Raw genomic sequence first — 72089 nt, 5'->3', positions numbered from 1 at the left:
AATGGAAGTGAAGAATTACCGGATAATTCTGCCTCATCCACATGATATTGATTTGTTAGCTTATCAAAAGGACAAAGGTAAAAGATTTTCATATGAAATGAAGAGCCAGTTGTTACCTCAACAACTGTCCTCTGTGTAAATGTCAGCCTCAAATTATATGTCGTAGTTTTCAAGTTATTTGGCCCGATAACAAAGAAGTTCATGCGATATAAGGCGAGTTCTTGTATCTTGGTCCTAAAGAACTTAATTACATACTTTCCTATTGAGGCATGTATACAATTACCCTAGAAAGGTACATTCATTATTAGGATGTATCATATTGCTATGTGAGACGACCATATATAACATCTGAAAGAGATTTACTTTGAACATAATGGATGTTATTAAGTACAAAGATTCACTATAGGCGAACTATACTAATTGCTATGGTTCGTTCCATATCAATGAAATAACAATCTATTAATTTAACACGTACTTGCTTAAATAAGCTTATTATTGGTGAAGTGATAATCAATGAAAGCTTCTACAGTGATACTATGTACGATTGTACTTTGCCTATTTGGAGTTATTTAAAATTATGATTCCAATGTTAGTATCTATATAGACTTAAATAAAATGTGCAGCATCTCAGATGAAGGACACTGTTGGATCGGTATATATACCTCATGTTAGTAACTTGATAACTTGACGACTTGACCAGAACTCATATATATAATTTTCACAGCGCGATAGAAAGGTACGTACAATCATTATTAGGATGTATCATACTGCCATGTGAGCCGGCCATATATAATATCTGCCAGAGATTTACTTTGAACATAATAGATGATATTAAGTACAAAGATTCACTATAGGTAAACTGTACTAATTGCTATGGAGTTAGGTTTGATGCCCACGTTTGGGAAGACCATCGTGGAGTGGTTTTTTTCCTCTCTTCCTATTTCTAATAAATTAAATAAAAAAAACTAATGAAAAAAATGTGGGACTCCATTTTCTTGAATAGACGGCCGTGGAGTATTTTTTTTCTTTTGTTTATTACTATTTCAATGTAAAAAAAATTGTCGAATTTTTAGGTTTAAAATTAATTAAACAAAAAAACTTATGAAAAAACATGGGCCCATTTTTTGGAATTGGAGTAATTTTTTTTTTTTTTACTTTTCAGTTTTACAAAAGAAGTGTTCATAAACGTGGGACTATTGAATAACTGAATTGGTTAGTTCTTTAAAATTTTGTAATTTTATTTTATTTTGATTTTTTTTTTGAATCTCCAAATTTAGTGGAGTTTTGTCTTAAAACATGACACATGTCAATAGTTTGTGATGACACTTGGCATAATATCATGGATTTGCTTCTCCTTTTATATATAAATAGATAGATAGATTATTAAAAAGTATTGCAAGTAAAGAATATAATATAAATTTAAAATGGTATTACCTCTTCTTTAATATTATAATCCTAAAAACAACTTCGTCTCTTGAATTCCTGTATGGTGTTACTGAACCACTTCGAATAAATAATAATAATTTTATCACCGCATCGAATGAATAAGGGACAACATTAACTTGGTTCAAAATGAAGAAAAAAATCGGTGTTGACAAGAAAAATAAGGAAGATACATTGATTTTGGAGTTCTCAACTACAAATATCTACCCCTCTGATCTATTAGTAATTTTTATCATGATTCAATAAAAAAAATTGATTTTTATGAATTTATAACTTAACCAAAATCGAAATAGTTCCTATAATACCACATTTATGTGAAGAAATAGTGGAACGAAGAAAGTTGTGTCAAAACCACCGATTTTTGCCCAAAATATTTCACTCTATCCAATAATTTAGGACTTTGGGCAAAGACTCCTCGCACGCAATAAGAAAAGTGACTGTGAGACACCAAGTATGAATGTTATTATGGTAATTTAACTTTTTAGTTTAGGTCTTCCCACTTTTATAATAGTACTAGTCTCTATACGTAAATATTTAGTCAATTATTCATAAGAAGGAACAACAACTTCTTGTTATTGGCATTAATATCCCTCTTAAAAATTCAATATATAATTGCTCATGTGAGAAATCATGAAGCAACAACGACAATCTATTATCTGAGATTTTATGATCATGTGCTTTATTTATCTTCTCCTCGAAACACAAGTGTAACTAAAACTATTCTTGTCCATATTTAAATACTTTCATCGTTCGACATTTATAAAAAATAAATAACATAATAATATAAAAAAGTAGATATTAAAAGTGTACTTCGTAGATGTAATTATCAATTTATATTTATAAGTGATTGAATATTAATTTCATGCTACTTATAAAGATATTATACATGGGGAATCTCTTGTTCAAATTTTATATCTTTTACTCCTATAAAAGAGTTATATAGCGTAGTAATTCTTAATCCCAAAAATATTTAAAAAAGAACATAACCAAGTAGGTTTGCATATCTCTTGAACTTGGTTTATGAATCACATGTCCTATTTTTTTTTTCCCCAACTTCGTAGCTAATTAGCAAATTTATGCTACGTACTTAATAAGTTTTTCTCTTTTAATTAATCTTTTAATCTTCCTTTTAAGATTATAGCAATAGTTCTTTGCCAAAAAAAATAAATCAATAGTTAATTGTAACATAACAAATCTAAAGCCATAGCTCTCACAACAATCAAGCTTCCCAAACTCAGATCTGACAGACGATTTCTCAAATAAATTAAGTCATGACAAAATAAAATTTCTTGATAAAATTTTTAGAAAAGTTCTGTTAACTTCCATATTGAACCTATACAACAAACACATAAAACACTAACATTAAATAAAAAATTGACACAAAACTTTAACGTTGTAACGCAAGTCCTCAAATCATTGGTCAGGGATATTGATCACGCCCAACTATGCCTTCTAGAAAAGAACTCTGCGGACGTTGCAAATATAACCCGAGTATTACGCCCAGGGTCGAATCCACAGAGAGTTAACCTATCAACCGCTATCTTCAAACCCACCAAGTATTCAGCACCAGCTTCTCAAACATTCAAATTCTCAGTTGAGTGTTCTTTAACAACTAGCTTGCAAGTAACTAAATGGCTGTAACTAAATTAATAAGGTTGTAAACAATTATGAGGAAAAGCTAAGGCAATGATTTCCCCTATTGATGGAATCCCTTCTGTTTATGCTCATACAAATGTACCCACACATCTCTATCAATCATGAACGCTAATCTTACCGCAAATCTCTCCCGAGTAATCACAGTAATCTACTATTGCACTCTCCCGAGATACACTAACTTGCTTTATTTAATCACAATTCACTTTAGATTGCACCCAAGACTTCGTTATTCCTAATCCCGCCTTTAAACCCACAATTATCGATTCCTCTAATAATCTAGGAGTGGTGTTGTTCAACAATACCCTAAACATGCACTCTTTTCCAGGTTATGCACACTAAATAGGTACAGCTAATTGAGGATCCTGTCAATTAACTACAACGAACACGAAGTTGAACAAATAAAGATTAAACTAGCAATTTGTATTCACATAAACAAGAAGTTCATCACCCAATAGGTTCCATCAAAGCCTTAGACAAGGAATTTAGCTACTCATAGATATGGGAGAATAAACTACACTTGAATTCATCCTAAAAATCAAAAGAAAGAAGAAAGATGTTTAGAGTACTTGCTCACAATTGTTTTCCTTGCTAAGAAACCTAAAAAATCAATACATGCCTCTCTTGGGCGAAGTCTAGTGTTTTAAATAGGGTTTAGGTCTAAAAATCCCGTGTTTTACACTTAAGTCCCTGAAGTTTACTGTGCCCACCGCGGTTCTACCGCGATCGCGGTAGAACCGCGGCCAAACGCCCTCACGGAATCTTCAACTTTCAGAAACTGCCTTCCACCGCGGTTTCACCGCGGTCGCGGTAGAACCGCGGTGGAACTTGTACCCGGAAGTTTTGGCCTGTTTTGAATGGGATACTTGGAAAATTCAACAATTGGCCTTTTTTCATCAATAGTTGACTCCAAAACCGCTCCTTAGCTTTCCTTACACCTATATCACCTGCAAATCATGAAAAGCACTAATAAGAGCATTTTGTTGTCATTTTTCCACATTAAAAGTTCACAAGAAGGTGATTATTGGTGCGTGATTATAGTCAAATTCACCTATTATCAGATATCCAAGATCTAATATCTAGCGTAAAAAGAAGGTGATTGCACAATGAAAGTGATGTCTTCATATTATGAACTTGAGATAGATACAATTTGCTTTTGCCAATCTCAACAATGAACTCGATTATGAAATTATCGTAAGCAAAATCCTAGACCAATCTTAAATGCAAATTACCTTATCAAGTTATGTTTACTCTTTCATACCTCTTATGTTTAGAGAGTTAAACTTAGAAAGTTGTCATGATTGAAAATCTAAACAAATCCAAGCACAAATTGAACCTTCTTTCCCTAATTAGAAATTGTTAGACATCAATGCTGGTTCATTGCAGAAGCAATTTTCTCGAAGCCTTCTTGTACTTTCCCGTACTGATACGTAAAAAATTAAATCTTGATAGAATTCACGTGAGGGAAGAAATAATTAATTTACCAGTCAAAATAGTGATACTCCAATAAAAAGGAACTACTCGTTAAAATAAATTGTGACCTTCATATATAAAGGAAATGAGTGGTTCACAGTGTTCTAATCCAAGTGAGATTGCTTTGAAACTTCAACTCTATATTGGACACACAAATTTTAGACTATTTAATGGGCGTTTGGACATAAAAATTGTAAAATTCCGAAAAAAATAAGTTTTTCTCAAGTGAAACTGATATTTGAAAATTAGATTTGTGTTTGGACATAAATATAATTTTGGGTTTTTTTGAATTTTGAGAGTGATCTGAGTGAAATTTTTGAAAAACAGCTTTTTGGAGATTTTCAAATTTTCAAAAAATTCTAAAATTCATCTTCAAGTGAAAATTGAAAATTTTATGGCCAAACACTGATTTCGAAAAAAAGTGAAAATTTTTCAAAAAAATATAAAAAAAACTCTTATGTCCAAACGCGTAGTTTGTGTTCAATTTATATCTGGCTACAATATGGCTTCCTTTTCCAACTAAGCTTCCCGTTCTCCTAACTCTCATAAAAGTTTATCTCTTTGTATTATTATTCTTTATTAAATAATCTTCAACGTAAAATTTGGTCTTATTTACAAAATCTTGGACTTTAATTGCAAGACTTTTACCTTTTTGTACATTAATATTGTAGAGATATCTAATTAATTAAGGTTATATAAGTCGATCAATATTTTAAGGATATTTTAGTCGTTTAATATTAAGCATAAAACATTCGTGCTTTTATAATATATATATATATATATATATATATATATATATATATATATATATATATATATATATATATATATATATATAAATCGATGCTGCATTCGTTTGGGTTGTCTGGTTTGCTAGTACTACGTTTTCCTGTAAATTCTTTTTTAGGGTAAAGGCGAGAAACTTTAGCAGCAGAATCACTATTTGTTTGGTTCTGTCATATTAAGGGTTTTGCCAATTCTGACTGATCTATTTGAAGCTTTTACTTTTAGCCCAAACTTAATCAATGGTTTATAATGGATGAGAACGAGACTCAACCCTATCAACAATAGTATGTAAGTGGTGTTGTATTGTATTTTATAATTGAGTTTGAGTTTGAGATTGTAGTTGTGGCTTTACTTCGTGTTCCAAATTCATATATATTTACGTTTCTTATATTCAGTTTGTGTCTGCTCTACTGCCTAATAAGGAGTATATGGTGGGGGAGACTAAGGTTTAAATCCCATTACAGACAAAAACGTTACACGATTTATTTTTATTTGCTAAAATTTTAGTGAATATAGTTATCGATTATATTGTGTTGGTGGAAGGTAACAAATATCATATTTTTTAATTTTTTTTAAAAAAGGAGTTTATAGTTGGGGAGGGCTGCAGCTATATATTTGAGTGGCTACTTATCGCTCTGGTTCTGACTTCTAATGTATAATTTTTCCTTTTATTGTCGGATGAAGTGATGGTCAATCACAAGTTCCTGCAAGTGGTTTAGGCGGAGGAGGAGGTGGCAGCGGCGGCGCAGGCAGAGGTAGAGCTGCGGCGGCTAGTAATTGTGCACAAAAGGTGTCAATTAATGATGCACTGTCTTATATAAAGGAAGTTAAGGACACATTTCAAGATGAAAGGGAGAAGTATGACATGTTCATTGCTGTTACGAATGACTATAAGAATCAAAGGTTTGCTACTTTTGCTACTGTCATCCTCTTTTATATTCAAATTTGGTAGTTTTTACTTTATGTAAGACTTAGAGTCCGTTTCGCATAAAAAAATTGTAGCATCTTTATTTCCAAAAAATTTTACTTTTTTCGGAATCAGTATTTGCTCATGAAAATTTCAAATTTCACTTGAAGATGAATTTCGGAATTTTTCGAAAATTTAAAAAACTCGAAAAGGTTACTTTTCAAATTTTCACTTCAAATCATTCACAAAATTCAAAAACAACTCCAAATTGTATTCATATTCAAACACAATTCTAATTTTCAAAGATCATTTTCACTTGAATTTTTTTTCGGAATTTCTATGCTTATGTCCAGACGCCCACTTAATTGCACGATTTTGATATTCCTCACAGAATTGATACTTGTGGTGTGATAGCAAGAGTGAAAGACTTGTTTAAAGGGCATCCTGATTTGATCCTTCGATTCAACAATTTCTTGCCCAACGGCTATGAAATAAACCTCACTCAAGCAAATGAGGCTCCTCCAAATAGAAGCATTACGTTTGAAGAAGCTCTCCGCCTTGTGGAGAAAATAAAGGTTACAATTCTCTTGCCTTCTGATTTTTTATAATAAATGTCTGCCCTTTTATCGTTATTAGCCTCTATTCATGTATATCTTATGGTAATTTGTAGAACTTTTTTTTATATAAAATTAATTTAAAGACTTAAAAAACCAAAAGAAAATGTGTTACTTGTTTCTAATCAGAGGCAGATGTAGCTCGCGAGATGTAGCTCTTTCTAACTAAAAGACGTAGCTCTTATAAAATGTTTCTCTGAATTCATAATTTTTAATGCAAGGGGTTTAATGGTAAAAAAATAAAGATTGAACCCATCAAATAAAAATTCTGGATCTGTCTTTGTTTCTAATGCAAACTTATTAGAGTATTGGACTAAAAACTTCAAAACTTTAAAAAGAGATTTACTGCTTTTGTTTCACCCGGGAATAATAAAGTTTTGATTAATTAAAAAAGTATTACATTCCTAGCGTTACCGGAAAATTGAGGTCTTTAATTAATTAAAAATGTTAAACGATGGATAAAAGTAATTAGTGAAATTTTTAAGAGTTAATTATTATTTCAATTTTATCCAACATGAAATGTATGATTATAGATTAAAGTTTAAATCCTAAGTATCAAAAAAAAGAAGAAAAAGGTGCTAACTTGCTGGATTATCACTTCATGCAGAAACGTTTCCAAAATAATAAACATGATTACCAATCCTTCCTAGACATCTTGAAGAGGTACGAGGAGGAGCACACGAGCATAAACGATGTGTACGATGAGGTGATTAAACATTTTAAATTGGATACACATAAATATTACAGATGATTTTCGTGTTTTAGTTTGTTACTAAAGTATTTCTATTATGTGTACGTAGGTTGCCACACTTTTCATTGACCATTCAGATTTGCTTGATGAGTTCAAGGCGGCTTAATACTTTGGGGGCCTAAAGTCGAACATTATTTAGAGGTCTTACGTCTTTTCTTATATTTAAAAATCATATATATTTTTATGTAAAATTTACTTTTTGTTAATTTGTTTGAGATGCAAAGTGATTAATAACTTTTTTGTATCAATTTCTTTTATTAATTCTTTATTAATTGACGATCCAGTCAATCTATTTAATCTTTTTTTGAAGCATTGTTTTAAAGAGCTTCAAATTGAGGTTTTGTTAATGTTTCAATCCCTCTTTCTCTTTTTTAATTTATGTGATTAAGTAATGTCATTGATATTTTCTAGTTAACAAATTTAAATTCTAAAGTAGTATATAATACAAAACCAATATCTATGTTAGGTAAAAATAACAAATGTTAAATTAAAAGAAAAAAAGATAATAGACAATGAAAACAATAAATCATTATTCTAGAAGCTGAATTACTTGATATTAAAATAATTTCATTACTCTAACGCTTAACATCTTGAAAAAAGGTGAAAAAGTATATGCAATTTAATCTAGGCGAAATACCTTAAAAACTCCCTAAACTTGACACGGATTATTAGTTACAACCTTAAACTATTCGTTGTCTTAATTACCCCCCTCAACTTGGCCTTTTGAGAGTCATTACCCCCCTGGACGCTGATTTGGCAAAGAGTGTGGGTGCACTCGCCTGCCACGTGGATTTTTTCTGTATATGTGGCCTTTTTTAAAAAATAAAATATATTTTTACCTTTTTAAGTATGTTACTTCTTTAAATAATTTTTTTCGAATACAATTTATGATAGAACTACATTATTTAGGCTAAAAAATTTTATTTGGCTAAAAATAATTTTGACCTTTGTACCGTCTTTTCTTTCCTTCCATTTTTTTACTTAAGTCTTTCTTTGCTGGTAGCTCGGAGGGCTTCGAGGAGGGCGAGGGCTCCTACTCCTGCTTTTCGCCACTCAAGTACTTCGATCAGGCTTGTACTTGTTGTGGCTGCAAGCGAGCCTACTCAGACTGTTGTTGCCTCTCGGACCCCGGCTTCGCGTGGGCCTAGCCGCAAAACTGCTGCCCCACTAATGGAGATTTCGGCTTCTTCAGTGTTTCTTTTGGTGGATGAGTCGTCGTAGGGCGAAGATGAAGAGGCTTCGCTGAAAAGGCGAAGGATAGAGGTTGACGGCGGAGAGATCGAGGATGAGGAGCCTGCGGGGGTGAAGCCAAGTTGACCACGGCCGGACCGGGGGGCGAAACGGCTTTGGATGCAGAGAACGTGCCTCCTTCAGATGTGGAGATCGCCTCCGTGAAAGGAGGAGAGCGACCAGAGGCGGCTGCGTTCATTCCGACGAGTGATCCGTCAATGTCAGAGCGGGCTGACGTTCCCTCTTCGAATGAGGAGAGGGCGAAAGGAGTGGTCGTAGATGATTACGAATCTGGCTCCAATGTTGATTCCGATGAAGTGAGAATATTCGATGAAGGGTTTACTCGGGTTGAGGTGAGAACGGATGGATCCTCTCGCTCGATCGTAATCCCTTTGGACTGCGATTTGTTGGAGGATACGTGAGCGTGGTCCCTTCCTTTGCCCCTCTTTGCTCCACCGCCGAGAACATGACTATTCAGGCGCTGAAGGATTCTGACTTGTCACTGGGCATATCTGGGATAGCTCTAAGCGTGAGTTTCTTTCCTTATTATTTCTGCATTTCGCATCCTTTTCCTCTTTCTATCTTTGATAATTTTTGGCTTTTTTTTCCGATCTTTTTATTAGACTTTCATTTTGGAGATCGAGAGCGCCCGTCGGGAGGAAAAGCAGAAGATTGTTTTCCAGAAATGGTTTTGAAGTACATCCGTATCGTGACAAGTACCGTGAGATGCGTGCACAGTTCAGAGCAAGCGGCAACCTCCAATCCCTTAGAGATGAGTTGAACCAGAAGGACGACGAGCTTGTGCGAACTATTGGCAGATGCAGTGAGCTTGAGGGGTTGCTTAGGGCCAAGGACGACGAGCTCGAGGTGAGCAAGGGGGCGTGGCCGAGTGCGTCGACCTTCAAGAACAAGTGGCGACCCTGCGAGCCGAGCTTGATCAAAGCTTAATTAGAGTTGCCGGCTTGAGTGGTGAGTTGACTGAGAAAGTGGCAAAGTTGGAGGGGACCGAGGAGGCCCAGGTAGCGACTTTGGCAAAGGTGGCGACATTAGAGGGATATATCCGCGTCCTCAGGTCTGAACATGCAACTGATGCGGAAATGGCCGCGCTAAGGGAGGCGCAACTTGATGAGTGAATTGGTGGGCTCGAGAGAGATGTCTCGAGTCTAGGTGATCAAGTTGTCGCTCTTGAGGCCGAGAAGGCACGATTGTTGGCTCCTCCTCTCATGCTTCTGCTTTCCCCAACATTCCTCGTCATTTATACAAGATGTGGATCCATGCTGAGGCTCAGCTGGATATATATAGAAACTTGATGACGGCGAGGAAAGTTCCTGAGGCCGATTAAGATGCCCATGTTAAAGCACATGACGCCAGGATTGCATGTGGTTATGACCCCGCTACGCGGGGACCAGTGATGATGAAGAGGACTTGGATGGGCTTGCATTTGATGCTTGGTATGACAATGAGAATCCTGATGGCGGGGGCGATGATAGAGATGGTGCTGCTGGACCGGGCGGTGAAGGTAGCGATGGCGAAGGCGGAGATGATGTAGTGTGATGCTTAGTTTTTGTTCTTTTTTTTGTGGGGGCATCTTTTTGGCCCTTTGTAAGATATTTTATTTTTGGAATGTGATGATCATGACTTTTTGCTGTATGTTCTTGCCCCCCTTTACTGTTCTTCGAATGTTTTTCTTCGGAAAAGTCGTGTTGGTACCTGCTATTTTGAACATGGTCGAATATATCTTTGGTTGAACTTGGGTGAAGTTCTATGTCGTACTTAATTCGAACGAAGTTGTAGATCAAACTTAAGTCGGCATGAGTTGAATTCGGGTGTGATCGAATATGAGTTCGAATAGGGTCGAATGTTTAATTAATTCGAACGAGGTCGAATGTTTAATTAATTTGAATGAGGTTGAATGTTTAATTAATTCGAACGAGGTCGAATGTTATTTAATTCATGAATGCGAGTCGATTCGAGCGAGGTCGAATGTTGACTCTTAGTTGATTCGAACAAGGTCGAATGCGAGTCGGTTAAAGCGAGGTCGAATGTTGACTCTTTAGTTTATTCGAACGAGGTCAAATGCGAGTTAATTCGAACGAGGTAGAATGCGAGTTAATTCGAACGAGGTCGAGTGTGAGTCGATTCGAGCGAGGTCGAATGTTGACTCGGTTGATTCGAACGAAGTCGACTGCGAGTTAATTCGAACACGGTTGAATGCGAGTCGATTCGCGCGAGGTCGAATGTTGACTCTTAGTTGATTCGAAAGAAGTCGAATGTGAGTTAATTCGAACGAAATCGGATGCGAGGTAATTTGAACGAGGTCGAATGTGAGTTAATTTGAACGAGGTCGAGTGTGAGTTGACTCGAGTGAGGCCGAATGTTGACTCAGTTGATTCGAACGAAGTCGAATGCGAGTTAATTCGAATGAGGTCGAATGCGAGTTAATTCGAACGAGGTCGAGTGTGAGTTGATTCGAGCGAGTTCGAATGTTGACTTAGTTTATTCGAATGAGGTCGAATGCGAGTTAATTCAAACAAGGTCGAATGTTGACTTTGAGATTGGCGTAATGTATAAATTTGGTTGAGAAATAAGAAACTCGTGTATTTACGTATTTTGCTTTGTTTATACATTCATTGGAGAAGCTTACATGTTTTTGTTCTGTTCATGCATATATTGGAGAAGTCCCAGTCTATCTAGTCCCTTCATTGGTCGACCTGGAGAAGTAGTTGAGAGGTCGAGCGATGAACATATACTTAACTTCAAGATGCCCTCTTCGTTGCCTCAATAAAAACCTCCCAGAGAAAACCCAATTGGGACAAAACTCGGGTGAGGAAAAAATAGTACGACTCGGGGGATGTCTATCCTTAGAAGTTGAAGTATTTGAGGTGGGCAACGTTCCAATTGTTTGGTAGTAGTTTTCCCTCCATTGTTTCTAGCTGGAACGACCCTTTGCTTATTGTCGCCGTGATTTTGTATGGGCTGTCCCAATTGGTTCCTACTTTGCCTTCCCGCGGATCTCTTGCTTGTCTTTTGGCTTTGAGTACATAGTCCCGACTTTGAGTGGCCTGACCTTGGCTTTTTTGTTGTACTACTGCTCTGCCTGTTGTTTTTGGGCTACCATTCTTATGTAGGCCATATCTCTTCGCTCTTCGGCCTCGTCGATGTCTTGCCTTCTACTTTCATCGTTGCTTGGCCCGCTTTTATTTGAATAACTTAGACTTGGTTCACCGACTTTGACCGGTATTACTGCATCAGTCCCATAGACTAGTGAACATGGCATTTCTCCCGTGCTTGTTTTCGGCGTTGTGCGGTATGCCCGTAGCACTTCCGGCAGCACTTCCGGCCACAGTCCCTTGGCATTCTCGAGCTTCTTTTTTATGATGTTCAATATTGATTTGTTGGAGGACTCCTCCCGAGCGTTGCCCACAGGGTGATATGGCGTGGAGAGTATTCTTTTGATGTGCCATTTTTCAAAGAACTCGGCGATCTTTTTCCCAGTGAATTGGGGCCCGTTGTCACAACTGATTTCTTTGGGGATGCCAAAGCGGCATATGATGTTTCTCCATATGAATGTGATTACTTCTTGCTTGCGTATTTGGGCGAATGCACCTGCTTCCACCCACTTAGAGAAATAGCCAGTTAAAACTAAAAGAAATCATACATTACCTCGTCCCGCTGGGAGGGGTCCGACGATCTCCATTCCCCATTTGATAAAAGGCCGGGGCGAGGTGACTGAGAGGAGGTGCTCGCCCGCTTGGTGAATCATGGGGGCATATTTTTGGCATTGTTCGCATTTTCTTATAAAGTCGGCGACCTCCTTTTTCATCTGGGCCAGTAGTAGCCTCCTCGTATGAGGCATCTAACAAGAGCTCGATTGCAGGTATAAGCTCCGCAGTGACCTTCGTGTACTTCTTCGAGGACGCGCCGCGTTTGGTTTGGTCCTAAGCACTTTGCTAAGGGGCTGCCAAATGTTCTTTTGTACAAGTCGTTGTTGATGACGTTGTACCTGGCCGGCTCGAAGCTTCTTGGCTTCTGTTTTATCGGATGCGAGCACTCTGCCCTGCAAATATGAGATAATACAATTGCACCAGTACCAAGTCAAGTTTATAGTTCGTACCTCGATTTGATCTATCGATGAATGGAGGAGGGTGACCATGTCCCCCTCTCCGGTTATGCTTTTGATGGCCGCTGCCAGTTTAGCGAGGCCGTCCACTTCGATGTTCAGCGCTCGGGGTATTTGATCGAACTGGCATTCATCGAACTCGGGTAATAGTTTGCAAATTTTGGCCTGGTATTTTCGTAGCCGTTGCTCCTTGATTTGGAAAGTCCCTATGACTTGGTTGACGACGAGTTGCTAGTCACATCTCAGGATTACTCATCGTGCTCCATACTTGGGTGCCAGTTTTAACCCTGCAATCACGACCTCATACTCGACTTCATTGTTAGTCATATCAGGGCATCATAATGACTGGAAAACTACTTTGCCTGTTGGGACTTCGAGCACGAGTCCCAATCCATATCCCGACGCGTTAGACGCACCATTGGTGTACAGAACCCATTGGGCGTGCAATTTGGTGAAAGTACTGGCGGTTTTCTTTTCGACTTCGGGCATTATCTTCGCACTGAAGTCGGCGATGAAGTTGGCTAGAACTTGCGACTTCATCGCCGTTCGCGACTGATAGGTTCTATCGTGCTCGCTTAGCTCTATGGCCCACTTAGCCAATCTGCCCGACAGTTTGAGTTTGTGCAGGATACTCCTTAGAGGGAAAGTTGTGACCACCGAGATGGGGTGGCACTGGAAATAGGGTCTAAGCTTTCGTGAAGCTATGACCAAGGCCAGAGCAAGCTTCTCGAGGTGGGGTACCTCGTTTCAGCATCGACCAATGTTTTGCTAATGTAATAGATTGGAGACTGCATACCTTTATTTTCTCGTACCAGGACTGCACTTACTGCAACGTCGGACACGGCCAGGTAGACAAGGAGGCGCTCTCCGGGTTCTGCCTTATCGAGCAACGGTAGCGAAGACAGGTAGGCTTTTAGTTCTTTCAAGGCATCGACGAACTCAGAATTCCATTGGAGTCCGTTATCCTTTTTGAGTACACCGAAAAATTTATGGCACCTATCGGAGGACCGTGAGATGAATCTCAGCAGGGCGGCTATCCAGCTGGTTAGATTTTGCACTTGTTTCTTGCTAGTTAAATTTTCTGGGATTCCTTCTATGGCCTTGATTTGGTCGGGATTGACCTCGATGCCTCGTTGTGATACCAAGAAGCCAAGGAATTTTCCAGAGGTTACGCCGAAGACGTATTTTTCGGGGTACAGTTTCATGTCGTACCTTCTGAGTATGTCGAAGGCTTCCTTCAAGTGGTCGATGTGGTCTTCCTTCGTTTTTGACTTGACCAACATTTCGTCTATATATACTTTCATGGTCTTGCCGAGTTGATCTTTGAACATTTTGGTCACTAGCCTCTGATACGTCGCCCCTGCGTTTTTCAAATTGAACTGTGTCACCTTGTAGCAGTATGTCCCATAATGGGTGATGAAAGTGGTTTTTCCCTAGTCCTTCTCCTCCATGAGGATTTGGTTGTAGCCCGAGTAGGCGTCCAAAAATCTCAACAGTTATGTCCGGCTATAGCGTCGATAAGTTGGTCAATATGGGGCTGCGAGAATGAATCTTTTGGGCAGGCTTTGTTCAGATCTGTGAAGTCCACGCATATCCGCCACTTCCCGTTCTTCTTTTTCACCATGACCATATTGGTGACCCACTGGGGGTACTTCGATTCCCTTATAGAACCGTTCACTAACAATTTTTGGACCTCTTCGCGGACCGCGTCATTTATTGTAGAGTTGAACTTTCGTCTAATTTGCCTCACTGGGGGGTAAAACGAGTCGACGTTCAACTTGTGAGTTTCTATCTCCTTCGGGATACCCGGCATGTCTGCATGGGAAAAAGCGAACAAGTCTACATTACTTTTTAAAAACTGGTGAAATTTACCTGGATCTTGGAGCTTATGGCCGATGAAAGCTTTCTTGTTGTGGTCGTCATCGTCTGGTTGGACGGGGTCGAGGTCCTCTATGGTCGACCTTGTGGCTTCTACGATTTTGGGGTCGCTGATAACGTCTTTCCTCTCATTGCCATCTGACCCCGACTTCGTTAATTTCTATGCCTCCTCGGCCTTTCCTATTAATTGTCGGGTGTATGTGCAGTCTTGAGCGATGCGGCAGAATTCTCGGGCCGTGCGTTGCTCTCTTCAGATGCAGAATACTCCCATGGGGTGGGAAATTTATTGACTTGGTATAAGCTGGAGGGGACGACTTTCATGGCGTGTATCCACGGTCGGCCTATGATGGCATTGTACGTCGTATCCTGGTCCATGATGTGCAACGTGGTCTCCAAAGTGATGCCTCCGGCCAAAACGGGCAGCGTGATTTCTCCAGATGTCCGTTCAACTACATTGTTAAATCCTATTAGCATGATGCAACGTGGCAGTATCTTGTCCTCGAGCTTTATTTGGGTGAGAACTCGAGGATAGATGATGCACGCGCCGCTTCCATCATCGACCACAATACATTTTGCATCAGTATCAAAGAAACGTAAAGTAATGACAAGAGCGTCATAGTGAGGAAGGACCAAACCGTGGGTATCTGACTTATCAAAGATGATACTTTCTTCGAGTTCGTCATACCGTTCGTGGGTGATGGACCGTTTGAGTTTGTGGGTTGTAGTGAACTTTATGCTGTTGAAAGATGCGTCGTCGCCTCCTCCGATGATCATTTGAGTGGTCCGAACTAGGGAAGGTGGTTTGGGCGGTCCCTAGTGTTGTTCCCTCCCTCGGGCAAAGTTGGCCCTCCCACGATCACTCATCAACTCTTTTAAGTTCCCTTGGTGAAGCATGTTCACGACCTCCTGTCTTAGGGCAATACAATCTTCTGTTTTATGACCCCTCTCCTGGTGGAATTCGTAGAGGGCATTTGACTTTCTGGTGCTCGGGTCAGATCTCATCTTCTGTGGCCATTTCACTTTTGGGCCGAGCTTCTCCAATGCGTAGACTATTTATAAGGGGGAAACATAGAAATTGTGAGCAGATAATAAAGGGGGCATACCTCTCTCATTTCGGCGGATTCACGTTCGCGGCTTGGATGGACCTTCATCGTGGCGTGGAGGTTGCATGAGGGTGCCTCTGACGTAAGGCTGATGTCTCTCTCGATTAGGTCGGGTTCCCGCTAGATATCTCCTATTGTCGTTTCTCCGGTCTTTCCTTGACTCCATTTGGACCAAGGTCAACGTTGGGTAGGTCCGTTGAGATCGTCCGCATCGGCTCTTACCACGGCACAGTAGGCGTTTTGTATCTCGTTCCAAGTGGTTGTAGGATATTTCATGAGTTGGCTTAGCAACTTTTTGGTCGCTCTCGACCCACTTCTGCTTAGACCATTCTGGAAAGGGGCTACCGCCATCCCCTCAGATATATTTGGAAGGGTCATTCTTACACGGTTGAACCGGGCGAGGAAGTCCCTGAGTCCTTTGACAGGCGATAGGTTAATGGCGAATATGTCATTCACCCTTGCCTTTTTTTTCTTGGCCCTGGCATGGGCGGTGACGAACTTGTTTGCCATTCCTCGAACGTTCCTATGGAGCGTGCAAGTAACTGCGAGTACCAAGTTAGTGCTCCCCCGGTTAGGGTTTCTCCAAACTTCTTCAGCAATATGGATGACACTTGTTCTTTTTCGAGGTCATTGCCTTTTACTGCAGTGACATAGTGGGTCATATGATCCACCGGGTCCGACGTTCCATCGTATATCTTTAAGTACGGCGGCATTTTGAAGGTCTTTGGTATGGCGTGCGGTGCAGCCTCGTCGCTATATGGTTGCTCAACGAAGCGACCGACGTCTCTTTTTGGCAGAAGTTTTGGGGCGCTGGCATTTTTTCTACCCTTTTTTGGTGCTCTTTCATCTAGCTACGGAGCATTTTGTTCTCGTTCTCCATCTCCTCCATTTTCCTCAAAATGGCTGTGAGGGTGTCATTAGCTGCATCTAACATAGTGAGTAATACTTGATGCAGGGGAGGGGGGGGGGGGGGTCGTGCGGTTCCTCAGCTAGTGATGTGACATCAGCCCTTGTCTCTTCCCTACTCGACCTCCGAGCGGGCTTGTCGAGAAACCAGTTAGCGTGTTTATCAACCATGCCTCAAGTAACTTTTTCACTGCTGGTGGTGCCTCTTCTGTCGTGGATGTAGAGGCACCCTTACCGTGCGAGGTCGTGACGCTTCCGAGAGATGGAGGCAAGTTGTTTCGTCTGGGAGAGGTGTTTGGTGTTATGTCTTCGTCCTCCGTTTTGTCCATTTCATTAATGGTGTAGAGGAGACTGGTGGTGAGGTCGGCTATCGCCTTCCTCTTTTCCTCTCCGTTGCCTGCCATGTCAGATTTGTGCAAACAAAGAAATACGGGATTTTGCAAAGTTTTGTGCGTGTTTTTTTGTTAAATCTAGAAGAAACTAAAATTTTAACTAGAAATTCTCCACAGACGGCGACAAATTGTTTGATAAAAAAGTGTTAAGCCTTTTTGTTAAACTAATTACATAAGATGATAATAGGTTAATCCTAGTTAAATATAATAAATCTTAGATATGATATTAATAGACATCGATAGCGTAAAATTGCTTTCAAGGCTATTTAATACCAAGTGGTGATCAGTGGTATTGTTATGAATGTATGAGGGAATAATGACAAGCAATAAATATGATAAATGGCAGTAAGTGTAAATAGAGAGAATGATTCACCCAAATATTCAAGAGGTGGATGATTCTCTCTCTGACAATGATGTAAGGCAATCAAACGTGGGAATATAGAAAGCTTTCTCGGATCTGATGTGAGAAAGCTTGGGACCAACAACAAATCGAATCTTTTGTAAAGACAATGTTTGTAGTTTTCTTGAGAGATAACTTTTCAAGAGAGAGCTTATTGTATGGAATATTACATGCTCCTTTATTCTTTCTCTTCCTACTTATATGGGTCATATCCCTTATCTAACTGAAAGTACAAGTGCAGAGAATACTTTGTAGAATATTCCTTTAAAATATCTTATTACTAAACTAGCCGCTTGGGCCGATTTGAGTGCTCGACCTCGACCATAACTGCTCACTTCGCCAATATTTTACTTCTTAAGCATGACCTTGGCCTAATCAGCTCTTAGTTATCCTCTCTTAGACATGATTCCTTTGATCAGATTTGGCCCATACAACTATATTACCCCCCAAGTTTGACCTAATAGACAACAACCATGTAGGCCGAGGAAAAGGGCCTTATCATCTTAGTAAAGTAACAAGATCTAAAAAGGTATAGAAAACGATAAAGAACAATGATACTTTCTATTGATCCAATATAAATATAGATTAATTCCTCTTCCCGTTATTAGAGAATAAGATTCTTATTTATTTGTAAAACTTGTTTTTGCTATCCTATTTTTTGAAGCACGATTAAGAGTCGATTTACATGGTAACACTCAATTTAAGCGGCCATTTGGTTCTTCCCGTGGAGAATCGTAGGCTCTTTTCCTTTTGTTTACTTTCTTTGTCTCCAGTGATATTTATATACATGATCAGTTATTTTGATTTGTTGAATTCTTTATAATTCTAAGTACTATATCAGTGACCTTAGCTGCTATATGGTGTGTGATTTTGAGATCACAAATTGTTAGATGCCATTTTCCCGCTATAATTAGCAACATATATAGAAAATGTTGATTTTTACCCATGCTGCATATGTTTGGATATAATTTAGTTTGCTTGTTTGTTTTCGTGTTAATTCGTTTTTAGTGTAAAGGCAAAAACTTAGCAACATGAGCACACTTATTTGGTTTTACGTTTAGCCAAACTAAGCAAAATGGATGAGAATTCTTTGTAATTCAAAACACTTTTTTACCAAGTTAAAACTAATATATGCATTTTACCTATTTTAGTGGGATTTTGATTTCAAAACACGATCCCACTTTTAAAGGAAGTAAGTTTAGGATTTTAAGAAACTGGTATACTATTAAATAAAAAGTTAAATAATTATACGTAATAAAAATAAAGTTGAAATATAGCGGGTTGTAACTTAAAAATCATTGGTATTTGGTGAAAATATATACTTTAGAACTTGTGTACCGGCCAAGTTACTCTCGCCTTCCAGTGTATGACGAACAAAGAACATAGTGTTGAAAAACCAAATGCAGATGCGTCAAATTTATTTCACAACAACAATGACAAAATCATTTTTAAAGAGCATAATAAAATAAGATATCACTATTGATCTCAAGCTTAAATATACAACGAGCGTCTTAGTAGGTTGGCAACAATTTTAAAGTTAAACAAATTTATGATCAATCCTCACCATATGTAACATGTTGTGACGTGCTCACCTTGGCACATGAACGCCAGTAATAGAGCCTAAATTAAGCGATATTGACTGACTCCCTTAGCAAAGACGTCTTACTAAAACTCGTGGCCTAAACCAAATTTTAATAAGATGCCTTAATTTTTATTTTTTTTGTCTATGGTATAGTTATCTTGCAAAATATAGTATTAATATTACACTGATTTCTTTTTTTCTTTCTTTATCTTACAAAATATAATATTAGTATTCACATTGGTAAGAAAATTCAAGTTAATAAGATGTTAGCCACGTATTTACAATTCGTTACCTTTGATCTTATTGTAAAAACGTTATTTATCAATATGAAAATTTGAGTATCTTAATTCAAAGCTCTAAAATATTTCTTAAAGATTTGTTAAAAATAGACAGTCTTTCTTTCCATTTTTATAAGGATTTTGTACCTTTTTCCCCCTTTTTCTATAAATTTTAATATTGTCTAAGCGAAAATAAGATAGTAAATTCACAACTAAAAATATTTTTGGGGCCCCAAAATTTAGGCGGGTAAGAGGGCCTTATCCTCGTAGTAAAAAGTAAAAAGTTAAATAATACACGTTACAAAAGATATACATATAGAAGGAAAGAATCTTACGAATCTCCAACAATATATGGTCACGTTACACATCATTTTCTTCGTAGTTCTCCAACGTTATGGAGGGTTAGAAAACAAAAGGTATAGAAAACCATAGAGAACAATGATACTTCCTCAATATAAATTTAGATCGTTATTAGAGAATAAAATTCTTATATATTTGTAAAACTTGTTTTTGCTGTCTTAATTTTGCAGCATGACTCAATTGAAGCGGCCATTTGATTCTTCCCACGAACAATCGTAAGCTCTTTTCCTTTTCACTTTCTCTGTCTCCAGTGATATTTATGTACCCAAGTTTTTTGATTTGGTGAATTCCTTGTACTTTTAACTACTATATAAGTTTTTAGTTGCTATATGGTGTGTATTTTGTGATCACAAATTGCTAGATGCCATTTTATGCCATATTTAGCATCATATTATAGAACCCATGCTGCATTTGTTTGGGTATAGTCTAGTTTGTTTTTTTGTTTTCGTGTTAACTCATTTTTAGGGTACAGCTAAAAAACTTAGCATATTTAGCCAATAATATGGTCAATTATTCGACTTGTTATCTTCTATCAGCATAGATATCGTGTAACTCTCTCCACCAAGTTTTAGTCGCATGAGAAGAAATAAGCCCATTTTTTTATTCTTCCCATGGAGAATCGTAACCTCTTTTCCTTTTCACTTTCTCTGTCTCCTTTTTTGATTTGGTAAATTATTTGTAATTTTAACTACTATATAGAGAGTTTCAATTTTGTGATCACAAATTGCTAGATGCCATTTTATGCCATATTTAACATCATAAATAGAAAATGTTATTTGTACCCATGCTGCGTTTGTTTGGGTATAGTCTAGTTTGTATTTTTGTTTTCATGCTAACTCACTTGCTTCCATTTAATGAAGGGTTTTACCAATTCTCAATAAACTATTCAAAGCTGTTATGCTTAGCCCAAACTAAGCAAAATGGATGAGAATGTAACTTAACCCTATCAAGGAGTATATGGTTGGGGAAGTCAACGCCAATAATATGGTCAATTATTCGACTTTAGCCGCATAAGAAGAAATAAGCCCACTTTTTTTTTTTTTTTTTTTTTTTTTTTTTTTTTTTTTTTGGTCTTACGAGAGTTTGAGCCCTAATCTCCCAATTTAATCCACTTCATGGACTGTTAGACCATACCTTATGTTTCTGAGTGGCTATTTATGATTGTGGTTTGGATGTATAATGTTTGTTTATTACTCTCTCCGATGAATTAGCTTTGATCAATCCCAAGTTCTTGGAAGTGGTTTGGGCGGAGGAGAAGGTGGCAACAGCGCAGGTGGAGGTGGAGCAGGTGCTAGTGCTAGTACCCAAAAGTTGACAGCTAAAGATGCGTGGTCTTATTTGAAGGAGGTCAAGGAGGAGATGTTTCAAGACCAAAGGGATAAGTACGACTTGTTCCTTGATGTTATAAAAGACTTTAAGGCTCGAAGGTTTGCTACTTTACCAAGTCTCATCCTTGTTTTTATGGCGCAATATTTTTGGGCTACTTAAACTTGAATCGAATTTAAAGCCGATAAATAAATTTTTGATTTTTCCATTTTAGCATACCCTAACTCGATAAAAATACTTATAATAAATCCCTCCCTCGGAGCATTATTTCAATTGCCTGACATAAATACCACGTCAGATACTAAGACCATTTATTTTTTGACATTTGTAATATCTGGTTCCCGTCCTTTTTAAAACCAATTTACCGAATTTTTAATTTTTGTTCTCTTTCATTTCTTCTCCACCATAGCTCCACCAAAACCTTCCCTGGCCCAACCACTATTTCCAATAGTAAAATTCAAATATGATCCATTCATATCCTAATACATACCTTAACAAACCTCAGTCTAGAAATTAGTCCAAATAAGCCATCAGATCTTCTCAAAAAAAAATCAAAACCATTCCGACAAGATTTTCATCTAAAAAATGGCATCTCGGCGACACTTGTCAAAATCAAAACTAACAGACCTCCTTGAGAACCTATTACTTCCCACACCTGAAAGTTTTCATTAATTTCGTAGTCTCAACCGGCCAAAGAAGATCGTCGGAACACTGTTACCACCATACTTTTATCGTCAACTGCTGATTCGTCTGTGGAGACCAACCACGTAGTCTCAACCGGCCAAAGAAGATCGTCGGAACATTGTCACCGGCATACTTTTATCGTCAACTGATGATTCGTTTGTGGAGACCAACCAAAATGATTCGTCTGTGGCCGGCCAAAGGATTGTTCAAAGTTGCAATGAAGAGGGGGGGGGGGGATGATTTAGGATTTAGTATGTTTTTATTTTTTATTTTTTTGTCTTTTATTTACTTTTCCTTTTTCTTATTCAGATTTAATATGTGTGATTAGCACACACTTTGACCACGTCAGTTGCGCTACTGCCACATAAGTATAGTCAACGGTTAGAGGTGTTCACTTATAAGTAATCGGTTGAGTTGAGGTATTAAAAAGGGAAAATCAAAAGCTCATGTATCGGCTTTAAAATCCGATGCAAGTTCAAGTGACCCAGAAGCCATTACGCCTTGTTTTTATGATTTGGTTATTTATGTGGGATTTATTGCATAAGTCTGTGATATTCCTCACAGAATTGATACTGCGGGTGTGATAGCAAGAGTGAAAGACTTGTTTAAAGAGCATCCTAAATTGATCCTTGGATTCAACACTTTCTTGCCCAAGGGCTATGAAATAACCCTCAATGAAAAAGACGAGCCTCCTCCAAAGAGAACTGTTGAGTTTGAAGAAGCAATCAGCTTTGTGAACAAAACAAGGGTAACATTCAGTTACCTTCTGATTTTAACGATAATGGTCTGGCCTTTTTCTTCTTTATAAAACTTTAGTCCTAACTTTTTGGGTTATCATTTCCCGCAGAAACGTTTCCAAAATGATGATCATGTGTACAAGTCCTTCCTAGACATTTTGAACATGTATAGGAAGGAGCACAAGGGCATCAGCGAGGTGTACCTTGAGGTGATAAAACATTTTTAATTTGTCTACATAGATATTGTAAACGAACTTCATGTTTTAGTTTGTTATATTTTTTTAATGTGTAGGTTGCCGTACTTTTTGTGGACCATCCAGATTTGCTAGATGAGTTTACTAAATTTTTGCCAGATACTTCAGCTACTGCAACAGCAACGCAAACTGATAAAAAGAAATCTTATGTGAAGGTTGAAGAATTTGGAGGACCACATGAAGATAAAGATGTCCTGATTGTATGAATATATGTATTCATTAGCTCTATGGTTAGTGGTGAAACTTATTTGAGGGCCGTCTTTTAGTTATGTGCTAATTCATGGTGTATTAGACGCGCTCTTTTATAAAGGATGAGTATTTAGTACTAACTTTCGCAGTTTCATTCCAGGTAATTTCAATTCGTCGTGTATATTTTTGGTTTTCTTGATTTATGCATTTGTTTCTGGCATAGTGTTTCTAAGTTTGTTATTAACCTTTTTATATAATTTGCTTGATTTTGCCAGATATGTATTGCCAAGAGTTCTCTTTCTGTGAAAAGGTAAAGGAAAGACTACAAAGTCCAGCTGATTATCAGGCATTCTTAAAATGTCTCCATCTTTATAGCACAGAAATAATTTCAAGGAATGAGTTACAAAGTTTGGTACGTTTATCATACAATTAATCTATCCTTTTTTCTCTTCTGTGACTTTAGTTTTTGTTTGCTAGCTATCGTTTGCTTGGGTTCTGTTAGCTCTATCTATAGGGAGAAGTTTTATTGTGTGTCTCACACAATTTACATTAGTTGTGTGGTGCTCCTTTTTCTCTCACAAATTTGTGGACCCCAAATCTTACACTTTTGGGTCCACAAAACCGTGAGACAAAAAAGATGACACAAAATAAAATTTTCCATCTGTAGGCAGGGGCAGATGCACTGTGGTAATTATGGGTTCAATTGGACCCATATCTTTCGGTGCGGGGTAAAAATTTATGTGTAAAAATTCATTAAAATTACAAAAATAATAGATATGAACCTATAACTTTAAGAATATAATAGGTTCAATGATAAATTTTTGTAAAGTTGAACCAATAGAGTTTAAATTCTGGATCCGCCTCTGTCTGTAGGTAGTATTAGTTGATAGAGCCATTTATGCTAAACATATCCTCTCTTTTTACCGACAAAAGAGAGAAACTAGATCCACCTCAAAGAAGAGGTGAATCCTATAGGTGTTAATCGAGCCGGGCTAACCCGCTTCAACCCGGGTTAGCCCGGTTCAGCCCGTTACTGTAGCTTAATGTGCGGGCAGGGACGGGTTGGTCGGGGGGCGAGTTTTCGACGAACATATTTTGGATAACGGTGCACCGTACCTGCTAAGCCCGTTACCCGTTAACGGGTTGTTAACGGGCTGCAGCCCGTTCGGTTACCGTTACAAATTTTTTTTTTAATTATTTGGACCGTTGATTTAATTAAAAAAACAAAAAAAAATTACACTAGCCCAGCCCGCCCGAACCCGAACGGGCCCACAATAACCCGAAAATTCCCAACCCGCTACCAACCCGTTATCCCAGCCCGCTAACCAACCCGGTCCAATAACGGACGGGCTGATTTTTTTTTGTTCAACCTGTCCCAGCCCGCCCGATAAATACCCGTAGTGGATCCTGGCTTTACATGATTTGTCGTACTAATCAGATGCGGATCTAGGATTTCTAGAACATGGGTACACCACAAAAGAAATGGAGGAAAAAAGTGTAAAGTGGGAATTGATCCTTGTTTCTATGAGTAAATAATTAAGTATTGAACCAAGTAGACCATTCAACCTTTATGGAGCATGGGTGCCAATACATAATATTGGACCAATTCTAGAAAATACATATATAAAATACCTAATTTGACGAAGGGACCATGGGTTCACGTGCCCCATAATTGAGGCTATCGATCCGCCCCTGGTACTAATGCCTTTGAAACGAATATACAAGTCGGTGTGGTTGTTGTTTAAGCATCATAAATTTGAAGGCATGCTCATTTCAGGTTGCTGATCTACTTGGAAAATATCATGATCTTATGGAGGGCTTCAATGAATTTCTAGAGCGTTGTGAACGATTTGGTAAGTCTGGCTCTTTTTTATGAGTGAATGAACGATTTGCTAGATGAGTTCACTATATTCTTTTCCAGATTCTTAAGCTACTGCATCAGCAGCACAAACAATGATGAAGTTGCATCAAGGAACTCATGATCAGGATTATAAAGAACCTGATAATGAGAACAATGGAGATCTAAGCATGCAGTGTTATACTGATAAAAAGAACTCTGCTGTGAAGATTGAAGAATTTGGAGGACCTAATGAAAATAAAGATGCCCTGAAAAGTGAGTGCAATTAGCATTTTCTGAATATTTGTATTTGATGTGCTGCATTAGAATCTTCCTCCATTAGCGCTCACTACAAAAAAAAATGGAATTAGCTACAAACTTCATCACTTATCTGTCGCTAAATTGCTCGTAACTAACAGAATTTTTCGATAATTTGTCGTTAATCCGTCATTAAATAGAATTCGCAACGAATTTTATTGTTTTGCTACAGAATTTGTTTGTCGCTAATTCCTGTTTTTTTAGTAGTAGTGCGCTATGGTTAGTGATGACATTGATTTGAAGGCCATCTTTTAGTTATGTGTTAATTCATGGTGAATTACAAGCGCTCGTTTTCAACCTCCAGTCATGCATTGAAACCTAAAGGACATGAGTACTAATGTTCTCAGGTCTTTATTTATTTATTTATTAATTTATTTTTGATAAGCATAGTGTTTAGGCTAGCTTGCGCGCCATCTCGACTAATTCCACGAGTATCTGCTACCTCCCACCAACAACAGGTAGCGGGTAACTCTGTCCACCAAGGCTTGAACAAATAAAAAAAATCCTAGTGTTCTTTCACTCTTTTGTCTCCATTGGGATATGAACCTGAGACCTCATGGTTCTTTAACTCATTTCATTGACCATTTACAGGCAGTTTCAATTCGTTGTTTCGTTTTTGGTGTTCTTGATGTATGCACTTGTTTCCCGCGTATTGTTGCTGAGTATGATTATTAACTTTTTTATATAATTTGCTTGATGTCCCAGATAAGTATAGCCAAGAATTCACTTTCTGTGAAAAGGTAAAGGAAAGACTACAAAGTCCAGTTGATTATCAGGCATTCTTAAAATGTCTCCATCTTTATAGCACAGAAGTAATTTCAAGGAAGGAGTTACAAAGTTTGGTACGTTTATCAATCAATCAATCTATCATTTTTTCTCTTATGTGACTGTAGTTTTTGTTTATAATTTTTGCTAGCTATGGTTCTGCTGATGCTGCAAAATGGTTCTGATGGTATACCGTCGGGATAGAGCCATTATGCTAAACATGTCCTTGTTTGACCAAAAGTGTTAAACTTTTTGTTAAACTAATAAATGAGGAAATAAATGATGAATCCTAGCTAAAAATAATATCTAGATCTAAGATTGAAAGAGACCAGAGGAATGAGACCGTGTTCAAGAGCAATAAATATCAAGTATATGTTTAATGATTGCCAATGAATATAGTAGTAAAAGCATGCAATATGTGTAAATAATGACAATAAACGTAATAAGGAGGAATTTATCACCCAAATGTTAGATGACTTGGGTGATTCTTCTCCCTAACATCAACGTGGAATAATGGAAAGTAAGGATGGATATGGAATCTTTGGATCTCGTCAACAAAGAGAGAACAAGACAAGCTTTTGTATATTCTTTATAGTTAACCCTTTACAATGTGCTCTTATCAAAAAATTGAAGATCCCCCCTCTGTTCTTTATCTCTTCCTATTTATAAGGGATATCCCTGATAAGACGACTCCTCGTCGTTGCTTCCTTGCTTCCTTTACTTGACCTCGGCAATAATCCCTGATAAGACGACTCCTCGCCATTGTGCTGTGGTCGGCTATGCCCTCGACCATGTTTATTTGCAATTATCAAGCTGCCCAAATTTGGACCAATACAGTTAGTCCCTCCGCTTGTTGAGGTCGTGATCTTGGACGTCCTCGATGAGCGGATCCGATCTGTAACCGTTAAGAATTTTGGCTGCATCAAATCGGCCGAGGTGGAGAGAACGGCGTGGCCAGCAGGGCTGCGGTTGGCGCGACTAATGTGGGGTGACGTCATGGCCACGCGCATCATCATTACGCGTCTTCCCAACAATGTAGTATTTGTGCTTCTGTTGCTTCGGTTTTGGTGCCATTGACGGTCCTTTGCCTCGATTCTGGTGTTACCCAACCCTATAAATAGATGTGGGGGGGGGGGGGGTTCATTTTCGAAACTTTTTAGCATCTCTCATTTCGCATGTGTATTGTTCTTCTTTAATTTTCTCTCCGATCTCCGCTTTCAATTTCTTGCAGCTTCTTCAACTCCAGTCCCTGACTTCTTACCCAGTTGATACCTTCTTCTTCAGACTTTGTTCCATGCGTTTCACTACGGAAATATGTCAGAATCCCCTCATATTCACGACGAAGTCTCCGACGCCACTCCTTTATCGGTGGCCCTTCCTCTCAACGGTGAGGAATTCGTGGTTGAAGAGGAGAAAAGCTTCCCCACCGCGGAGGAGGTAGTCCCTAAGAACCCTTTGATCAGACATTACATCCCAAAGGAACCTCCTCCCGATCCTGCTCAGAAGCTTTCTGAGACGGGATCGCCTCAGATAGCCGACCTCCGATCTAAGTATCGCATTCCTCCTCATGTCGAAATTGTTCCGGCCGGGGGCGATATAGTACAGGTTCACCGACCCAGATATTGTGCTTTTGACGTTTATCAGTTCTTGATTGGTTATTCTCTTCCTCTCCCCATTAGCGGAGGAGTTTTGCCGATCTTACAACGTCCGCCCGGCGCAACTCTCTCCTTATTTGTACAAAGTTTTACTGATGCTGGCGAAGTACGCATAGTTGGCCGGCTGCGAGGTCAACGTTCGCAACCTACTGCATCTATTTTTGCCCAGCTTTTATAGAGGTACATTGATACACTTGTGGCATCGTGGGATCAAAGGGTTGGTGGCCAGGATGGATGATAAGACGAACTGACGGTTCTGGCATAAGTACTTCTTCATCAAGATCGAGCACCTGGTGGCGAATCCGACCGGGTTTCCCAAGCAATGAACTACAATCGTAAGTATTTTGCCCTATGCTCGTTATTTTCTTTCTTTCATTTTCGACTCACTCGCGGCTTCCTTGTTTTCATCTGAAAGGCGTGCATCTTCTCCCGTCTTGATATCGAAGATTGGGTGGCTCGCGTGTTACCCCACACCGTGGGAATTCGTGACTAGGCGTCCTTTCACAAGCGTTTTGGGCCTAAGAACCCGTCCAGTAAGTGTTATTTCTACCTCTTAACTTATTGCTGTTTACTATCGCTTTTTGATGCGACCTCTCTTTGGTGCCAGGTCGGCGAGTTTCCAAAAAAGCGAAGGCCCCAGTGCCTGCATTTCGCCAAGCGGTCGCGTCGGCTAGAATGCAATTTGCCTTAGCTAAATCTGCTCGAGGAGGTCGGACTCAAGTTCCGCCAATGAGGGATTCTGCCCCTCAAATTGTTGTCGTGCGGGATGAGAAATCTTCTCGGTCTATCTTTCACCTTGTAGACAAGTTATCTAATGATGAGGAGACATCGTCGAGGAAAAGACGAAACGTTGAGCTGGAAAGATTCATTACTTTTGAAGCGGGGTCTGTGCTTACACCAAACATCGAGGCCGTTTCTACGGCGGGTGTCTTCATGGAGAGGAGACCCTCTGGAGTTGAGGGGGTTCGCGGTAACGGAGAGCTTAAATAGGCCGTGGAAGGTGGCTCATCATCGGCGGCCGGGAGAAGTAGAGTTTTCCCTGCAGGGGACGACGATTCTGGTTCAGACAACGACCCTGAGGAGGTAACCTTCATAGAGAGGACTACTCGCGTGGAGATAAGGACGGAGGGTCCTAATCGGCATATAGTTATTCCCGTGGACTACGACCTTTTGGCCAACTCGAAACGGGCGGTGCCGGCCTTTGCTCCCCTGTACGCGGCTTCCGAGAATACGACGCTACAGTTGATGAAAGATGCGGATCTGTTGTTGGGTATATCTCGCATGGCCCTGCGAGTGAGTGTTTTTCCATGTTAGGTTAAGTTCTTTTCGTTTGTGTAATATGCTTACACTGACTTCTCTCTCTTTTTTTTGCATGTCAAGACTCTTATTATGGGGATTGAGCTTGACCGGCGAGAAGAGTGGAGGACGGCCATTTTTAAGAAGGTGATCTCTAAGTACAAGGAGTACCGTACCAAGCACCGAACGCTGCCGACTTACTCAGCCAGGATGGTGAGTTTCAGTCGCTTCGTGATGGGCTCAAACAGAAGGACGATGAGCTGACGTAGAAAGATAAAGAGCTAAGGGAGAGGGACGATGAGCTTATGAGGGCCATCAGTAGGTGCAGCGAGCTTGAGGCGGCGCTAAAGACCAAGGAGGACGAGCTCGAGATAAGTAAGGGGGTGATGGCTGAGAACGCTGACCTTCAGGCGCAGTTGGAGTCCTTAACGATTGAACTCGGGCAGATGGAGGCAAGGGCTGTCGACCTGAGGGATGAGTTGAGTGCCAAGATCGAAGAATTGGGTCGGGCCAAGAAGGGCAGAATGGCCGCTACGGCTGAAGCGACGGCCCTAGATGACGCCCTCCGTGTTTGCAGGTCCGAGCGAGCTAACAATGTGGAGACGTTGGCGCTCAAGGTGGCGCGGTTGGTAGAACGGATCCAGGGTTTGGAGGCGGAGTTGTCCGAGTTAAACAAGCAAGTCGTTCTCTTGAGGGCCGAGGAGACACGACGGCAGGCACAACCGTCTACATCTCATATTTCTGTCGATCCCGGTGTGCCGAGGGAGTTGTATGAGATGTGGGTCCATGCCGAGGCTCAACTTGATGTGTAAAAGTCTTTGAAGGTTGTCGGGAAAGTTTCCTTAAAGCTTGTGGTTACGACCCTGGTACACCTGGCGGGATGAGGATGACGACGCCGCAGATAGGCTTGCCTCTGATCCCTAGTATGATGATGAGTACGCCGATGGGGATGATGTGGCGTGATGTACTTAGTTTCTTTTTTTTTCTTTGCTATTTTTGTGAGGGAGTTCTCGAGCCCTTTGTAAAAAGTATTGTAATCCGACAGTTGAAATAGAACAATTGCCTTTTTGCTATGTATTTTTGGATTCTTGTTCTTTTTTCTCCTTTTTTTTCCATGTGGGGAAGTCCCTAATTTTTCAACCATTTGTATATGATTGATATTGGCTGAGTCGAATATAGATCGACTTGAGGCCGAGTATTAATTAGCTCGAACGAAATCGAGGTTTGATGAGGTCGAAAATCAAATAATTCGAGCACGTTGAATATAAAGTACTTCGAGCGAGGTCGAATGTAAAGTAATTCGAGCGAGGTCGAATGTAAAGTGATTCGAGCGAGGTCGAATGTAAAGTGATTCGAGCGAGGTCGAATGTAAAGTGTTTTGAGCGAGGTCGAATGTTATATGAAAAATGACTTGGTGGAGTTGTGCAAAGATGCTGTTTTGTTTATTTTATTCATTGGAGAATATTACATGTTTCTGTTTGTTCAATACATACATTGGAGAAGTTCCAGTCTACCTAGCCCCTTCATCGCTCGTCCTGGAGAAGTAGTGTATTGGCGGGGCGATGAATTATACTTTGAACTTTGAGACGTCCTCTTTGTTGCCTCATTAAAAACCTCCCCGAGAAAACCGAATTGGGACAAAACCCGGGTGAGGGAAAAAGAGTACGACTTGGAGGGCGCCTGTTTTCGAAAGTTGAAGTATTTGAGGTGGGCGATGTTCCAATTGTTTTGTAGTAGCTTTCCCTCCATTGTTTCTAGTTGGAATGATCCTTTGTTTACTGCTGCCGTGATGTTGTATGGCCCATCCCAATTGGTTCCTAGTTTACCTTCTCTTGGGTCTTTGCTCGCCTATGTTTTGGCCTTGAGTACATAGTCTCCGACTTTGGGTGGCCGTACTTTGGCCTATATGTTGTAGTACCATTCTGCCTGCTGTTTTTGGGCTATCATTCTTATGTAAGCCATGTCTCTTCGCTCCTCTGCTTCGTCAAGGTCTTGTTTCCTGTTTTCGTAATTGCTTGGTCCGCTTTCATTAGATTATCTCAAACTAGGTTCCCCGTCCTCGACTGGTATCATGGCGTCAGACCCATAGACTAGTGAATATGGCATTTCTCCTGTGCTTGTTTTTCGCGTGGTGTGGTATGCCCATAGCACTTCTGGTAGCAGTTCCGGCCACAGTCCATTGGCGTCCTCAAGCTTTTTTCTTCAAGATGTTTATTATTATTTTGTTGGAGGATTCGGCCTGGCCGTTGCTGCTAGGGTGATATGGCGTGGAGAGTATTCGCTTGATGTGCCATTTCTCGAAAAATTCGGTGGTCTTTTTACCGGTGAATTGGGGTCCGTTGTCACAGTTGATTTCTTTAGGGATACCGAAGCGGCATATGATGTTTCTCCATTTGAATGTGATAACGTCCTGTTCGCGTATTTGGGCGAACGCGCCTGCTTTTACCCACTTGGAAAAATAGTCAGTTAAAACCAAAAGAAATCCTATATTACCTTGTCCTGCCGGAAGGGATCCGACAATGTCCATTCCCTATTTGATGAACGGCCATGGCGATGTTATCGAGTGGAGGTGCTCACCCGCTTGGTGTATCAGAGGACCATATTTCTGGCACTGCTCGCACTTCTTCACGTAGTTGGTGGCTTCCTTCTTCATGGTGGGCCAATAATAACCTGCTCGTATGAGGCATCTGACGAGGGCTTAGTTGCCGGTATGGGAACCGCAGTGGCCTTCGTGTACTTCCTCGAGGACGCGTCTTGTTTGGTCCGGTCCTAGACACTTCGCCAAAGGACTTCCATATAGATCGTGGTTTACGATGATGTACCTGGCCGCCTGCATTCGAAGATTCTTGGCTTCCTTTTTGTCTGATGGGAGTACTCCCTCATGCAAATATGTTATAATACGGTTGCGCCAGTCCCAAGTCAAATTTACAGAGTGTACTTCAAGTTGTTCTATTGATGAGTGGAGGAGGGTAACCACGTTTTCTTTTGTAATGTTCTTGGTGGCTGCTACTAACTTGGCGAGGCTATCTGCCTTGATGTTTTGTGCTCGAGGTATCTGGTCGAGTCGACATTCGTCGAATTCTGGTAGTAGTTTATGAATTTCTGCCTGGTACTTTTGTAGCCTCTACTCTTTGATTTGAAAAGTCCATGTGACTTGGTTGACAACGAGTTGTGAGTCGCATCTAAGGACGACTTGTCGTGCTCCGTATTTGAGAGCTAGCTTTAGTCCTGCAATTACGGCCTTGTACTCGGCCTCATTGTTAGTCATATCGGGGCACCGTATGGATTGGCGGATGACTTCGCCTGTTGGGACCTCGAGTACGAGTCCCAGTCCAGATCCTGACGCATTGGAAGTGCCATCGATGTATAGGACCCATAGGTTGGGTAACCTGGGAGAGGTACGAGAAGTTTCCTGCTCGACCTCGAGCATTATTTTGGCACTGAAATCGGTGATGAAGTTAGCGAGTACCTGCGATTTTATCGCTATTCGAGGCTGATATGTTATATCGTGCTCGCTCAATTCTATGGCCCACTTGGACAATCTCCCCGACAGTTCGGGTTTATGTAGGATGCTCCTTAGGGGAAGGTCGTCACCACCGATATGGGGTGGCATTAAAAGTAGAGTCTAAGCTTTCGTGAAGCTATGACCAACGCCAAGGCCAATTTTTCTAGGTGGGGGTACCTTGTTTTGGTGTCGACCAGGGTTTTGCTAATTTAATAGATTGGAGATTGTGTACCTTTATTTTTACGGACCAGTATTGCACTTACTGCGACCTCCGATACGGCCAAACAGGCTATCACTTTAATTATTAAAGAAAACAACTCTTTTATCTCTTAAAATAGTACAAATATTGGTGGAAAGTACGAAATATTCGTTTAAAACTAGTTTAGACTTTTATCATTATTAAAATAGTGTAGCAGTATCATGTTTTTTTCATTTCCACTTTTTGGGGTGTAAAATTTGAAAGTTTTCTAAGATCATAAAAAAAACCGAGATTTGTGACTAAAATACAGTAACGTCCTAAATAATAAAAAAACACAAGAAAATATTAATTAGCAAGAGTACTAGTATTAATTTAAAGCTAAAAATTCATAAACCTAGGATACCCTTCTGTTTTTATCCTTTTCTTTTTTAATCAATGGCAGTGGTCTTTTCATAATCCAGGAAATATATTTCGAAATTTGTTTTAGGAAGTAATATTTGTAAGATATATGAGAAATTTAACATCAGGTATCCAACTAGGGGAGTATTTAATCAGTGTTTGATGCGGTAAAGTAAGAAAAGGCAAAATTCCTAGTAAAGTCACTCAGAGAGACATGCTGCGAATTTGATGATACAACTTTGCCATGCTTGGTTAGAATAGGTGGGGCCATTTTCAATGAGACCAAACAAGGCGTTTTGTTACTTATGTGACATAATACTATTATGTGATACTATTATTACTTAATATCTTTCATTTAAGAGAATTTTTCATAAAGCACCATCTTTTAGGTGTAATTAGCCATTTATAGATACCTTTTGCTATATTACGGATTGTAGATACCTTTTATGTAGTTATTAGATGTATTTGATGTATTTAAGCTATTGTATTCGCTAATACAACAGCAAAAATAAGCGTGAATTTTGGGAATCCAGCTAAGCTTGAGATGTATTCAGATGTCATTAGCGTGAAAACACTAACGTATTTTGCGTATAATATAGAAGGGTGAACTTGTTTAAAAAGGAAAGGGAATCAATTCACCTGATTTTCTCCTAATTTAACTCAACTAACACAAATTATTTCCCATAAATCTGTATTCTTCCATCACGATTCAAGAAGAAAAATAGCGAAAACCAGAGCAACATCTGAATTTCAGTTCTCCCTTTTTTCTGTACCCAGTTCACTTTTCAACCACAAAACAGTGCGATTGATACAATTGGATACAGAATACAGTATAATTCCATTATACATATGGCAAGTTTAATAGTGTTGCAGCATTCTGGCAAGTGGAACGGTGAGAGCAATTACGTCGAATATTCAATTGAGGGAATACTGATAAAGGAGTATGCGTCGTATAATGATTTGGTTGCGTCAATTTCTCATCAACTCGGCATAGATTTGAGATCAAAGTCCACTAAAATTCAATACAAAGTAGAAGGGAATAACACGCCAATGGAAATACACAATGACATGGGTTACAGGATTTATGTAGAGTTGAAAAAAGAGAACAGAGAATTCTGGATGTATCCTTTGTGCATAACAACGATTGAAAAAGAACTTGTATCCGGTGGTAGTTTAATTCAAGGCGATATTGTGCAAATAGACGAATCACTTCAAAGGTATGATTCCGGTACAGATGATACGCTTGCTCTAGATTTTGTCAATTCAGGAGAAGCAATTGGGGTGTTTGAACTGGACAAGGATTTGATAATTTAAAAAACTAATCAAAGGGAGGTTATGGTTGGCCAAGTATATAAGGATTAGGCTACATTGAAAGAGGTGATGGAGAATTATGCTATATCTCAAAGGTTTCAATTCTGGGTTGATAGGTCTAATTCTGTCAGGTTTGAGTGTATTTAATTTTTTTTTGTTTGTATATTGTATTATTGGTTGGAGTTGTAAGTTATACGTTGATGTATTTATGCGTATCTGTGGATTTTGAGTTTATCTTCACTGATGTGTTTAACATCTGGTTGTTTATGGTCTTTAAATATATGTATTCATTTGAATTTTACCGGTATAATTACATTACAGTGGCTCTAATTATTTCCCTATTTTGTTTACTGTGTGTATTTAATTGTATGCCTATGACTATAATTGTTTTCAGTTGTATTTAATATTATGTCTATAACTATAAATAACTATAATTGTTTATAGTTAAACAGTAAACAATATAAATAACTATAATTGTTTATAGTTAAACTATAAATAACTATAATTGTTTATAGTTAAACATACAATTAAATACAACTGAATACAATTATAGTTATAGGCATACAATTAAATACACACAATAAACAAAATAGGGAAATAATTAGAGCCACTGTAATGTAATTATACTAGTAAAATTCATATGAATACATATATTTAAAGACCATAAACAACCAGATGTTAAACACATCAGTGAAGATCAACTCAAAATCCACAGATACGCATAAATACATCAACGTATAACTTACAACTCCAACCAATAATACAATATACAAACAAAAAATAAATTAAACACACTTAAACCTGACAGAATTAAACCTATGAACCCGGAATTGAAACCTTTGAGATATCGCATAATTCTCCATCACCTCTTTCAATGTAGCCTTATCCTTATATACTTGGCCAACCATAACCTCCCTTTGATTATTTTTTGAAATTATCAAATCCTTTTCCAGTTCAAACACCCCAATTGCTTCTCCTGAATTAACAAAATCTAGAGCAAGCATATCATCTGTACCGGAATCATACCTTTGAAGTGATTCGTCTATTTGCACAATATCGCCTTGAATGAAACTACCACCGGATACAAGTTCTTTTTCAATCGTTGTTATGCACAAAGGATACATCCCGAATTCTCTGTTCTCTTTTTTCAACTCTACATAAATCCTGTAACCCATGTCATTGTGTATTTCCATTGGCGTGCTATTCCTTTCTACTTTGTATTGAATTTTAATGGACTTTGAGCTCAAATATATGCCGAGTTGATGAGAAGTTGCCGCAACCAAATTATTATACGACGCATACTCCTTTATCAGTATTCCCTCAATTGAATATTCAACGTAATTGCTCTCACCGTTCCACTTGCCAGAATGCCGCAACAACACTGTTAAACTTGCCATATGTATAATGGAACTATACCGTATTCTGTATCCAATTGTATCAATCGCACTGTTTCGTGGTTGAAAAGTGAACTAGGTACAGAAAAAAGGGAGAACTGAAATTCAGATGTTGCTCTGGTTTTCGCTACTTTTCTTCTTGAATCGTGATGGAAGAATACAGATTTATGGGAAATAGTTTGTGTTAGTTGAGTTAAGTTAGGAGAATATCAGGTGAATTGATTCCCTTACCGTTTTAAACAAGTTCACCCTTCCATATTATACGCGAAATACGTTACTGTTTTCACGCTAATGAAAACAGTATTAATGAATACAATAGCTTAAATACATCTAATAACCACATAAAAGATATCTATAATCCGTAATATAGCAAAAAGTATCTATAAATGGCTAATTACACCTAAAAGATGGTGCGTTATGAAAAATTCTCTTAAATGAAAGATATTGAGTAATAATAGTATCACATAATAGTATTATGTCACATAAGTAACAAAACTCCTTGTTTGGTCTGATTGAAAATGGCCCCAGCATGGCAAAGTTGTATATCAAATTCGCAGCATGTCTCTCTGAGTGACTTTAGTAGGAATTTTGCATTTTCTTACTTTACCGCATCAAGCACTGATTAAAATACTCCCCTAGTTGGATACCTGATGTTAAATTTCTCATATATCTTACAAATATTACTTCCTAAAACAAATTTCGAAATATATTTCCTGGATTATGAAAAGACCACTGCCATTGATTAAAAAGAAAAGGATAAAAACAGAAGGGTATCCTAGGTTTATGAATTTTTAGCTTTAAGTTAATACTAGTACTGTTGCTAATTAATATTTTCTTGTGTTTTTTTTATTATTTAGGACATTACTGTATTTTAGTCACAAATGTCGGTTTTTCTTATGATCTTAGAAAACTTTCAAATTTTACACCCCAAAAAGTGGAAATGAAAAAAATATGATACTGCTACACTTTTTAAATAATGATAAAAGTCTAAAATAGTTTTTAAACGAATATTTCGTACTTTCCACCAATATTTGTACTATTGTAAGAGATAAAAGAGTTATTTTCTTTAATAATTAAAGTGATAGCTTGTTTGGCCAAGCTTTTAAAGTGATAGCCGGGTTCTGCTTTGGCGAGTAGTGGAGGCGAGGACAAGTATGCCTTTAGTTCTCCTAAGGCCTCGATGCTTTCTGAATTACACTGGAGCCCGTTGTCTTTTTTAGCACGTTGAAGAATTTGTGGCATTTGTCGGAGGATCGTGAGATGAACCTCGACAAGGCAGCATTACGGTCGGTCAGCTTTTGTACCTGTTTCTTGTTTGTCAATACTTCGGGTATTCCCTCGATGGCTTTGATTTGGTCGAGATTGACCTCGATGTCTCGTTGTGACACCAGAAAACTGAGGCATTTGCCCTAGGTTAACCGAAGGCACACTTTTCGTAGTCGATGTGGTCTTCCTTCCTTTTTGATTTGACCAACATATCGTCTATGTAAACTTCCATTATTTTGCCGAGTTGGTCCTTCAACATCTTGGTGACCAGTCTTTGATAAGTCGCCGCTGCATTTTTCAACCCGAATAGCATGACCCTGTAGCAGTACGTTCCTTGGTGGGTGATAAATGTGCTCTTCTCCTGGTCCTCCTCCTTCATGAGGATCTGATTGTAGCTTGAATAGGTGTCCAAGAAACTTAATAACTCGTGTCCCGCTGTTGCATCGATGAGCTGATCGATGTGAGGCAACAGGAAGGAATCTTTCGGACAAGCTTTGTTCAAGTCCGTAAATTCCACGCACAAGCGCCATTTCCTATTTTTCTTTTTCATTATCACCACATTGGCGACCCATTGGGGATACTTAGACTCCCGAATGGAGTCGTTGGTGAGCAATTTCTCTACCTTTTCGTGGACGACCTCGTTGATTGCGGCGTTAAAATTTCTTCTGACTTGTCGTACTGGTGGGTATAGTGGATCGATATTTAACTTGTGCGTGGCAATGTCTTTTGGGATACCTGGCATATATGCATGGGAGAAAGCAAACAAATTTACATTGTATTAAAAATCTATGAAATTTACCTAGTTCTGAGAGTTTATGGCCGATGTAGGCCTTTTTGTTGTGGTCGATGTTGTCTATTTGTACGGGGTCGAGGTCCTCTATCGTTGACCCTGTGGCTTCCACGATGTTAGGATCCTTGATGACGTTTTTTTGTTTGTAGAGATTGGGTCCCGACTTTGGTAATTGCTATGCTTCCAAGCTCATTCCTTTAACTGTTGAGTGTATGTGTGTAATCTTGGGCGATGCGGTAGCACTCTTAGATTGTGCGATGCTCGCTTGTGATGCTGAATATCCCCCACGGAGTAGGGAACTTGATTACTTGGTATAGGCTGGACGGGATTGCTTTCATGGCGTGTATCTAGGGTCGCCCTATTATGGCGTTATAAGTTGTATCCTGGTTCATGACATGAAACGTTGTTTCTAGGGTGACGCCTCTGGCTAGAACGGGCAGCGTTGTTTCTAGGGTGACGTCTTTTCCTCGAACCTCATTTGTGGGAGAACTCGAGGGTGGATAATACACGCACCGCTTCCGTCGTCTACCATTATTCTTTTTACATCAGTATCTGAAATACGTAAAGTAATGACGAGCATCGAAGTGAGGAAAAGTCAAACAGTTGGTATCTGACTTATCGAAGATGATACTATCTTCGAGGTCATCATACCGTTCGTGGGTGATCGACCTCTTCAGTTTATGTGTGGTGGTAAACTTCACTTGGTTGCTTGCTGCTTCGTCGCCTCCACCGATGATCATTTGGATAGTGCGGGTGGGGGAGGGGGCTTTGGAGGGTCTTGGTGTTATTGTCGTTTGCGACCAAAATTGGCTCTTCCTCGGTCACTCATCAGCTCCTTGCCGTAGGGCTATGCAGTCTTCGGTTTTGTGACCCCGGAGAGAGAGCTATTCGAGAGAGAGGAAAGGGGGGACTAAGGATCTCACTACACTACTTTGATCAAACCTTGGAGTTTCATAAAAAGGAACTTTCTAGAGCTTCAAAAAGGTAAGAATTTCTTCCCCCAAATCTTCAATTTAGGGTTTGGGTTGATTGTGGGTGGTGAGGGTAGATTTATCACATGCATGAGCTAATAGAGACTGTGGGAAAGTTGTTGAACCATCTTGGGTGGTTTTGTTCTTGAATTAGTTTAGGATGTCTCTTTGGCCGTCATTACGTCGATCTTTCCTTGACTCCGTTTGGACCGACGTTAGCCGTTGGGTTGGACCGTTAAGGTCATCCTCGTCTTTTCTCACCTCGGCGCAATAGGCATTGTGAATTTCTTCCCAAGTGGTAGGGGTATTTCATGAGTCTTCTTAGTAACTTTCTGGTCGCTCTCGACCTATTCCTGTTCAACCCATTTTGGAAAGGTGCCACCGCCATCCCTTCTGATACATTTGGCAAACTCATTCGTACTCTATTAAACCGAGCAAGGAAGTCCCGGAGTCCCTCGCCAGGTAATTGTCTAACGGAGAATCATTCACCCTGGCCTCCGCCTTTTTAGCCCCGGCGTGGGCGGCGACGAACTTGTCGGCCATTTCTTCGAACGTTGTTATAGAGCGTGTTGGTAATCGTGAGTACCAGGTTAAGGCTCCCACGTTAGGGTCTCGCCGAACTTCTTCAGCAACACTGATGGTACTTGCTCTTTTGAGAGGTTGTTGCCTTTTACTGCTGTGATGTAATGAATGATGTGATCTTCGAGATTTGTCGTGCCGTCGTATATCTTCAAATATGGCGGCATCTTGAAGGTTTTGGTATGGCATGTGGGGTTGCCTCCTCACTGTATGGTGGCTCGACGAACCGGCCGACGTCCCATTTTGGTGGCAATTTCGGGGCGCCCGGTATCTTATCAACCCTTTCTTAATGCTCCCTCTTTTGGTCTCGGAGCGCTTTATTCTCGTTCTCCATTTCTTCCATTTTCTTTAAGATGGCGGCAAGTGCGTCGTTACCTGCATCAATAGCAGTGTGAGTGTTACCTGTTGGGTGAGCAGGTTCCTTGTCAGCGGTTGCTATAGTATCCGCTTGTGCGCTATTTCTATTCGCCCTTTGAACGGGTTTGTTGGGTATGTTGTTTAGAGTACTTGTCAACCATTCCTCCAGTAGTTTTTTTTACTGCTGGTGGTGCTTCCTCATGAGGGGGAGGGGGGGGGAGTCACTTTGCCTGGGTGTAGCACTCGTCGTCACATTCTCCTCGTTTTCTCTGTTATTCTCGTTGATGGTGTTCAAGAGGTTGGCGGTGATGCTCACTATTGCTTTTTGTCTTTCATCTCCTTTTCCTGCCATTGTTAGTTCATGCAAACGGGAAAAAGATGGTTGTTTTCGTTTTTTTTTTTTTGATCTAGAAGGAACTAAAAGTTTAACTAGAACTTCCCTACAGATGGCGCCAAATTGTTTGATCAAAAAGTGTTAAGATTTTTGTTAAACTAATAAATGAGGAAATAAAGGATAAAAAAAATAATAAATTCTAGATCTAAGATTGAAGGAGTCCGAAGGAATGAGACCGTGTTCAAGAGCAATATCAAGTATGTTTAATGATTGCCAATAAATGTAGTAGTAAAAGCATGCAATAAGTGTAGATAATGGCAATAAACGTAATTAGGAGGAATTTATCACCCAAATGTTAGATGACTTGGGTGATTCTTCTCCCTGACAGCAACGTGGAATAATGGAAAGTAAGGATGGATATGGAATTTTAGGATCTCGCCAACAAAGAGTGAACGAGACAAGCTTTTGTATATTCTTTATAGTCAACCCTTTACAATGTGCTCTTATCAAAAAAGTGAAGATCCCCCTCTGTTCTTTATCTCTTCCTATTTATAAGGGATATCGCTAAGAAACCCTAAGTAGAGAATATCCAATGGAATATTCCTTATGTTTACTACTAAATCAATCCTACTGTTGCTTCCTTTACTTGACCTCGGCAATAATCCCTCTTAAGACGACTCCTCGCCATTGTGCCGTGATCGACTATGCCCTCGACCATGTTTATTTGCAGTTATCAAGCCGCCTAAATTTGAACCAATACAGTCCTCTCTTTTGACCGACAAAAGGCAGAAAAAGGGTTCCCCGGCCTCTTCTTGAGGTGGAAAATTAACTGAATCCTGATTTTACATGATTTTGTGGTACTAACGTCTTTAGAATGATATACAAGTCGGTATGTCTGTTGTTGTTTAAGCATCATAGATTTGAAAGCATGCTCATTTCAGGTTGCTGATCGACTTGGAAAATATCCTGATCTTATGGAGGGTTTCAATGAATTTCTAGAGCATTGTGAACGAGTTGGTAAGTCTTGAAATTTCATGTCGATAAAATTGTTGTGTCATCTATCTATATTTATATCTACTAGTCTTAAGCTACGCGCATTGCACGTGTACCTAATTCGATCGATATAAACTTTTTTGAAATCATAGAAATATTTTCTTAAGAATTTATATTTTAGTCATAAAAGGAAATCTAAGAAAAAGTTAGCTAAGTGACAATTCAATTTTACCAGTTTTTTATACTTCCTTTTTAGTTTCAGTAAAAACACATAGCCTTGAAGATTTAAAACTTTTTCTGAAAATATTATTCAAAAGCTATTCAAAAATATATTGATTTAGTTAGATGAATAATATTATACTATAACTCATTTTTCTCTTATTTTCTAATTTCTTTCATTATCGATTCTCTTTTTAAGATTACAATTTATGTAGCCTATTAGCAGTTTGAAAATTGATTTTACATATAATAGTTTTAGTGTACGCACGTTGCGCGTGTTCCCTATCTTAGTAAGTAATTTTTGCTAATAAAATTACATATATATTTTTAGATTATTTTTAAATTATAAAATAAAGTATAAGCTTTTGAAATTAATTAAATATTAATCCTATATTGCTAACTCAACAAAGAAAATTTTTTGTTCCTCAATATTATTCAATATATTTACCTTAAATTTTGTTCTAATTTTTTAGTTTTATCAATTCAATATTACCGGTTTTTCATACTTCCTTTTTAGTTACAGTAAAAACACAGCCTTGAAGATTTAAAACTTTTTCTAAAAATATTATTCAAAAGCTATTCTCAAGTTTATGCGAGAAGGCACAAACATGTTTAATTAGCACTTTTGTTATGATTCTTTAAAGAAAATTCGTATAACATAAATTAAAAAATTTAATTTCATGTCTTCTCAATTTATCTCATTTCAAAGGTTTCAATGTTACTCTAGTAGTAAGGTTTTAGTTGCTGAGATAAAAAAAATATGATTTACATAATTTTGTCGAAACGCGCGTGGCAAAGAAAGCATTACTAAAACATAAAAGTTTAATAGGACGAACAATTACTATGAAAAGTTATTGAAATTCACTGCGTGTATATGTACATATTAACTTAAACATTTTATTTTTAATATATAATTCATTTTAAAGTTCTAAATATTTATACTTCCTATATAGTTTAAATAAAAAGGATTCAATAAGTATAAATTTAATTGATTTTAAAATCCTTATTTACTAAAATATTTAAATTATATCTCTATTCAATATAAAATTTACTTTTATAGAATAAAAAGTCAATCAACATTTTCTGTAGAGGTTTTGTGCTTTTATAATATAGATTTAGGCTTTTACGATGTATTATGATTAAATATGCTACCAAATAATTATTTTGATTGTTTCATTGAACATGGATTTATTATATTATATGACTAAAATAAGAAATTTTAAAATGCACATTTGATTGTTCCATGCTAAAACAACTTAATGCTGACGCTATTGTATAAAAAAAGTTTAATTTAATATGTGATTTCATGTCGTCATACTTTCATTAGTTAGAAATCAATTCAAAGCACCGAATAAAATGTTCTCATCTATTTTCAATTAGTATAATATATATAAGGTAAAATATTTATGTATTTTTTTCTTACCTAGTTTAATAAGGAAAGATTTAATATGCAAAGTTTTACTTGATTTCAACATCCTAAATATTAGGAAAGTACTTGATTACAATTTTATTCATTATGAAAGGTATTTAAAAGGGTAAAAAGGACGAACGATATTTCGCTAAGGGCCTTCGTACTTTTAATATAGTTTAGATGTAGATATAGATAGATAGATAAAAACTGACCTTAATTATGATTTTAGTAGATTTTACTTGTTTTAAAGAATTCGCTCTCTCTCTCACACACACGCGTATTTCATTTTTCAAGATTTTAATTTAGACTCTTTTTTTAAGACAAGCCATGATAATTAGGAGTAAATACAATGAGGATAATTGGGTAGAGTTTGGAGAATTACATTAATGAGGATTATGTGAATTTGGAGAATCAAAATAAGAGTGATCAAGATATGGAGAATTAAATTAAGAAAGAGCGCATTAAGACATTTATAGATTTCCTACCTTAATCTTGTAACTTTAAACAAAAACTTTTTATTCATGGTTTCCTTTTTGTTAATACATAGTACTATAAACCAAAAACGAGCTTTGAATGTCTTTTTGTATTACAAGTCTTCTACTTCTCTACCTTTACTCCCATTAGAACTCTACATTTAATGGGACAAAACCAACAATAATTGTATCAACTAAATTAAGATCTTGATTTTTAGAACTAGTCCAAGTACTCTTTTGGCCGGCTACCTTTGATAATTTCTACCTTAAAAGGTAGAGCTATATGGTCCCAAGGTATTCAATTGAATCTATTCCTAGATAATTAAACTGAAGACAACAATGTTCTATCTGTACATGTGTTGTTGAATCTTCTAAGGTACAAATATTGCTTTACCTCCTAAATTTGAACTTTATCTTATATTTTTTTTTTTTTGAATCTTTTATTAGAATTTTTAATTTCGTTACTATCCACTTCATCTTACCTGCTCAATTCAAGTCATGAATTCAAATGATATCAATGAGTGTGGTGATATAAATGAAATTTCTGTTATTACACTGTATTTGTAAAATAAATTCTGGAAATATAAATGAATATAAACAGTAATGAATATAAACAGAAATGACATAAACCAATTCGAGCCCACTGAATTCACAGTGTTTCCTTAAGGAATTTAATCCCCTCCTAGTACCCAAGGTTATGGATTATTTCCTCCCAGGATAGAACGAATTACACACTGGTGTAGTGGTACTTCAAACCCCAGTGTTTCAGCGAACACAAAGTTCGGTAGCAAATCACACTTACTTTTTGCTTTGTTTTGATGCTAAAAGTATGCAGAAGAAGGAGAGGAAACTCAGAAAATTGTAGTTAAAATTCTGGGCAGAATAGTATTGTATTTATAGCCAAAGTTGGGTCTCTTCAGAATGGCTGTTTATGCAAAACGCCCACAACATAAATGCCATTACATAAATAGCCATTTACTCAACAATAAAGAGGGAAAATAAAGAGGGAAAATTGAAGAGGGTAGTTACTTTTCTGTTACAAAACAGAAAAACGGATTGGATTTAATATTAATATTTAATATTAATATTTTGTTATTAAAACAAAATATTAATAACAAAAACCGAAGCCGAAGCCGAAGCCGAGCCGAGCGAGCGACGACGACGACGGCGCGAAGGCTTGCCTTCTTCTCAACTCTTTAAGAGCTAGAAGAAAAGCAATTGCTTATAAACCCATAAAAAACCTCTTCCTCTTCCAATATGGGACAATGCCCATTTGTCAAGGGAGGGGGAACTTAAAATTTCACTCAAAAATTTCATTTCCCTCCATTTCCCATTCACCCTCTTTTAAGTATTTAATATATTAATTAAATACCTTAAAAACCCAACAATCCCCCACATGAATGGGGAATGGCTATATCACGGAAGTATGCATGAAAAACTGTGTGATTCACAAGTAAGGATTAATTGCATCTGGATAAGTAGGTTTCCCTTTGAACTTTCCGTAGTGAACTTATGTCGNATATAAGGTAAATATTTATGTATTTTTTTCTTACCTAGTTTAATAAGGAAAGATTTAATATGCAAAGTTTTAATTGATTTCAATGTCCTAAATATTTGGAAAGTACTTGAATTACAATTTTATCCATTATGAAAGGTATTTTAAAAGGGTAAAAAAGGCGAACGACATTTTGCTAAGGGCCTTCGTGCTTTTAATATAGTATAGATAGATGATGAATTTTGTAAAAGTGTGATTCCTGTTGAAGCATATACTCGGGGGTGGATAATATTGTTTTACTAATTAGTTAATTTAGAAACTTAATTATTTGCTTACATGGAAAATACTTTATTTTCTTGTTGATTCGAATGGTTAACGCTAGCTCATATCAAATTTCAAGTATTTAGTAATTATTATTTTATCCAATCATATTCTATTTTAAATAGTAAAAAAATGATCAATATATATACTGAGATTAATTAATGTACTTGTTGGTTCGAAAATTAGATCATGAATAGTGAAATATGCAAACTAATAACCATTAAATAATTAGCATATATATTTTCTCATGTTCTTTCTCTTATTACTCCATTTTTAGTGATCATCAAGTCGTAGCAAATTTTAATTATATTTAATCTTTGTATTTTAAGATTAACATCTTTATGCTGCAAAATTATTGTATGGTTTTTTAGATTTAGATAGGCAAAGAGGTTTTAAGAATCTATTTTCAGCATAATCCTATAAGCAAAGAGGTTTTAAGAAATTCTTTCGAGCATAAACCTAGTTTACCCTTATAATGACGTGGACGAAATTCCTTGACCAAGTCAAATTTGATAAGGAAAATAATGAATATAGTAAATTGAATATCCTACGTGCAATAGTAGTAGACGGCTCAAACTCAAATTAAGAACTATTAATAAGACAAAGTTTATTTGAATCAAGTACTAAAAATTAGGAAAATAAGTAAATGACTATATTGTCTAGTGTAAGATTATATTTTTAAAGGGCAAAAAAGACGAATTATAAATATATAGATATAGATAGATACTAAAGCACGAAGTCCTAGCAATGTGTCTTCTTAAACTCCTTCTAGAATTGGGGCTCTTTATACTTTATATAACTATAAGTAATCATATATATATATATATATATAGGACTAACCCCTGCTGTCGAATACCCAACTAGCCTTGAAGATCTCTTGGGCCTTCAGCTCTAATTCTCATCGGTAGAATTCCGTCCTTAACGCGAAGGGAGTTGATATTTGCAGTTCACTTATCTAGACAGGTTTGAATGCGACGAATTTCAACGAAACTTATGCATATATCTAACAAACTTAAGTTAATTGCTTATATTTGCATGTTTTATTATTTTTGAATTTAAATTATGTGAATAGATAACAACTGAAACTTGCATATTATGTTAGCTTTTGTAATTTATCAATCCCATTGGTTAATATATCACAACTGTTATAGGTGAACAAAAGAACCTCCTTGTAATCACTCAAAAAATTAATTTTGATATCACTTTTAAAGTAACTCTATCCCATTTTTCTGTATTTTTCAATGGTATATGCATTAATTTATTGTCTTCGCATAATATTTTTTAACAATTAACACGAGATGATACTATGAAATGTTGTTTGATCTTTTAACATGTATTTTTTCATAATAAAGTTCACAGAATTTAAAGATGTATTATTGGTAGTGATGAGTACATGAATTTGATAACTGAAATAGACACATGTTAACTTGTGAAACTGAAGTGAGAAAATTATAAAATTAGAATTTTTTGAAGTTAAATATAATAATTGATAGTTAAGAATGTCTGTTTTGCAGTTTCTTCCTTTATTAATTTAGTTATATAGGTTCAATACTCACTATTTCATGACACTATTATTTTATAACTCCAAATTTAATTTTTAATATAATATTTATGTGATCTTTTTAAAAAGAATTTATATTCATTGACATAGGGTACACGCGTTAAGACTAGATGATATATATCATTGGTTTCTGCTTTGCAGTTGGATTTCTAGCAGGTGTTATGAGCAAGAGTAAGTCTTATATATCCAAATTAGTAAAGGGAGAGAAAGACAGAGAGCCTAAAAAAGAAGAAAAAGAGGCTCCTCCAAAGAGAAGTGAAGTTGAAGAATCTATCATCTTTGTGAAGAAAGTAAAGGTTATTCTCAATCTCCTGCCTTCTGATTTCAATAAATTGTCTGCCCCTTTTTTTCTTGTACTAGTCACTATCTACATGCATTGCAGGTATATCTCATGATAATTTTTAGTACAAAATTTGTATCCAAAGCAATAATATTTTAAGTGATCATCTTGTAAAGTTAGGAAGGGGAGCTTGGCGTAACTGGTAAAGTTGTTGTCATGTGACCAAGAGGTCATGGGTTCGAGCCGTGGAAACAACCTCTTGCAGAAATGCAGTGTAAGGCTACGTACAATAGACCCTTGTGGTCCGGCCCTTCCCCGGACCCTGCGCAATGCGGGAGCCAAGTGGACCGAGCTACCCTTTATCTTGTAAAGTTAACATAGAGACAGTGGTGGAGCTAGAGACCGAGGCGCGGGTTTGACAAAACCTAGTAACTTTGGTCAAAACTCTATATTTGTCTATGTTCAAATTATTTTAAAATTCAGTAACTTAAAAAGGCTAAAATCCTGAACCCAGAAACGTCAGTTTCTGGCTCCACCTCAGCATAGAGACTTAAAAAACAAGAAAATTGTGTATTTTAAAATGTTTCTTGTTTCTAATGCGAACTTGGAGTATTTGAATAAAGACTTGGGAACTTAAGTCCTAACTTAATTTGTTGGTTTATCACTTCATATAGGAACGTTTCAAAAATGATGATCATGTGTACGACTCGTTCCTAGAAATTTTGAAGAAGTACAGGGAGGAGCACAAGACCATATATGAAGTTTACCATGAGGTGATGAAACTTCTTTTAATTTGGATACATAAATATTATAGATGATCTTCATTTTAATTTCTCACTATTTCTTTTGTTATGTGTAGGTTGCCATGCTTTTCATTGACCATCCAGATTTGCTTAATGATTTCACCAAATTTTTGCCAGATTCTTCAGCTATTTCCATGCTTAAGCAATATCTTGATGAGTTAACCGCCATCCTTAGTTCGTTATAATGCCTATATATTGCCATGACTAAAGCTTGTTTACGAGTTCTACTTGATTTCACAAATAATTTGGAACCCCACACCCCCACCCCCACCCCACCCCCCCACCCACCCTTTTTTTTTTTTTTTTGGTTTGAGAACTCTTAGGGAGATTTGCTGGTTGCTGGGCTTTGTCCTGTTTTAAATAAGTAGAGATTTAGTATTATTAGCAATAAATATTAAACTCATGGTTGGTTTCTTGAATCATGTCATCTTTTCTTCTAGCAAATCTTTCTTTCATTCTTTTTTTTCACTTATAGCTAGCTTGCAGTTGCTATCTTAGCCATTTCCCTTGCCTTCTTGAACGCAAAATCACTTGTGATTGAGATGCGGCAAAAATGCAGAGATAAGCTTACAAAAAGTAATGGACCGGTGCAGCACCCAAATTAGTTATTACTATCCGCTGCTATAGTGTTTGAGCAAAGAAAGATTGTTGAAAAACCAAATGCAAATCTAACAAATTTAAAATTTAGAACAATGACAAAAATCATTTTTGAAGAGCATTGCAGCTGGTGACCTTGACGTCCAACTTAAAACTAATCAATTTATAATGAACTCTTATATTACAGTATAGAATACATTATGACATGCTTACCCCAACATATTAAAGCAGAACCCAACTTCTTTGAATTGAAGTGTCGTTGTATATAATCTAATAAAAAGCAGATTGCCTGTAAATAGTATTAATAATCGTAGAGGTGGACCTTGAAAGCATCTGCTCACATTTTTTTCCCACCACCCCCTTTAAGTAACGATACTAATAGAAAATAGAGAATTCCCTGGGAATTTCTGTAGTAAATGGAATAGTGATACATGTTTATACATTGAGACATGTAAAATTGAAAGAATTTGGCTCTAGCTTAAAACTTTGAAACTATACCAAATCATACTCGGCAACTGAAGCGTGGAAGAGAAGAGCCGAAAAAGGCGAAACCTCTCTTTTCAAAAGAAAGTGACCTGCCAAAAAATATTGCAATAGAAAACTCTTTAGCGGAAATAGTTTCCTGGCATTGAAACTCTTTCAGCCGATTCGCGGCAAAACATTACCTTGTGTTTCCAAAGCTGGAACCTGAAGAATAAAACTTGTTGAAATCAAAGTAATGACTTTTGCCCAAGAGTTAACAGCTTTGGCCCAGAAAAAAAAAAAGAATATGCACCTCTTTAATGATGCTCGATCGAGATACTATTAAGTTCAATATTGAACAAATTCAGAAAGCTTTCCATTATTTTGTTAGTTATTGAAATTACATTTCGAGATATGCTCGCCATATGAAATTTTCATTGGCGAAAACTTTGATATTTAACACGTCAGGAAATGGCCTGGCATATGATAGTGCAACTGGAACTGGGGCAGCGGAGGTAGCGCCAGTATTGGTAGTATCAGTAGTATTTTCAGCATCAGTGGTGTTTGCCATAGTTTCTTAGATTGTAGTAATTGAGACTTGAGAGCAAGAATTTCACACTACTAGAAATCCGGAAAAAAGTGACCACAAAAAGCGACCAAAGTTGGTCGCTTACGGGTCAAAAAGCGACCAAAAAGCGACCAAACAGGACTGGTCGATATTTTGCTGGTCCCTTTACCTTAGGGATCAAAGTTGGTCGCTAATTAGCGACCAACTTTGGTCTCTAAGGTAAAAGGACCAAATATTCCGGGTAAACAATATAGCGACCAACTTTGGTCTGTAAACAAAATATTATATTTTAAAATCTGAAAAATAGAGACCAAAGTTGGTCGCTATTTTTTTAATTTCTTTAATTTTTTTAAACATAAGCAACCAACATTGGTAGCTAATTTCAAGAATTTAATTATTTCTTAAACATAAGCGACCATAATTGATCGCTATTTTCCAGGAATTTTTTTTTATTAGACTAGCGACCATGAGAAATCTGGGTTAGTTAGCAACCAACCTTGGTCGCTATTGCCCAGAAAATTAATTTTTTAAATGGAAAAGCGACCAACAAGCGACCAAAGTTGGTCGCTTTTCTTGGTATAATTTTGGCAGAAACTGCCTGTTTTGGTAGCTACACCACCTGCCAGCATACCAAATCCCTATTACAAGCAACAACAACAACAATACCAACAATAAAACCAACAACAACACAACAACAACAACAACAACACAACAACAACAACAACACAACAACAACATTAACAATAACATTAACAACAACATTAAAACCAACAAAGTATAAAGTTCAATAGAACTAACACATTAAGCTAACCAAACTAAGTTAACTGTTATTACAAGCCCATTCGAAAACCGATTCTATTTGTCTAGTTCAAAGTGTATAAAAGTCAAGGATTGTTTTGTACATCATTATCATTACCGTCTGATGAACTTTCATCATCAAAACAATATCCAGAAGGGTGTACTTGTCGAGGACGGGAAGAACGATTACGGGGAGGACGGGAGGAACGAGCACTTGGAGGACGGGAGGAATGAGCACGGGGAAGGGGAGCCTCTGGCGATGACTCACGAGACCGGGGAATCGGAAAAACGCCAGAAGCAAGGAGAGATTTGAGCTGCTCTTGCATGCCTTGGCACTGAGCTTGCATGCCAATGTACTGAGCATCTCTAAGCTTTTCTCTTTCCTTGGCCGCTTCTAGCTCGGATGTGAGCTTTGTCACAGTCTCCCGCATAGCGGAGAGGCTCTCCCCATCAAGTAGCTCGGCTTGCGAGGAAGTCCCTATTCCTTGAATTCTACACTTATAGCGATGGAATTTCTTAGTAGGAAGCCCGTATACCTTCCCCCATTTTGGACCGCCAGCAGCCTCCGTCCACATTCTTTCAGCATCCTCGTCCGAAGGTTGGATTGGCTCGCCTGACTCATTAGGTGGCTGACTGCGTATGAATTCCTGCAGTTCAATTGTGAAGCGACCCTATAAGAAAAATTACATTGAATTAGTATTTCAAAATTTATATAAAAGTAAATCAAAATACTTAATGAAAAGTGAAAACTTACATGTACAGTCGAGGCTCGGCCCTCGACCCACCTTTCTTGATCCGTCTCTTTCTTCTTCTTTACAATATGAGTCTCCTTGAATAGCTCATCTTGGTTCATCGGACGCCCCAACTTATTTTCCTGAAAACTCATAAATTTTAGTTAATAAACAGAATAGATATACTTTGAAAATTAAAATAAATTAAGCAATTATGTACCGTTCTTCTTTCTATTGTCCCTAGGCTGATCGCACCTCCAGTGTGCAAGGATCCTCCCTTCTCAGATGCGCGAGCTTTCTTTCCTTTTTCGCTCTTCTCTAAGAACTTTGCGGTAAGCCATTGCCTTTGCAAATCCTCCCATAAATTCTGAAGGAACCAGTCAGGCTTCTGGTTCAACTTTCTAGCTTTGGAGAACAATACGACAACCGCTTGCGAGCTTTGAGATGAAAATTTGCAGCCACTTCCGCGCTATAGCGGTGTTCCCATACACACTTGCTCTGTATTTCAAAAGTTAAGTATTATATGGAAATATCATAACTATAAATAATTATACTTCTTAAAAGAACATTTATGCCTTAAATTGATTGAAAATTTGCTCCTTCAGCGAGAATGAGAATTCACTCCAAGTCGCATAAGGGCCATCATAAAGCTTTCTGGTGGCTTTGGTGATTATCCTCGTAGTAATATTACTAGGGATGAACCTGTAATTTAATTAAAAAATACATTAATATCTTAGTATAAACTGTACAGAACAATAAACGTAAAAATAACAAATAACTCTTACCTATCACCCTCAGGGACTATGATGATCCTGCCATATTGATTATAATACACCTCCTCGTCATCTTCAGCATCAACGTCCGAAGCATGTATATCAGAGGCATGTGTGGAAGGTGTAGGGGGCTCAGAGCTAGCATCTCGCAGGTGAAGGCTTGAAATAGATGGAGTCCCTGATGAAGATGGATGCGATCCCTATGACTGCGACATAGCTGGATGGACCGCAAGTGGCTGTGACACTGATAGCTGTGACCCGAGTGGCTGTGACCTGAGTGGCTGTGACACTGATGGCTGTGATCCATGTGGATGTGACATGGATCGATGCGATCCATGCGATGCAGATGGCTGCGATCCACGTAGTCGTGAGGAAGGTGGACTGTTTGTCGGACGAATAGTCCTATGGCCCCTGTGACGAAAGACCTGGTGTCTGCACGAAGGTGTAGGGCTCATGATGCTGTGGCAGCTCAGAATAGCCCTGGGGTGGAGGCAAAGACATAGGCATAGGCATAGGCATCTCTGAAGAGGGTGGAAAAGATTGAGTATTATCTTCTACTCTCCTCTTTGGTTTCCTAGCCTTTTCTCAACCCCGAGAACAAGTAGGGTCATTGTTACCTCGACCCTTGCCTGTCATCTGCATAATATAATACATATTTATATTGAAACGTATAAAGAAACTAGCCATAAACGAGAGTTATTAAAGAAACCAACTTTTTAAAGCTCATAGACGTATTGTTCCTCGTCCGAGAATTCTTTTTCCTCATTAGTTTGAGCTTCATCAGTTGATTCCTCTTCCTCATTTTCTATAATTCTTACTTCATTTATATCAACTTCTTCCAATATGTGTTCAGGATGTTCCAAATCATTTTCTAAAACTTCGTCCACAATTTGGTGAACACTAGAGATATCGTTTTGATATACAACATCTAACACATTCTCGACTTCCACCGTACCTACAGGCTTAGTTTTTATAACAACCCACCAATCGGACTTATTCTGTCGCAATGGATAAGGAGCATAATACACTTGCCTAACATTATGTGTAATTATGAAAGGATCATAGTGATCATACTCCCTCGTATGATTAACCTCAATTATGTTGTATTGATTGTGTACTCTTGTACCTCTTGTTGGATTTGGATCAAACCACTTGCATCTAAAGAGTATCAATTTCTTAAATGGCCAACCTGTATATTCTAGTTCTATTATTTCTTTGAGCACACCATAATAATCAATATCTCCAACTTGGTTGCCATCACCACCTTGAACCAACACCCCACTGTTGTTGCTATTTTTATTTTTAGAGCAATCCTCTATATGAAACTTATAACCATTCACAACGTACTTAGACATTGTTGTGACCTCAAGCCCAGGTCCCCAAGATATATCTTTAACATATTGATTTACACCATTATTTGGATTATTTACCTACATATTGTTAAAAAAATTCATAAGTTAGCATAACTTCCAAACATTGTTTACCTACATAGTGTTAGAATATTTTAAGGATAAACTTACAAATTGTTTGAACCACGTATCAAATCTCGTATATACAACATCATGGCCAAATTGACCCACGAAGTAACTGTGACACATCAAATATTTTTATTTGAGATGTAATCACATTAATTTTTATATTTTGATAACTACTAAATCAATACTTACTTGAGAAATGGTACAACTTCGGGACAATTTAGCAACACATGAAGTGTAGCTGACTTGAACTCCATATCACTCAAACTTCTCTTTCTAACATCTTTAGAACATCGGCCTGGTTGATTGAATATGGACATAGGCGGATATAATGGATCATTCACACATTCGACCGTGTGCCTATTGGGTCTATTCCTAGCACATGGCACATTACTCTCAAAATAATATGAACAAAAATGAGCAGTTTCCTTTGCAAGATAAGCTTCGCATATAGATCCTTCAATCCTATTCCTCTGCTTAACAAATTGTTTGCATTTTCCAATTGTCCTACATAATTTCAGGTTAGCCAAGAACATTCAAATAAAACAGAAAATTACATCAAACTTATAATATTACCTCTCAAAGGGATACATCCATCTGCATTGAACAGGCCCTCCAAGTCGTGCCTCGTGTACAAGGTGGATTGGAAGGTGTTCCATCACATCAAAAAACTACATGGAAATATCTTTTCCATCTTAGTAGAAGTTACACGAATGTTCTGATCCATTCAGAGTAGGTTTTCTTCCCTTAATGTGGAAGAACACAAGTCTTTGAAAAATAAACTAATCTCTGTGATGGGTTCTTTCAGGCAAACCACAAAATGCAATAGGCACTAAGGTCTCCATGAAAACATGACAGTCATGACTTTTCAAATGGCTCAACTTCCCTACCTCCATATCAACTTTTTTCCGAAGATTCGACGCATAACCCTCAGGCATCTTCAATTTCGTTACCCAAACACAAATTTGCCGTCTTTCCTCCAAAGTGAATGTGTAACTTGCTTTGGGCTTGAACGCCTTACCATTGTTTGCTGTCTGCAAGTATAATTCAGGCTGCCTGCAATATTCTTGTAAGTCCATTCTAGGCTTCGGGTTATCCTTTGTCTTACCTTTAACATCCATCACCGTGTTGAACAAATTGTCAAAATAATTCTTCTCAATATGCATGACATCAAGGTTGTGACGGAGAAGATTATCCTTGTCACGACCCTAAACCCAGTCCCGGTCGTGATGGCGCCTCTCGTGAAGACAAGGCTAGCCGACACAATTCCAATTCGAAGTCAAACAGCTAAACAACAATAAAACTGGCTCAATATGATTTAATAGTACTAAGTAGCAGATAATATCATAACAATGCGGAAATACAACCCAAACACAGCCCAAACCGGGGTGTCACTAGTCATGAGCATCTACTAAGGTCTAAATACAACTGACAAAGTCTGAAATGTACTAAGTACAGACTGATAGAATAAAGAGGGAGAAAAGCAATGCTGCGAACGCTGGCAGCTACCTTGCTAAACTCCGATGAATCTGCCTCCGATCAACCAATACCCGCTACCGGGTTCACAAAATACCTGAATCTGCACAGAAGGTGCAGGGAGTAAAGTGAGTACTTCCAACTCAGTGAGTAATAATCATAAATAAAGACTGAGTGGTAAGAAAACTCGAAAAGTGCATCAACATGCCGTATAGAAGCAGTTCAAAAACTAGTAAGAAAGCAATGAAGCTGTAAAATCCCTTAAAACATCTTAGCTCAGTTTAAACTTCTTTGAAAATGACTTCTTCAACAGTTATGCAATTGAGTATAGAACAACTAGTGCAGATAAGTACAGAAATCCGCCCCTCGGGCACAAATATACAATCTTTTTCATAGCTTAAAAACTTCAGTTTAAATGAAAGATTATTTAATACATTTGTTCAGCATTTCCAATAGAGGCTCGGTCTAAAGATGAGTGAAAACAGTAATTAAATCACCATATTCAATGGAACTCACTATAAAGAGGAGTGAAAACAGTAAATTCATAACTAGCCCCTTAGGCAAAACATCACTCATGTACATGTATATATCTATATATAGCCCCTCGGGCAAGCCTCTTACCAATCAGTGCTCACACTCAGCACTCACACTCAATAGGTACCATATAATAACCGCTGCGGCGTGCAGCCCGATCCATATATCGCTGCGGCGTGCAGCCCGATCCATATATATAGTCGACTGCGCTCACTGGAAGTATGCAGACTCCGGAAGGGCTCCTACAGCCCAAGCGCTATATCGCTGCGGCGTGCAGCCCGATCCATATTCATATGTATATATATATATATATATATATATATATATATATATATATATATATATATATATATATATATATATATATATATATATATATATATATATATATANTATCTCAATCATTAACCTCACAATCAGACCCTTGGTCTATCAGTAAATCAGGGAACTCAGCCCAAACAGTTTTCCATATTTTTAAGAAGTAAAGTGATAAAACCAGATTTAAACAATAAACAGGTAAAATATGACTCAGGTTATGCTTTCAAACGAATAGAGAGTGGAAAAAAAAGTAAAAATGCCCCTAAGGGTCTCAACAGGTCGGCACAAGGCCCAAACATGGCATACAACCCAAATTATAATATAAATCTCTAAAATATGGAATATCATAAGATTTCAATTCAACTACGCGACTTAACAATCGTACGGGACGGACCCAGCCACAATCCCCAATAGTGCACGACCCCACGCTCGTCATCAAGCGTGTGCCTCACCTCAATATAGCACTACGATGTGCAATCAGGGGTTTCAAACCCTCAGAACATCATTTACAACCATTACTCACCCGACACGACTAAATCTCTAGCTCGCAACGCCCTTGCCCCTTGAATTGGCCTGCACGCGCGTCGAAGCTATCCAAAATCAGAACGAGGACGTCAAAATATGCTAAGGGAACAAAGCCCAAGCGAAAATAATCGAAAAATACCAAAAATCCCGAAATTAGCAAAACCCGAGCCCCGGGCCCACTTCTCGAAACTCAGAAATTTTCACATCATTAGATTCCTTATCTTCCCACGAGTTCATACATACCAAGAATATCAAAATCCATCCACAAATGACCCTTCAAATCCCAAATGTTTGCTCTCCAATTTCAAGCCCTTGCTTTTCAATTTTAGTATTAGATTTCATGATTTTCTAGGTGGAATTCACATAATAATCGAGTTTTATGTCCAAGAATCTTACCTCCAATCGTTTCCCCTTGAATCCCTCTTCAATCTCCTTCAAAAATCTCCCAAAATAACCAACTATGGAGGAAAATAACCCCACATTCGCGGACAAGACGAGTTTAAAACATTCTGCCCAGGCCTTAATTTCCTTCTTCGCGAACGCGGTCAACGCCTCGCGTTCGCGAAGCACAAAGTTCCGTTGACCAAAAATTCCCTTACGTGAACGCGAAGCGTCCGCTTTCCAAACCATCACGAACGCGACCTCCTTACGCGAACGCGGAGCACTAAAGGCTGGGACCCCATATATTTCTACTTACACTATGCGAACGCGACACAGGCCTCGCGAACGCGGAGAATCAAACAGCACAACATCGCGAACGCGACACACCAAACGCGAACGCGAAGGCAAAAATTCACACCTCAGAAGATCACCCTTCGCGAACGCGGGTCCCTGACCGCGAACGCGAAGAACAAATTGTCTGCAACACTTCAGCTGGTTTTCTGCAATTTCAAACAACATGAAATGGTCCGATTGACCACCCGAAACTCACCCGAGGTCCTCGGGAACTCAACTAAACATGCCAACATATCCCATAACATCATTCAAACTTGTTTCAACCTTCGGAACGCTCAAAACAACATCAAGACACCAAAATCACATCGGATTCAAGCCTAAGAATTTCAAGAACTTCCAAATTCCGTTTTTGATCAAAAATCCAACCAAACCACGTCCGAATGACCTGAAATTTTGCACACACATCACAAATAATACAAGGAAGCTACTGCAACTTCCGGAATTCCATTCCAACCCCTATATCAAAATCTCACCTATCAACTGGAAAACGCCAAAATCTTAATTTCGCCAATTCAAGCCTAAACCTTCCGCGGACTTCCAAAATGCATTCCGATCACGCTCCTAAGTCCCAAATCACCTAACGGAGCTAACCAAATCATAAGAATTCCATTGGCAATTTTAGAGCTTTTGAGAGAAGATCTTCACCTAGCATCTTCAGGTAAGTGTGTTTTACCTATTTCTAGTTTAATATCATTGTCTTAGGTAGATTAAACACTAGTATTAAGGTGAAATCTTGGGGTTAGAGAAAAAACCTAGGGTTTTAATAAAAGTTAGATTTAACCACGAAATTTGTTACGGAATGAATTAGAAATCATATATTATTGATCCTTAGGTTGTAGAGAACAACTTCCTTCGAAAAATCTCAGAATCTGGGCACGTGGGCCCGGGGTCAGATTTTAGGAAACTTGTGTTAATGGTTGGGAAATTGCTTAAATAGCTAGAATTCGATCTTGTGAGTCTATATTGACTAGTTCCTACTTTATTTAACTAGTTTGGGATCGTTCGGCTTCGAATTGAGGGCTTGGATTCGTTCTTGGTATTGGAAGTGCACTTTGGAGCGAGGTGAGTCTCCTTTCTAACCTTGTAAGAGGGAATTGACCCCATAGGTGTAATAATTGAGCAAATTGCCACTAAATGCGGGGGCTACGTACGCACTAGGTGACGAGAGTCCGTGCGTAGCTACTATTATGCTAAATGTCCGGATAGTCTAGGACCCACATCATCCTATAATTGTGAATATCTCGATGTTTTCTTGTTAATGCAATCACTTAGGAGATGCTAGACAACTTGGAAAGGAATGAAAATGATCATAAATACTTGGTAAGCCCTTGCATGTGTCTATTGAATATAAATGCGCCTTCATGTGTGATCTTGATATTTCTTGATATTTGTGGATCGGGCCGATCGCCTCAGTATGAATAGATGCATCTGTGGTTCGTGCCTTTCGACCCTCTGGCAGTGCACAATTTATTTTTCTGTTGGATCGGGAAGTCGACCTCGGCATAATGTGCGCATGATATCTATGTGAAGTCTTATTCGTGATTTATCCTTTTCATTACTTGAAATGTCACTCGTTAACTGCTAAAATGTTCAGAACATGAATTATTACCTCTTGCTACAAGCTGTTGATAGATTTTGACTTCCGTGCTTAGCATAAATACCTTGTCATATTATTTGACCCTAGTAATTGTCAAGTCGATCTCTTGTCTCTACTTCTTCGAGATTAGACGGGATACTTACTGGGTACATGTTGTTTATGTACTCATACTACACTTCTGTACTTAATTGTACAGAATCTGAGGCAGGTGTATCTGGCTATCAGTTTGGTGCGTATCCCTGAGCGGACCCAAGGCTTCTACGGTGAGCTGCTTTTCCTTCCATGCCGTTCAGTAGCCTGAAGAAGTCTTCCTTATGTATTTTGCTGTCTATTCTGTTTCGGACAGTAGGATAGTATGATCCTTTTGTATATTCTACTAGTTGCCCACAACTTGTGACACCAGGTCTTGGCACACACATTAGTAGACGGTAACATTTTTTTTGGGGTTGTATGATTATTATGACTTTATTTATCATTTCTGATTTTATTTCGACTTAAAAAATTATTCCAACTATTTTCGGGGTAAAGGTAAATGAAAGTTTAATTAGCATCTTCCGCGTTGGCTTGCCCGGCAATGGTGTTGGGATCCATCACGATCTATTCTCAGAAATGGGTCATGACAACATGGTATCAGAGCACTAGGTTCACGTAGGTCTCACAAGTCATGGGCAAACCTAATAGAGTCTTGTAGATCGGTACGGGGACGTCTGTATTTATCTTCGAGAGGCTATAGGGTATTAGGAAGAACTACTCTTTATTCATTCCCATCGTGCAGTGGTTGATATACTAAATTTCCCTCTCTATTCTCTCACAGATGGTGAGGACACGCACGGCTGATGTTCCAGACCCGGGCGGAGCTTCTCCCCCCGTTGCTCGAGGCCGAGGCAGAGGCCGGGGGAGGGCACCGGCCCGTGGTAGGGGACGAGGGCGTTCCAGAGTTATTCCAGTAGTACCACCAGCAGATCCTGCGGGAGATCCTATTATCGAGGAGCAGGGCGAGGTGCCCGCAGCTGAGCCCACCCCGGTANATTGGCGATTTTTGAGCTCCTGAGAGAAAATCTTCACCAAGCATCTTAAGGTAAGTTAGTCCTACCCATTTCTAGTTTATTACTATTGTTTTAGGTAGATTAAACACTAGTATTAAGGTGAAATCATGAGGTTAGAGCAAAAACCTAGGATTTTAATAAAAGTTAGATTTAACCACGAAATTTGCTATGGAATAAATTAGAAATCATATATTGTTGATCCTTAGGATGTAGAGAACAACTTCTTCGAAAAATCTCGGAATCCGGGCACGTGGGCCCGGGGTCGGATTTTAGGAAACTTGTGTTAAGAGTTGGAAAATTGCTTAAATAGCTAGGATTCGATCTTGTGAGTCTATATTGACTAGTTTTTACTTCGTTTAACTAGTTTGGGATCGTTCGACTCCGAATTGAGGGTTTGGACTCGTTCTTTGAATTGGAAGTGCACTTTGGAGCGAGGTGAGTCTCCTTTCTAACCTTGTAAGAGGGAATTGTCCCCATAGGTATAATAAAAGAGTAATTTGTTATTAAATGCGGGGGCTACGTACGCACTAGGTGACGAGAGTCCGTGCGTAGCTACTATTATGTTAATTGTCCGGGTAGTTTAGGGCCCGTATCATGATATATCGTAATTGTTTCTATATTTCTTGCTAATGTGATCACTTAGGATATGCTAGAGACTTGAAAAGAGATAAGCGAATGTATACCTTCATTGGGCACTTGTATGAATTATCTCGGAAATAAATGCGCATTCATGTGTTTCCTTGAATTAAATTGATATTTTTGGATCGGGCCGATCGCCTAGGTAGAAATAGATGCATCTATGGTTCGCGCCATTCGACCCTCGGCAGTGCACAGTTATTTTTCTGTTGGATCGGGCTGTCGACCTCGGCATAACGTGCGCATGACATATATATGTGTGAAATCTTACCCATGGCTTATTCTGTTAAATATTTGAAATGTGTACGGTTAACTGCCAAATTGCTAGGGACATGACTTATTATCTCTTGTTGCATACTGTTGATTATTTGTGATTATCGTGCCTAACAGAGCACCTTATTATATTATTTGACCCTAGTAAGTGTCAAGTCGACCTCTCGTCTCTACTTCTTCGAGATTAGACGGGATACTTACTGGGTACATATTATTTATGTACTCATACTACGCTTCTGTACTTAATTGTACAGGGTCTGAGGCAGGTACATCTGACTATCAGTTTGGTGCGCGCCCCTGATTCATAGTACGAGACTTCCACGGTAAGCTGCTCCTTTCCTGTGGCGTTCGGCAGCTTGATGGAGTCTTTTCCTTGCTTTTGCTGTCTATTCTATCTCGGACAGTAGGATAGTTTATTATTTTGTACATTCTACTAATTGCCCATTACTTGTGACACCGGGTCTTGGCACACACATTAGTAGACAGTATCATTTTTTTGGGGGTTGTATAATTTTATGACTTTACTAATCATTTTGATACATTATTGATCGCTTCTGGTCTTAACTTTAATTTGAGAATCTGTTATATTTATTTTTGGGTAAAAGCAAAAACTTAATTGTATTTTTCGCGTTGGCTGGCCTGACAATGATGTCGGGCGCCATCATGACCTATTGTGGAAAATGGGTCGTGACAATAACAATATGCAGACTAATGTATTTACACTTCTGAACATGATTGAGGTACTTTGGCTATTTAAAAAAAAGGTAAAAAAATTCACCTGTGATGAACTTTACCAAGAAAGAAGGAACTTTTCGCAAGGATTGTCAAATAAGTGTGGATGAAATTAATTAGAAGACCCATTGCTCTAAATGAAGATGTAATATGCATAGATAAATTGAATGACATAAGTAACCAAAACCTAATGTGAACCAGCAAATGGCCTTGAAAATAGACTCTATATACAACAACAACAACAAAAATACAGTGAAGTAAATTAAGCAAAGAACAATGTAAGGAAGATGTCGCAACACTCTAAGTAACAAGTATAGGTGAAACAAAGTAAACTCGATTGTACTTCTGACAAATACTTCAACATACACAGTGCAAAGGCAGCCCAACATATAAACCTTATTGCACGTAAGCTTACTCTTTGAACTCAAGAGATATACATGTATATACTATATTGAAGAAAAAATATATTTAAAAATTTACATATATAGTTTGCAACTCAGACTATACATATGCATTCTTAAAAAAGCAGGGGACAAATTTAAAATAGTGTCTGTCCGACATAAAGCACATGTCTTTGTTATTAACTGGTTGAACATCTTTAGAAAAATAAACTAACCTTGCAATGTTTCCATCAATTGTCCAACATGCAACTTAAAACACTTTATACTAATAATAGAAAAGTCGCATAAAAAAGGCCAATTACATATCAAGAATAGAGGATAAAAATATTAAGAAAAACTAATTTAATAGAAGCGTAGCATTAAAAATTAGACAAGCATAAAGAATTGGCATGTTTTTTTAAGGATTCAGGACATCAGAAACTTATCGTTTTGGGAATGTTAACCAATTAATTCTAATGGACTATATAAGCTTGTGAGGGTGAAGTCGTCACGAAAACAAACCTGAATTTCCAATTATCATTTTATGGGTCATAAGAGCACAAGTGTTTTGATAGATGCCAGTGGCACAAACCTAAAGCACAAGTTGAACCCAAAACAACCATACCACCATTATTCGCATGAAAGAGAAACATAATAGCCAAATTCTCCGACCCTTCCTGATATATATCAGCTGTTTCTCTAAATAATTTTGGACAATTTACTTTTAGCTCATCCTCTTTACGCAGGAGAGGAAAACTTTTGCAAAGTGACTAATGTCAAATTAATAGATAGTAGGGGATGGGGGCGTCCTAGAGTTATTCCAGTAGTACCACCAGCAGATCCTGCGGGAGATCCTATTATCGAGGAGCAGGGCGAGGTGCCCGCAGCTGAGCCCACCCCGGCAGACTTTATGACAGCACCGGGATTTCAGGAAGTTATGAGCCGTATACTTCGGTTCATGGATTCTATGACTCAGGCTGGTTTATTTCCAGCAGATTCGGCTACCTCACAGGCAGGAGGGGGGCACAGACCCCTACTGCTCAGGCTCCTGGACATGCAGCTGCAGTGTATCAGACTCCGGGTGCACTACCCGCAGATGGGGGCCAGCCAGTTGCTGCAGTGGCGCCCCAGCTCAGGCCAGCTGCTTGATGGCGATCCGCAGAAGTTGTTGGATAGATGGACTAGGCTTCACCCTCCGGTCTTCGGGGGCGAGCGTCATGAGGATGCCCAGGACTTCATTGACAGGTGCAGGGACAGGCTGCACAACATGAGGATATTGGAGTCGCATGGAGTTGACTTCACTACTTTTCAGCTTGAGGGCAAGGCCCGCAGATGGTGGCAGTCTTATGTTCTGGGCAGGCCAGCAGGTTCTCCTCCTATCACTTGGAGTGAGTTCACACAGTTGTTTCTGGACAGGTATATTCCACCCTCTGAGAGGGAAGAGCTGCGGTATCAGTTTGAGCAGCTAGAGCAGGGCCAGATGTCCGTGACCAATTACGAGGCGAGGTTTTCTAAGCTATCCCGCCATGCATTGATGATAACTAAACCAAATAAAATGTAATTTCGTTCCATTGTGAAAGCCGCACATAATCATAAGTAAAGAAACCTAACAGAAAATGAAAGTCCAAATTCACCTATGGCAAACATATTATCAAGCACCTTAGGTGCATAGTCCACTTCAAATTAGTAGTTGGTAACAAAGACAAAATTCATCAAACTAACATAATGCACGTATAAATCAGGAACAATTACTAACATCCATGCATGTATAAATCTACCAAGACATTATTAAAAAGAATAGGGAAAATACATAGTTTACCCATTAATCTTGCAGCGAAATTCCTGTTACACACCTCTCTTTCACGAGAAATTTTGAACACACTCAACCTTTCAAAAGTGTATCTAAGACACACTACTTTTGACCAGATAGCACTTGCGTGTTTACACACAAACAAAAGCACGTGAAGCCCGTAAAAAACTCATTTTTTGTCTCCCCTCCCCACAGGAACCCCTCCCCCTCCCTTCGGTCTTCTTCCTCACTACCCTCCCCCTCATTTTCTTCTCCAAATAGAATTTTTTTGAAAAAACATATCAATTTTAGATCTAAAATTGAGCGGATTTTGTTGGTTTATTGTCCAAATATTGTGAAAACTATTTATTTGAGATAGATTTAAAAGCTTTAACAGTAGTATTGAAGGTTTTGTGAAAAAATCTAGAATCCACCATTGTTGAGGTATCGAAAAAAGCTTGAAAACTCTTATTGGGTTATTGAACTCAACTTCTTTGCTCGATTATTTTCGGCTAGTTGTTTAGATAGTATGGCTGAATTTTGGTGTTGGTGGAAACTTTCTCACAAATAACCATGATGGTAGCAACAATGATGCTTAAGATAGAAAATGGAAAGATGAAGAAAATGGATTTTAATTTTAATTCTAATATTTTTTTTTCCTTTTTAAAGTCAATGACACGTGTCACGACCCTATTAGGGTGTGACTTTCACGTTATCTGAAAAATTATTCAAGCACAAAAACGGTGTGTCTTAGATACACTTTTGAAAGGTTGAGTGTGTAAAAAGTTTCCCATGAAAGAGAGGTGTGTAACAGGAATTTCGCAGCAAGGTTAATGGGTAAACTATGTATTTTGCCAAAAGAATAGGAAACGAACATGCATATATGCACGATTATAATATACACACATATTACAAATAAATAAATTGCAATAAGAAAGAAAAAAAATTACACAAAACAACTCCGAAAACAGAGAACTCGCACCAAACAAAATGGACAAACTCTAAGAAAGTGAAGACTGAAAATATGTTGACGAGAAAAATCGCCATAATGTCTCCGGCGAGTTACAAAGTAAAGACAATGGGGTAACCTAATTGCTAAAGACGTTTAGTCTCTGTTTTGATATGAAGGTATTCTTTGGAGAAAGAATTTTAGAGTAACAAGATGAGGACACCTGTCAGAGATTCAACATTCAAATGGTGGACAACTGTGATGTTCCGAAAAATTCTTACTTAGGCCATTTTAGTAATAGCTTGTATAAATAATACTATCTCTTTTTAATTAATTTTCTGAAAGTTTGTTAGGAGTTGGTTAGGATAGAATCCCTTGGCCTCGTAAGGATCTTTTCCTTTTTGGTATATATACATAGCTTCACTGTACATTACATACACAGAGATTTATCAATACAAAAATTCTTCTATGATGAAATTCTTCAAAACCTTCAAAACACACCACCCTATTCAAAACAAAAAAAGTGAGCAAAAAGAAAAGAAGAAAAAGAATTACTACAGCTGATGAAAGAGAGAGGAGCAGAAAACTGTAAAAGTAAGCAAAAAGGAATTAGAGAAGAAGAGAAACCTACCATAGAAAGAGAAACAGAGCAAACAAAAAAGCTGAAGAAGATGCTTAAGAGAGAGAGAGAGAGATTAATAAAAATAAGAGAGAAATGCTTACGAATTTGTGAGTGGGTCTGTCCCACATAAAAGTGGAACAATGAAATGACACGTCAAATCTAACACCAAATGAGCAACGACACGTAGGGGTGTTCATAAAAACCCGAAAAATCGAACCAAACCGGAAGCCAAACCAAACCAATCAAAAAAATCGATACTTTTTGGTTGGTTTGGTTTCAGTTTTGAATTTTAAAAATCGATCAAATTTGGTTTGGTTTTGGTTTTATCAAAAAATAACCGAAAAAGACCGAACCAAACAGATTATAGGAGTAGCTATTTCAAATTTATTATTACACCTATATATATGTATATTTTTATAAAAAGTTTCAAAATTTTTTATGGTGAATGTTAATCGTTTGCACTTTTAGTACAGTTCTTTACCTTTACATTCTAGTTTGATTGGTAATTTTCTTTTGTTAAGTGTAAGAATTCATTTCATGTTAAAAAAATATATATTTTTGATTGAGTCCTTAAATTATTCATCACTATTTGATTCAATTATTGTCAATATATCTTAGTAAATAATATATTTCTCAAAGGACAATTGATTTGATAGTGTTACGTTGAAAATGTGGTCGCCGGAATATGTGTTTGGTAGTGTATGCCTTATATTTAAGAAAAAACCGACAAATAACCAAAAAACCAAAAAACCAACTAAACCCGACATAAATCGAATCAAGAAAAACCGACTTAATTGGTTTGGTTTGGTTCGAATATTTGAAAAACCGACTTACTTGGTTTGGTTTCTTTTTAGGGAAAAACTGATCCAAATCAAACCATGAACACCCCTAACGACATGTATTACATAGTAATGGGAAGCATACTATACATGGAACTTACTGCACTACTGGAAGGACTAAGGTTCGCCCTCCAATATAAATACACTCCACTGGAGATTAATGTGGTATCAACAGAGGTAATTTTAACCCTTCTCTCGAATAATTACCACTACTCATCTTTGATTGATGAATGCAGGTACCTACTACATCAACTGGGTAGCCCTCGAATGACATATGTATACAGGGAGCAGAATTAAGTGGCAGATCTACTGGCCAAACAAGGAACAACTATCTCCATGCAAAATCCATCGACCACACTTTTGGAACCACCACTATTTGCTATGCCTCAGTACATGGATGATCACCGTGGCACACTCTACAAACGTTCCACAACTGATTCCAAGATTTTGGAACATACTTCTTTTTGTTTACATATGCTATCACAAACTATGTCCCACACTTGCATGGGTACACAACGATATTTTTGTAATAATGTTTCTCCAAATGCTCCTTGTACACTCCTTAATATATAAAAGTATGCATCTTGTGACAAAAAAAAAAAGGCTTACTTTTTACCCACGCTTAATTACGGGAATGCCCTTCGTCGTACAAAAGGCTTCCTCTTATTATATAGTAGTTAATCTAAAGTTCACATTTCCATGTTTTCCTTTTCTTTTAATTTTGGTAAAATTATTTTTCTCTTGCAATGTTGTATAAGAAGTCAAAAATTGATCCTTTGAAGGGATGACAAAATTGAATGGATTAGGAATGGTTAATGACTTGGTTAGGTGTCACCATGTAATTTTAGTAATTAAATTGGTTAGAAGTCATAGTAGTAATAAACGTGGGATAGTGACAAGCAAAAAAATTCTGCATATTGATACTTGGAATTACTCAGCAGTGATTCAATCACTTCTGAAAGTCAATTAACAACCAAAGAAACGCATCCACTAAGTTAAAAGGAAAAGCATTAGTTCATTACCAAGAGAACTTCCATAAAGGTATTGCATTTAGTCCACGGACAAAATCTTCCACGAAACGAGCTAGTAGGAAGACACAATCTGAAAATTTTCTTGTCCAAATACCTGCACCAAACTTTAGCATCATCAACTACGTACAAAATCCCACTTAGATTTATCTCGTTAATTAATTAATATATTATCCAACGAAATACTACTAGCAAATAAGATGGATGATGAGTATAGAAAACCTTGGTTGGATGTCAGTTCGAAACCACGTTTTGGTAGCAGTCAACAGTCAAAAACCTATCCTATAATATAATCAAACAGTAGGAAACCAATTGCCTATAAATATGTCCCCTCTTCAATAGAAACCTTAATCATAAAAAACCTACGGATAAAATTAAAGAATACTTGTTTGATAAACCTTTGGGAACAATTAATATTCTTTTTCCGTGCTACCTTTTTGCAATATAAGTAGATGAAGAGGTTTAATACTACTTTATTAGTATTCTTAGGCCTTGTTGTTGTGTGCTGTGTTCAACCAGGAAAAGGAAGTAGGTTGTTGCATGAAAAAGAGTTGATGAAATTGCAGTCTCTTCAAAGAGGTCCAGTCCCTCCATCTGGACCATCTGGTTGCACCAATATCCCTGGAAATGGTGGCTCTGGCTCAGGTTGCCCACTCAATGAAATGCACTTTGCTGGTCGACATGTTAATTTGTTAAGAGCTACTTCTGCCTATCCCACCAGCCTCATGGTTCATTTTGGTGTCGCTGTTAATCGGGATGAAGCTCTTCTATAGTGCAACAACTGCTTTACCCATAAAAAAAATTATATTAGCAAGATGGTTTCTTTTATTTTATTTTTTTAATTCTTTACATTAATTTCTTGGAACTCCTTTTTGGATTTCCTTTGGGAGGGTTGGTGGGAGACCGCTAGCTAGCGTTTCAGATATTCCATTTTTTTCATTTGTTTGTAAATTAGGTATAGAAGATATTTGTTTCTCAATTGTATGCCAATTTGTTGATCATATAAAAGATCTTGTTTAAGCATATTCTTTCCCATATGTTGTTAACGGAGGAAATTATTATATCATTAATGCTGCATGTTGGATAAAAAAAAAATACCCGAAGCTTCAGAGTGTTCAATTGGACAATGGCATTAAATTAAACATAAGGAGAACTCATCAATTTTATTTTGTGTTACATGCAGAATAAAGTGAGGAACGGAACAAAATCGAATAATTCAAATATTCTTTCCAATTAGCACCTTAAATTATCATTTAACTTAGACGTACGTTTGTGTGATCTTTGCGCGCAGTTATTTCCTTTTAACATGCCTCAGCATTTTTATTTGAACGCCAAATTGAATAAATATACCATTCTGAACCGTAAATAATGAATAAGGCTGCCATGTATGTTTCATACCACTTTCCTTAATAATAAAGTTAGGTTCTTAAAATTGAAACAGTAGATTGCTTACTGGATAACATTGATATATGGTTTCAATCCTTCGGTGGAAGATGACTAAGCATGCAACACAAAGCTTCACTGATTGGCGATTGATCAAATACACAAACTAAAAAAGAACCTTGTTTGAACAATTTGAAAAACACGGACTCGGTCACAACGAAAATCAGTGGTACCAGGTGATCCCACTGGAGCAACATTAGCTGTGACCAAAGGGTTTTCCCTCTCAATTGTTTCTTTTGCAGTCTGGCCGTTCTCCCCAACTAGTTCCGGCAGTGCACTCTTTCCTGTATAATAAATTCAAAATAAAAGAGATTTTATATATCTATACTACTTTTGAAACTTATTTACCTTTAATATTGAAGTTTTAACTTAATCACAAGTTGATATATAATTTACTATTTATATACAAAATAATGCATTAGACTCCAATTTTATCCATTTTCTCTCCATGTTCTTCCTTCCCCATTTCATTCTCTTCTTCCCTCCTTAATATTCTCATTTTGATGTTCAGAAAAAGGAATTGGATTAAGCTACTCATTGAACTTGCTAATCTTGATTTCCTAGATACTCAATTAAAATTAATTTTCGAAATACTCAATTACGGGAAAATATCGGACGCATTGCTCACCCGCATAAGATTTGAAGTTTCTCATCACCATCTCTTTAATGAATAGATATTGGCAGTCATTAAAAAGCTTCGACGCTTTGAATTGGAAAATTAATTTTGCAAATTGGTATTAATTTATTTGGATTAGGTATTGTTGCAAATGATTAAAAGTATCCTTTGGAGTTTATATCTAAATTTTGAGAGAATTTGGTGAAGATTCGAGGTGATTTTGGTTAAAATTCAAATTGAAACTCGAAGAAAAAGACATAAACAAACTGTATATATTTTGTATGTCTGGTGTAGAAATGGTCAAACGACATGGAGTACAAAATATATACGACTAACATAATTGTATACAAGTTGAATATAAATTGTATGTAAATTATAGTTTTTAATCTTATTCTGTAGGAAAAAACTGTATTTTAATTTATAAATAAATTAAAGATTTTGACCAGATTTATATATTTTATTAAAAACTTTCGTTAATTTCTGTAAACAGGAAAACATGGATAAACCGGGTAAATAAGTTTGAAATTTCGTGTCCATATATATGAAAAAGTATAATAAAATAGATAGTTAATGTCACGACCCCAACCCCGGTCGTGATGGCGCCCAACACATTGCTAGGCAAGCCCGACCAATCCAATAACCTTAACCATTTATACAACTCATGAATTTATTAACACAGTTAAATTAATAAGTCATAATACTGAATATCTGAAATAAAGTTCGAACATGCGGAAAACCCAAGTAAAAATACTACTACACAGCCCGAAGAATCCGGTGTCACAAGTCTGAGCCTCTAATATACGAGTGTCAACCTACTACATAATAATCTGAGGAAATGCGGAATAAAATAAATAGGACAGATGGGAAGATCAGGACTGCGGACGTCATGCAGCTACCTTGATGCTCCCGGATATGATGCTCGACAGAGAAAGTCTCACTCAGCCTCCGTGGGTGCACCTGAATCTGCACACGAGGTGCAGGGAGTAACGTGAGTACTTCCAACTCAGTGAGTAATAAACATAAATAAAGGCTGAGAATAAGAAATCCTGAATAGACACAAAGTAATTCTATAAATACAACAACTTGAACCCAGCAGTATGAAATCCAGTAAAACAATGAAAACAATTACAGAAATATTAGAGCAGATAAGTAAATAAATGACAATTAATAATATGCAATGCAACACATAGACCGGTACTCTCCAGTACCCGCTGCGGCGTGCAGCCCGCTCCATTTATTTATCGTCGACGGCGCTCACTGGGGGTGTGCAGACTCCGGGAGGGGCCCCTTACGGCCCAAACGCAATAATAAGCCATCTCATGGCATCAACTAGGCTCTCGGCCTCATATCAATATCAGTATCATACCGCTGCGGCGTGCAGCCCGATCCTATGCTCAGTCCAAAATCACATCAGCCTCTCGGGCACAATAATATAGAAATATTCAGCCCAAACTTCATTTAAAAATATTAATTAAGTTTCAAGTTTAAGAAAAAGTGGCTGAGTTTGCAAAACAGTATTAAATACCAGGATTGAGTTCAATGATATGTAAAAATAGTAAGAAACCAGTAATAATAATCCCTGAAGGATTTAATCAATTGGCACGAAGCCCAAACATAGCAATTAGCTCAATTAAAGCGATAATAAGTGAATTTCAGTCAAATACGCAGTATATTCATCTACCGGGACGGACCAAGTCACAATCCCCAACGGTGCTCTAGCCCACGCTCGCTACCCGACGTGCAAGTCACCTCAATATAGCACTACGATGTGCAAACACGGGGTTTCAAACCCTCAGAACAACATTTACATCTATTACTCACCTCAAGCCGGCCAAAGTCCTAGCTCGCTATGCCCTTGCCTTTCGAATTGACCTCCTCGTGTACCGAATCTCAATGAAGTTCCTTGATTTCTCCCTTCCAACTCGCCCAAATTCTCCAAGTTTGAAGTAAAAATTATGAAACCCTTTGAAATTTCGCGAAGGAGAAATAAAACTTCACTGACCAGTTATTTCCGCATCTACGGCTCCTTAGCCGCATCTGCGACTTCCGCTTTTGCGGTTACAAGTCGCTTCTGCGGACTAAATCTCTTCTGCGGTGACAAGACCGCTTCTGCGGTTCCGCACAGCGATTCCATTTATGCAGATTCGGTTTCCCTTAGTCTTCCAAAATTCTGCATCTGCGGTCCCATTGTCGCATCTGCGACTCCGCAGATGCGGTCACCCACTCCGCACCTGCGATACCTGCCGCTTTTGTGGCTCATAACTCGCTTCTGCGGTACCGCTTCTGCGGTCCCCTTTCCGCAGAAGCGAAAATACCAGAAGCAGCACAGGTTCTGCAACATTACAAGTCCAAAACTCCCCGTTAGCCACCCAAAAACACCCCGAGGCCCCCGGGACCTCAACCAAAAACACAAACATGATCCAACACCTTATTCAAACTTGCTCGAATCATCAAAATACCACAAATAACACCTAAGCCATCAAATTACATCAAATTCAAGCCTAAATTCATCCAAATCTTCCGAAACTTGCATTCGATCAAAACCCGACCAAAACACCTCCGAATCAACTGAAATTTTGCACACACATCCCAAATCACCTAACGAAGCTACTGCAACTCTCGGAATTCCATTCCGACCCTCGGATCAAATTCTCACATATCAACCGGAATTCGCCAAAATACTAACTTCGCCAATTCAAGCCTAATTCTACACTGGACCTCCAAAATTACTTCCAATCACACTCTTAAGTCACAAATCATCCCCCGAAGCTAACCGAATCATCGGAATTCATATCCGGGCCCTCTAACACGTAAGTCAACGTCCGGTTGACTTTTCCAAAACAAACCTTCCTTAAAGAGACTGAGTGTCTCATTTCCTACTAAAATCAATCCAAATCAACTCGTTCACACCCAACACTGATAATGAAGCATAAATCAGCAGAAAATGAGGGAAACGAGACGGTAACACACGTGACGACGGGTTGGGTCGTCACAGTTAATTAGTCCAAAATTCTTGATAATTTTTCAATAAATTATACTATCAAACACTATAGTGCATGTGAAGTACTTATGAACTCTATTTCTTTTCACTAAAAAATAATTATGTATTGTGTATTGCTTTTTGTACTGTGTATTGCTTAGTGAAATCACCTTGACATGCCATTTTGCACTGTGTATTGTTTTTTGTAGCTGTGATACCTTCTTTTTCTTCGGTGTACTTTAGGGTGTTCATAAAAATCCGAAAAATCGAACCAAACCGAAAACCAAACCGAACCGATCAAGAAAACCTTTACTTTTTGGTTTGGTTTGTTTTTGGTTTTGAATTTTAAAAACCGATCAAATTTGGTTTGATTTTGGTTTTAATCAGAAAAAAACCAAAAAATCGAACTAAACCGACTATCGGAGTAGTTATTTTAAATTTATTATTACACCTATATATATATATGTATATTTTTATATAAAGTTCCAAAAATTTTATGGTAAATGTTAATAGTTTGCCACTTTAGTATAGTTCTTTACCTTTACATTCTAGTTTGATTGGTAGTTTTC

At 38.0% G+C, this 72089-nt stretch overlaps 4 protein-coding genes across 4 annotated transcripts; all 4 read left to right on the top strand.

The window, feature by feature from the left end:
* Window positions 1-5447: 5447 nt before the first annotated feature.
* Window positions 5448-7845, top strand: LOC109240049 (paired amphipathic helix protein Sin3-like 2). The gene is made up of 5 exons (XM_019406667.1): window positions 5448-5643; window positions 6040-6258; window positions 6654-6837; window positions 7484-7582; window positions 7677-7845. The coding sequence occupies exons 1-5, from the start codon at window positions 5609-5611 to the stop codon at window positions 7731-7733; spliced, it is 594 nt and encodes a 197-aa protein (XP_019262212.1). The 5' UTR covers window positions 5448-5608; the 3' UTR covers window positions 7734-7845.
* An 8842-nt stretch (window positions 7846-16687) lies between these two features.
* Window positions 16688-23083, top strand: LOC109240043 (paired amphipathic helix protein Sin3-like 2). The gene is made up of 6 exons (XM_019406662.1): window positions 16688-16863; window positions 20047-20091; window positions 21088-21303; window positions 22451-22634; window positions 22734-22832; window positions 22916-23083. The coding sequence occupies exons 1-6, from the start codon at window positions 16688-16690 to the stop codon at window positions 23081-23083; spliced, it is 888 nt and encodes a 295-aa protein (XP_019262207.1).
* Window positions 23084-24833: 1750 nt separating this feature from the next.
* Window positions 24834-47783, top strand: LOC109240048 (paired amphipathic helix protein Sin3-like 2). The gene is made up of 7 exons (XM_019406666.1): window positions 24834-24919; window positions 24988-25179; window positions 25927-26063; window positions 40984-41059; window positions 46657-46811; window positions 47470-47568; window positions 47655-47783. Exons 2-7 carry the CDS (start codon window positions 25020-25022, stop codon window positions 47781-47783), a joined length of 756 nt encoding a protein of 251 aa, XP_019262211.1. The 5' UTR covers window positions 24834-24919; window positions 24988-25019.
* Window positions 47784-66842: 19059 nt separating this feature from the next.
* Window positions 66843-67504, top strand: LOC109240047. Its single transcript, XM_019406665.1, has one exon. It carries the CDS (start codon window positions 66934-66936, stop codon window positions 67252-67254), a length of 321 nt encoding a protein of 106 aa, XP_019262210.1. The 5' UTR covers window positions 66843-66933; the 3' UTR covers window positions 67255-67504.
* The last annotated feature ends 4585 nt before the right edge of the window (window positions 67505-72089 follow it).

The sequence above is a fragment of the Nicotiana attenuata genome, unplaced genomic scaffold, assembly GCF_001879085.1.
Source record: "Nicotiana attenuata strain UT unplaced genomic scaffold, NIATTr2, whole genome shotgun sequence".
Taxonomy (NCBI): domain Eukaryota; kingdom Viridiplantae; phylum Streptophyta; class Magnoliopsida; order Solanales; family Solanaceae; genus Nicotiana; species Nicotiana attenuata.
This window is presented reverse-complemented; position numbering and strand designations above follow the sequence as displayed.

Coding starts and splice junctions, on each gene's coding strand:
- LOC109240048 (XM_019406666.1), top strand. CDS start 25,020: ATGATGAAGTTGCATCAAGGAACTCATGATCAGGATTATAAAGAACCT. Junction 26,064..40,983: donor GGAAGGAGTTACAAAGTTTG/GTACGTTTATCA, acceptor TGCTCATTTCAG/GTTGCTGATCGACTTGGAAA. Junction 46,812..47,469: donor TCTTTGTGAAGAAAGTAAAG/GTTATTCTCAAT, acceptor CACTTCATATAG/GAACGTTTCAAAAATGATGA.
- LOC109240047 (XM_019406665.1), top strand. CDS start 66,934: ATGAAGAGGTTTAATACTACTTTATTAGTATTCTTAGGCCTTGTTGTT.
- LOC109240049 (XM_019406667.1), top strand. CDS start 5,609: ATGAGAACGAGACTCAACCCTATCAACAATAGTAT. Junction 6,259..6,653: donor AATGACTATAAGAATCAAAG/GTTTGCTACTTT, acceptor TATTCCTCACAG/AATTGATACTTGTGGTGTGA. Junction 6,838..7,483: donor GCCTTGTGGAGAAAATAAAG/GTTACAATTCTC, acceptor CACTTCATGCAG/AAACGTTTCCAAAATAATAA.
- LOC109240043 (XM_019406662.1), top strand. CDS start 16,688: ATGGCGTGCGGTGCAGCCTCGTCGCTATATGGTTGCTCAACGAAGCGA. Junction 16,864..20,046: donor CCATTTTCCTCAAAATGGCT/GTGAGGGTGTCA, acceptor TTAATTTTGCAG/CATGACTCAATTGAAGCGGC. Junction 20,092..21,087: donor GATTCTTCCCACGAACAATC/GTAAGCTCTTTT, acceptor CCGATGAATTAG/CTTTGATCAATCCCAAGTTC.